The sequence below is a fragment of the Macrotis lagotis genome, chromosome X (assembly GCF_037893015.1).
Source record: "Macrotis lagotis isolate mMagLag1 chromosome X, bilby.v1.9.chrom.fasta, whole genome shotgun sequence".
NCBI classification, from domain to species: Eukaryota; Metazoa; Chordata; class Mammalia; order Peramelemorphia; family Peramelidae; genus Macrotis; species Macrotis lagotis.
Window position 1 is genome coordinate 253,414,427 of NC_133666.1, and position 72,089 is coordinate 253,486,515.

The 72,089-nt window shown below is 38.1% G+C and overlaps 2 protein-coding genes across 6 annotated transcripts in view; both read left to right on the forward strand.

Annotated features, from left to right (window-relative positions):
- The window catches only part of LOC141499684 (uncharacterized), a 14,907-nt gene extending 13,664 nt beyond the window's left edge, over window positions 1–1,243 (forward strand). For all 4 annotated transcript variants that reach the window (XM_074202337.1, XM_074202336.1, XM_074202335.1 and 1 more), the window contains one exon: window positions 1–1,243. This exon is cut by the window's left edge and continues 3,461 nt beyond it. The gene's annotated coding sequence lies outside the window, so the exon portion shown is untranslated.
- Window positions 1,244–11,221: 9,978 nt separating this feature from the next.
- On the forward strand, window positions 11,222–50,096 carry CD180 (CD180 molecule). Of its 2 annotated transcripts, XM_074199633.1 has the most exons (3): window positions 11,222–11,433; window positions 40,079–40,245; window positions 43,068–50,095. In XM_074199633.1, exons 1-3 carry the CDS (start codon window positions 11,344–11,346, stop codon window positions 44,791–44,793), a joined length of 1,983 nt encoding a protein of 660 aa, XP_074055734.1. In that variant the 5' UTR covers window positions 11,222–11,343; the 3' UTR covers window positions 44,794–50,095. The 2 variants fall into 2 exon arrangements, with proteins under 2 accessions (XP_074055734.1, XP_074055735.1); XM_074199634.1 differs by lacking the exons at window positions 11,222–11,433; window positions 40,079–40,245 and adding an exon at window positions 40,252–40,375 and having other exon boundaries at window positions 43,068–50,096.
- Window positions 50,097–72,089: the final 21,993 nt, after the last annotated feature.

A 72,089-nucleotide genomic window follows, 5' to 3' on the forward strand; every position in this document is an offset into this window, starting at 1 on the left:
TACTGATAATATTCATATGAACAATCTCAGTTAATAGAGCAGGTAGAGAGAGCTTTTATAGTTGAAGCACAGGAGAAAGCTGAATTCGAAGATAAAATATGCTGTAAAAATGGAGTCAATAGAAAAAAAGGGAAATGGAATGGGAGAAAGAAAAAGGAGGGGTGGAATAGTCCAAGATATTTCACATAAGATTTTTTTTTATTACAATGAGCTATTGCAATGATATGGACGTGGGGAGGCAAGGGGGAATGAGGTAACCTTTGCTCTCATCAGAGATGGCTAGGAGAGGAAACAGCATATATACTCAATGGGGTATAGACATCTGGAGTAAGAAGGAGCAGGGAGCAGGGGGAAGGGGTGGGGATGTGAATAAAGGAGGAGAGGATGGACCATGGGGGATTAGTGGTCAGATATAACACATTTTCTTTCTTACTTCTTGCAAGGGGCTGGGACTGGAAGGCCTGCCCAGGTGGATTCTGGGCCTAATGGGTGGTATGCGGGCTCAGGGCTTCTTGGCCCCAGGACCAGGGATCTGTCTGCTGCACCACTCAGCGACCCTACAGCAGAGTCAGAGTGAAAGGAGAGAGAAAATAGAGTACATGGTAGTGGAGAAATAAGAAAGGAGGGAGTTGTGATCAGCAATGGCAATGGTAGAAAAATAAGGAAATAACTTTTGTGATGGACTTATCATAAAGAATGAGATCCACCCATGACAGAGTTGTTGGTGTTGGAACAAAGACTCAAGCACATTTTTGTTATTATTATTTGGGGAAGGGTGCAGGGCAAGTGGGGCTGGATAGGCTGCCTGGGGGCCACATAGCAGGGTGATCTTTGGGTGTCTGGAGCCAGATTTGGACCCAGGTGGTCCTGGCTCAAGGGCCAATGCTCTGTCTGCCACCCAGCCACCCCTACAATTATTACTATTTTATTTTATTTGGGGTCTTTTTTTTTCTTTCTTTTTTTTGGTTTTTGCAGGGCAATGGGGATCGGGTGGCATGCATGTCACACAGCTGGGTGATTGTTGGGTTTACGAGGCTGGATATGGACTTGGGTGCTCATGGCTCCAGGGCTGGTGCCTCGTCCATTGTGCCACCTTTCCATACCTACAATTATTACTATTATTTTTTTATTTTAATTTTTTTCTCTCCCCTTTACTTTTTTCGCCCAAGCAAGTCTATCTATATTCATGGGGGAGGAGGGGTATTTTGTTTACTTGTAAACAAGAATATTTTTATTAATGTAAAAAAACATTTGTACAAAATTAGAATAAAAAATAAATTTAAAAAATAAAAATAAATAAAAATAAAAATAAATAAATAAATAAATTCTTCTCAAGAGACATCTTCTATATGAAGCCTTGCTGATAATCCCCTTCTAATTTTCTGAAAAGGGGTGGGTGGTTGGGTATACTGTTCACCTTGATACTCACCTTCCTCTAATCTGTTAGTGAGATGGGTGCTTTTATGTGGACCCTCCTCTGTCTTTTCCTCATGTAGATCTCCATGGCTTTTCTCAATGTGATGGAAATAATAGCAATGTTAATAATGACTCTAACCACAGTGCTTGGCAAACACTAGACATTTAATGAATACCTATTGATTTATTGTTTAACAATCACTTTTCTTTTGCCAGGAAAAGGGTGACTCCTTGAGGTTTGGAATTCTTTTGGTTTTCTCTTTTTTACTCCTAGTCCTTTGCTGATGGAGAGCCTGGACTAAGAAGTCAGAAGCAGTGATTTCATTTCCCTTCTAAAGATAGGGGGAAGTCACTAACCATAGAAGATTACATATATTGCACCAGAAGTTCCATAACATTGAAGTCACAAGTTCAGCTCAAACACACATACACATACACACACATGCACTCCCTCACTTAGCCCTGAGTCTGGCAAATAATAGGGATCTGACACATGTTTGTTGATTGATTTTTGCCTTTGTCTTCCTAATGATTCACACAGTATCTGGCCCATAGTTGGCGTTTGATAAATGCTTGTAGACCAGGATTGTATCAGATTGAACAAGAGCTGTTATTCTTTCTCTGAAAAGGCCACAGAAAGCTAAAAGGATTGGGGCAGACTGATTCTGTATGTAGAGTTGGCAAACCACCTTAATTAGCTTCTTTGTATGTACAAACATTTTCACTCAGCTCTACTTAACAATCAGCAGCCACAGTGAGGCTCCCACTGGAAGAGTGGGCCAGGAGCAGACGCCTTCTCTGGGCATCATTATAAAGGAGTCCTAGGTAAGTGGTCCAGGTAGTAAATTCATCTCTTTAACACTGAGATTGCAATGGAAAAGTTTGGCTGGAGCCAAAATACTCTGACAGCTTTTACCAGGGTGTGATATCGAAGATGCTCCTTAGCAGCACCAGGCAATTGGCTTTCCCAGCAGGAGCTCAAAGCTGTAGATTTTGTGCAATTAAGGGAGCTTGTCAGTGCGAGGCTGGGAGCAATCCATGAGGCCCGGGCTGAGTTGGCACGTCCTTGGCATTTACAAAGTCCAGATGTCTTTATCTTCTTGGGCACCAAGTTAGATTCTGTCCAGATGGCATGTTGATTGCTCGAGGCTCCCACGATTGAATTACCAAAGCTGGATCTGTTCAGCAGTTTCAAAAACACCTAGCACACTCATGGACCAGCCGCTGAAAATGGAGCTGTCTAATGCCAGAGGCGGTCCCTGAGGAGAAGGACCTGCTGAAGTCTTTGAGGCTCCCTAGTCTGGACACTAAAAGACCAGAGCTTCCCTGGGGGACCCCAAGCAATAACCAAGGGTGTTTCCCCAACTTGCTTCACCCAGCCTACTGAGCTAATCTGAACAGATTCATGCCTTTGGGCATCCCATGCTTAATCAAAGGGCTGCTCCTGATTCTCCTAGAGAGCTGACATTTAGATAGCCCTTTACAGTTTCCTTTTCACAGTAATAATAATAACTTACATTTGTTGGGGATGAGTTTCCAAAAGTCTTCAACAGATGATCAGTTTAGATCTTCACAATAATTGAAGGTAAATGGTGCAAATGGTTGTAATAATAGATAACATCTAACAAAAATGAGATAGAGATGGAAAGAGATAGAGACAAAGACAATGATGGAGATAACAATAGAGATATAGAGAAAGAAATAGAAGTGGAGAAGGATGGAAAGAGACAGAGATAGAGATTCAGAGGCAGAGACAAAGCAAGAAATAGAGCTATGGAAATAGAGATACAGTGGCAGAGATACAGATAGAGATTCAGAGACAGAGACAGATAGAAATGGAGATGATAGAGAGACAGAGTTAGAGATACAGAGGAAGAGAGACAGAGAGAGAGAGACAGAGAAAGAGAGAGAGAGAGAGAGAGAGAGAGAGAGAGAGCTATAGAGACAGAGATAGAAATAGAGATGGAAAAATAGAGGCAGAGATAGGAATTGTATAGATCTCTTTTGATCCTAACAACTGTAAAGTAGTACTATAGTTAGTCACTTTACAGATAAGAAAATTGGGTCTCAAAAAGAGTAAGTGATAAACCCATAGCCACACAGCTATTGCAATTCTGAGACAGGATTCTAACTTGGGTCTTGTTGACTCTAAGTTCAAAAATGAGATATGAGGTCAGTAATTGTAATATAGAATTCAAGAAATAATTTCACTGGAATGAGAACATCCTCAACAGACGAATATGCAGCCTACAATCACCCAAGTTTAACATTGACCTATAAAAATGTAAGAACAATGTTTTTAGATGCCATCATATTGAATTTCCATAACCTTCAGTCTGCATGGGATAAAAAGCTCTCAAAAGATAGACCTCTGGCAGAAGAAACCAAAACCATATGGGAAGAAGGACATACTATTCTCCTCATCCCAAGTATTGCTGGAGTTGTTCAGAAAATGTTTCCAGTGGACTTGCAGAAGATAATCTGGCATCCAGTACTTTATTCCTCGGCAATAATTAGCTGTTTAATTCTCCAGTGCGATAGCCTAGAAAACATTAAACATAAAAGAATAATAGTAGATAGAGACTTGTCCCAGACCTGCTTTAATCTGAATGGTATCAAATTATCAAGATAGGATAGAGCCTGGTTCTGTGGTTTTGTTGGTGTGGGCAACTCCATGGTAAGGGAGTTTCCTCTACCACTGCCAATCTCCACAGTTGCCTAGATCACTCAGAGATTAAGTGATTTATCCAGGATCACAGAGCCAAGACATGTCAGAGGCAGGATTTTAGTTTGAGCTGACTAATTCTGAGAATGAGAATAATGAGAATACCTTTGTAGTCGTTATTTGTTGTCATTGTTGATGTTAATAGAAGCCCAACTCATTGTTCAAGTTAGGGAAAACAACAGCAAAGTTGGGAAAGGCCGGCCAGAGTGATACATAGCAGGAGCTCTGACTTCTCTGAGATCTGTACAATGTCTATTAAGGTTTGATAGTAAAAACAAAATTCTGACTATTTGGGTTCTAATGACCACACAGGTTAGATTAGCATATCAGTCAATGAGGTTTCTACAAGGAGACAGGTGGGCAGCTTCAGACCCACCCTACTTTTAAGAATGGTGATAGAGGCAATTAAGTGATGCAGGGAATAGAGAACCAGTCCTGGAGTCAGAAAGACTTGTGTTCAAATCTCACCTCAGACACTTAATAATTACCTAGCTGTGTGACCTTGGACAAGTCACTTAATCCCATTTCCTTGCAAAAATCCAAAAATAAAAAGATGGTGGTAGTTAGCTGATATGCCACCTAAACTAGAACTAAATGTTAAAAGCAAAGACTTCACTCTGCTTCTTGTCAACAATACTGTTGTCAACAATGCTGAGGCCCAAATCATACAATATATCTACAATCAAGTCAGGACTATAATTTATTTATTTATTTTTAATTTTAATTTTTTTTTGGCAAGACAATGGGGTTAACTAACTTGCCCAAGGTCATACAGCTAGATAATTCTTAAGTATCTGAGACTGGATTTGAACTCAGAGGACTATAATTTAAAAACAAAAAACACTTCCCTAAGTTTGGAATAGATGAAATGTTGCTGTTGCTTTGTTTTGTTATGGTGTTGTTGGTGGTAGTGATCCTGCATTTCAAAGAGGACCAATGATAGGGTGAAATCTTGACTCACCCATGAAATGGATATAAGTGAGACAGAGTTACAAAATCTGTCAGTCTCACTCTCTCTTCCAAAGCTAATGAAGTCCAGGTGGCAAGACAAAAATCAGAACAACTGACTGCCATCAGTGTTATGCAGTGGATGACTTTGGCATCTTAGATGTCTGGCCACACTCAAGAGAATTGTAAAAAGTTGGTCTCATCAGCCCATGTTTGGGGTAGACATCCCCCTAACCTATCCACAGCTTTTAGGTCTTTTAATTGCCCTCAATTGCAAAGATGCATCAGAGTATAATGACTGATCATGGTACAATCTTTTCAGAACTGTTTATTCACATTTGGTGTCTACCCATCACCCAAGACTCCCCAGTGGCTCCAAGAAGCTGTAACATTAAAGTTAAGTAAACTGAGGCAAACAGTTTAAGTGAATAGCCCAGGGTCACATATCTAATAAGTATCTGAAGCTGGATATGAACTTAGGTCTTATTCACTCAAAGTACAATGTTTAATTCATTAAGCCACTCAACAAGAGGCATCTTTTCATCAAACACCAACTGTACCTCCAAATATAGGACAATAATGTATTGATGTATTTTATGCAAAGCACTCACAATTTACATTGATTTCACAAACACAAGACATCCTGGTAACTCTTAGAATAAAACATTATATTTGCTGAAGAACAAAAGGATTGTATATGAACATCCTGAGAGTTTAAAAAAAACAACCAGTTATCAATTTGGTAATTATTGACCAAGTCATAACAAACTACGTACTACGTATATGCTTACGTTGGTTATCATAAAGTCTTTGACTCAGTTTCATACTCTTGGCTTGGTCATTTACAGCACATATATGGAATAGATCCAAATTTAGTAAGAACATTAAAGTTTTTAATGGACACATGGAAAACTCCATTTAAAATGACAAATTTTAATGTCAAAATTGAGGTGAGAACCATCCTTCTTGGGCAGAAAAAGACTTGGCAGGTTTGCTATTTGTTCTTATGCTCAAGAAAAGAAACAAAATAGGAGAAGTAACCAGAGGTCTAAGATCTAGGTTCAGGCTTTCCCACATGGCAAAGGTGCCCATCACCAAGTTTAAGAAATTATCAAAACACTACGTTTAAGGAGAGAGAGAGAGAGAGAGAGAGAGTAACATAGCATATCAAAATTAACAAAAACACCACATTTTTCATTTTTTAATTTTATTTATTTAAAGCAATGGGGTTAAGTGACTTGTCCAAGGTCATACAGCTAAGTAATTAAGTCTCTGAGGAGAGAGTTGAACTCAGCTTCTATTGACCCCAAGGCCAATGCTTTATCTACTGAGCCACTTAACTGCCTCCTATACATCCATTTTTCAAAAGAAATTGTTGAAACACATTACAGTTTTTCCTAGTTTATAATCTCTCCTAAAAAAAGAAGAAATATGATTTCTGAATTAGAGGAGTCAAAACAAAATTTCTTATTAACCCCCTGATGTATATAGACTATATCAATCCATATTACTCCACAGAAAAGCATATTAAGCTGTTCTTTTATTTTTATGTAACATTTTTCAATGAAATCAAAATGCTATTTGGACACATTAAGTAAAAAAAAAATTATACACCAAGAAAAAAAGGTGTCAATCTTGAATCCAGAAGTCACAGAACCAGTGAATGAGACAATGTCTACAAGTACCATTAATTCCTCTAGGCAAATAAAATAGAACATAAGTATATTAATAGAAGGCTATATTTGGATTTTAGAAGTTTAAAGGAGTCATCAGATTCTCCCTGTCCACTGTGGTGAGAGAATCCTCCATGGAACATGTGTGGAGCTAAGCTGGGACTCCCTGGCTCAGTGTTGCAGACTTACATTTTGGGGGTTACAGAGACATCTTAATATTATTCCCTTTGTCTCTCTGGCAGTAACAAAGAAGTAAAGACCACTAAGCCAGTAAGAAACTTCTACTCTGTGAAATTTAAAAGGAGAAGTAACATTCACTTTTGCTTTCTTCTTCCTGTCTCCAGCAGATGTACTCTCTCTCTCTCTCTCTCTCTCTCTCTCTCTCTCTCTCTCTCTCTCTCTCTCTCTCTCTCTCTTAAATGTGGTGATGGGCATCTTTGCCATGTGGGAGAGCCTGAACCTAGATCTTAGACCTCTGACTACTTCTACTTTGTTTCTTTTCTTGAGCATAAGAACAAACAAACCTGCCAGGTCTTTTTCTGCCCAAGAAGGATGATTTTAACCTCGAGTTTGAGAAAGTAAACCTCTTGTTTCCCTTAGTTCTGGGTCCTAGAAATTCAGGCAGACTGTCTCCTAAAAGTGTGAAGGGTTATCTGCATCAGTAGAGAAAATACCCACAGAATGTAATCACAGATATTTGAAGACTACTCTCCCCTCTGGCACCTATACAGTCCCTGTAAGTTACAGTACTAACTTTGGTGAGGTCTTCAGGAATAATATCAGAGAAGGGACCTATGACAAAAACGGAGAGTAGTAAAACCTGTGAGACTCACAAAGCAAAAAACACAAGGAAATATGCATCCAAGGGAGAGAACAAGTCTAGACAGAAGTGGATTTTCAAATTAAAACAGTAAAGGGTCAAAAGTCAAGTCAGTCAACATTAATTAAGAACCGACTATATGTCAGACTAATTACTGTGGATACCAAAAAAAGGGAGGAAAAGAGGCAATTCCTACCCTCAAGGATCTGACAATCTAATGGGAAAGGCAACAAGCAAACCAACATGTTCAAATAGTAAAATAGTTTGTACAAACTATTAAGCTAGAATTCTAAAAGGCAAAGCAAAATCAAGAAATTGAATGAAATGGAGAAAAAAAAAGAATAAACACAAAGTATAAAGCTACTGCATGAAGATATTTTGGCAATAGGGAGGGCATAAATAAGAGCCTTCTACCAAAAGTGCTCCTACAGTGCTTCATCATAGCATTAAAGTGACCCTGAGCTCTCTAAGGTTCCACTGATGAAGCACAAGGGCAGGCAGAAAAGCATTAATTAGAGGCCCAGCGAATGACTATCTGTTGACCAGGGACCAGCCTAAGTAAGTGAGTTCAGTGAAGCTCATCACCAAGCTGGCCACAGAGAGCTGAATTTTCCAGCCGTAGGAACTCTCAAAGACCGCCTCCTAAATTATAGAGGGATTGTGATCTCTCCCAATAAGGGGCACCCAGAATGCTGAAATCACAGAACCTTAAATTATGGAGGTAATGATAATAATAACAAAGGGGAATCCAATTACATAAGCAAGCTTGCTGCTTGCTGTCCAGGGTGGAACTTTGGCTCAGAAGCAGAATGCAAATTGTTCCAGCAAGGAAGGGAGATTACCAAAGCCTCAGAATGAGGAGGAGGAAACCAGAGATGCAGACAATGGGAGGTTAGAGGATAAAATGGAAGAGAGATTCAGGACTGACTCCAACCCTCCTTCTGGCTCCATTTACTGGTTCTTCTGCTAACTTCTATACAGAGGAGGTTATCCTATACAGAGTTGTCTGTTTTCTGTTCAGGTTTGTTTTCTTTTCTCTGAGGTGTCCAAAGCATTCAGAGAGACTGTTCCTTTGGGGGTTAACATTTTGGAGAGACCAGGGAAATCTGAACCTCCCATCCTGGTCTATGTTCTTCCCTCAGCTCTCAGCCCTGCACCCTCAACCAGAAGATTGTTGCTGCATTCTACTTAGGTATAAGTTAGCATCTCATCTCCAGAGTAGACCAGAAGTCTCTGGCGAATGAAGCTTCTACTCTGCCTTTTCTCCAATGACAAGGACAAAGGGATCAAAGGAATGGGAACAATTAGGATATCCATTGTGATTGTGATCCTGCCAACAGCTAGTATCTCCCTTCCACAGTACCTTGTATGTATTTTATATATGCTATCTCCTCTGATATAATGTAAACTCCCTGAGGGTAGAAACTTCATTTTTTATCTTTGTAACCACCCACCTAGCATGCCACCTATTACATAATAATGTGTTCCACCTAGTTGCCTCCTATGGGGTTTTCTGAGCAAAGATACTGGAGTTCTTTGCCATTTTCTTCTCTAGTGGATTAAGGCAAAGGGAGGTTAAATTAATTTTTCAGTGTTACTTAGCTAATAAGTGTTCTGAGGTCAAATCTGAACTTAGATCTTCCTGCTCAGTCTATCCACTGAAATATCTATCAGTTCCCAAAATAACACACACACACACACACACATATACATATACATATATATATATATATATATATATATATATATATTCCAATACATACAGAGTAAATACAAAATAAAAACAAAATATATAAGGGTAGAGAGCACTAAGGGGGGTGGTGCTTGGATCAGGAGAAGTGTTAGGTAGAAAGCAATGCTTGAGTAGAGATTTGAAGGAAATCAGGAATCACAATAGGCAAAGGGGAGGAGGGAAAGAATTTCAAGTATGGGGATGGCTAGTACAGATGGTCAAATGTGAGAATTTTAGTGCTTTGTGTGAGAACAGAGAGAGGGTCAATTTTTCTGAACCATAGAATGCAGGAAGGATGAAAGTACAATGAGGCTAGAGAGAGAGAGAGAGATTGGGTTGAGCAAAGTAAGGTACTTTGAAAGGTAGATTGTATTTTAATCAGAAGTGATAGGAGTTTATTGATTAGGGGAATGACATCATCATATCTGTGCTTATAGAAAATAATTTTGGCAGCTGAGTGGAAGGTGGATTGAAGTTAGGAGTGACTTGAGGTAGACTGAGTTAGAAGTGTATCAAGGTGATGGCTATATGAATAAAAAAAGTTAAAGCCATTTGGAAGATGTGATATAGAACAGCAAGGTCTGGCTGATGTTTGAATATATGGGATGAAGTGATGTGGAGAATCATGGATAACACTTAGGTTATGAACTTGGAAGACTGGAAAAATTATATTGCCCTTGATAGAAATAGGAAATTTAATAAGAAGGGAGGGTTTGGAGGGAGGAGAAAAACACACAATTATTTTTGGGGATGGTTATATCCCAAGAGAGTCATTTGTATAGAGATCATAATTTAATTCAGGAGAATTGATGAAATTATTAAGAAATGGAAGATAGAGAAAGAAGAGAATAGGACCCAGGACAGAATTTTAAGATCATCTACTGTGACTATTGTTGTTGTTGTTGTGTTGTTTCAGTCATGTCCCATTCTTCAGGACCCCATTTTTCTTCAGGACTCCATTTTTGGGGTTTTCTTGGCAAAGATAGGGGAGTAATTTACCATTTCCTTTTCCAGCTCATTTTAGTTTATAAGAAATAGATGATCTTTCATTGAAGTTGAAAAAGAGGCCAAATAAGTAAGAAGAGAACTAGAGGGAAGAACAGTGTCAAATAAACCCAGAGTATTCAAGAAAAGAATTGGTGGATGAATTGAGGTTGTGGGGTAAGAGCACTTCCCTACTCTAGTCACACTTCACCTTGTTCCAAGCAGTTATTGTATGAAACTTCCTCAAACCAATTAAAGTTCTCTCTCTCTCTCTCTCTCTCTTAATCTCTCTCTCTCTCTCTCTCTCTCTCTCTCTCTCTCTCTCTCTCTCTCTCTCTCTCACACACACACACACACACACACACACACACACACACAATCTTTGGCTTCCCAGAAGCTTTTTCAGGGGCAGAAAGTTCTCAGAATCAGTCAAAACGCTAAAACTCATCCACATCAAAATGAATTTTTGGCCTGGGAACCAATTCTATTACCCATCCCCAGGCCTGGACCAGGGGTTCTTTGGTATCATTTTTTGGTGTCAATCCTCCCATCCTTCCACAATCTGGTGAAGTCTATAGATTTCTTCTTGAATCAACATTTTTAAAGCACAAAAAGGATTACACAGAAAACTAATTATAGTGATTAGATATATGCATATATATATATATATGAATGTATGTATCTATATTTTCCCAAACAAACTCAGGAATCTCCTAAAAATCTATCTGTGGACCCAGGATGAGAACATCTAACCTAGGGAAGTGCTCAAGCATAACAGGTTTGCCTTCAGGAAGTGCTGTGATAATCATTTTTACTCTCAGTGGGACTGAACTTGGTGGTGGGTGGGTGGGGAGGGCCCAGGCCAAGAGAGATTTCCTCTTTTTTGCTGTGAGAGGAGGGAGGAACTGCCCAAAGAGTGAAAGCTTTGACCCATGCATTCACTTTTTTAATAGCGCATTGCTTAGAGTTCCTGGTCTGTGGTGCATTTCATTGATGGCCACTGTTTGATTCAAGAGGGAGGACCAGAGGGCAATTGGCCTTTGTGATGGCAGGCTCCATGTGCTATCTACTTTTGGTCAGTCTGTTGACTCCTCCATGTGTTGGAACTATACTTGCAGCACAGATGTGCACTGAGGTGAGTTTTATAAAAGGGTGCAGGAGGGCAAGGAGAAAAATGGAAGGAACACAGGGGCAAGAATTCTGGGGGAGAAGAGGAATAGTCTTTCTCTAAGCGAAATCCAGATACTTAATTTGGAATCTGGCCTGAGTTTAAGCATCCTACATTTCAATCTACCTCAATAACAGGAGAATGAAGAACATAGCAAGATTTTCCTTCATGGGGAGTAAATCAGATATCTCAGACAAGATAAAAACAGGATTGTTGAGAAGATGGGGAATGGGAAACAAATTCCATGTCAAGGAAGGAAAAGTATAGGGATATCCTTTGCTTCAGACAGTCTTGCCCCTCAAAAAATTCTATTTCAGGCATCTAGAATGTTTGAGCTAGAAAAAGCCTCAGAGATCATTCCAATGCTCTCATTTTTTTTTTTAAATTAGGGAACTGAGGACCAGTGATTAACCTAAGAGAACCAATAGGTGGTTTTCTGAAAGTAAGTCATGATCTCTTTCCAGTGAACATGGAAGGCATCAAATGCAAATGGGTCATTGAAAGTGTCTCAAGGCAAAATATCAGCAAGCTTTATTGTCACTAGTTTCTTCCTCACTTATAAGACAGAAATGAGCAAATAAATGTATGTGAGTATGGAGAGTGTGGAGTGAACCTATTTTTGGTTTTGAGATGTTTACAACTCCAAGGACCTTTCCAACTCTAAATCCTATGGATTTATATCGCTCTGTTTGGTCCCTAATTTATCCCACAGATCTCCATTTTGCCATTCTAACACAAAGAATAAAAAAAGGAGAGAAGAGTCAAATTGACTTTTATGGACTCAAACTGTGTTTTTGAAACTATGAGTTGTCTCTAAGGAGGACTATTGCAGAGTTCAATCATTTTTCCCTTTCTTCATCAAATGCCCATTCTCAGTCATCCTTCTCAGCTCTTCCTGAGTGGTTGCCTGATATAATCTATTTTTCTAGTGCTCAAGGTCTGTCTGACAATTGTTTCCATGGTGGATGAACCTGCAACTTGGCTGCTGGGCCTCCATGTGACCAAGTGGGCTGCCTTGGTGGATTGGGGTTTGGTATGAGGTTAATGGCTGAGAACAGATACCATGCTGAAGGATAGTATTTGAGATTTCCTGAGATAAGGCCAGAAAAGTCAGATCAGCTACTAAAAACAGTATAGAATCAAGAAACAGGGCTGGTTGGCTATGGGAAGAGAAGGCTTAGTTTAAAAGAACACAATCTGAAAACAGGAGTTTAGTAGTAACAGAAAACAACAATATAAAATATATTGAAATAAGACATGGAAGCAGGAGTAAAGATGGTTTGGAATTAGGCAAATGAGGAGGTTGGTTGGTTCTTGTCCTTTGTTATCAAAGAAGACCAAAATGATATTACCATGTGTGAGACAAATTACAATATGTCCTACTGCGGTTGATCAAACTAATATGAGCTCAGAATACTCTACCACAGGTCAGGCACAAATAGTCCATGTGAACACATGGGCTGGATACTCTAAACTTACAAATGTTACATTTCCTTTGAACTGCTTCAATTCTGCCTTCCTCATAGAAAGCAGCCCCCTCACTGATGAGGGCACACCATACTGGGTGGTCCTGTGCTAGTGTCTCCCATGCTGTACAATCAGTTCTAAAGTTCTTCAATGAGACCTTCAAGGTGTCTTGGTATCATTTCTTCTGACTTCCTTGTGAGTGCTTGCCCTGTATGAGTTCATAAAGTAGTTTTTTTTTGGCAAGTGTACATCTGGCATTCTAACAATGTGTTGTCCAGCCCATTGTAGTTCCACTCTTGGTAGTAATGTTGGAATGCTAGGCAGTTTAAGCTTGAGAAAGGACCTCAGAGTCTGGTATCTTCTCCTGCCTGGTGATCTACAGGATCTTTCTGAGACAATTTAAATGGAAGTGAATCAGTTTCCTGATGTGGTGCTGGTAGACTATCCAGGTTTCATAGTCATATAGCAATGAGGTCAGCACAACGACTCTGTAGACTTGGGTTAGGTTGAGGTCAAACTAGGAACAGAAGTGGTGAACATGAGAAGAGTTCACCAGATTGGAGGTTTTTCACTCATCATCCATGAACCTGTGGTTTTTTAATCATGATAACTAATTTCAATATAATTGGTTTCCTTTGTAATCCTATGTATTTTTAATGCATATATTTATGCTTCTGGCCATAGGCAAAGGGGTCTCTGAAATGGAAAAACTTAAGAACACTTGGTCTAGATACTAAGACTAGTTGACAGCACCACAGATGTTTATTAAGGACAGAATAGTGTAGTAAGTAGAGTTCTGGTCTTGGAATCAGAAAAAGCTGTTTCAGTCAATGATATATACACATTAAATGATAGGCACATATTTATAGTGTGTGTGTCCTTGTTGCTCAGTCATTTGCAGTTGTATTCAATTTGTTGTGATCCCATTTGGGGTTTCTTGGGAAAGATACTGGAGTGGTTTGCCATTTTCTTCTGCAGCTCTTCTGACATGAGGAAACCGAGACTAACAGGGTGAAGTGACTTGCCAAGGGTTATACATCTAATGTCTGAGACTAGATTTAAATTCAGGAAGATGACACTTCCTGAATCCAAACCCATCATTCTTTCGACTTTGCCAGCTAGTTGCTGAGTTATATACTTATTTGTATACATATTGATTTACTTTAGAATGCAAACTCTCTGCGGTGGCTAGGTGGCACAGTAGATAGAGCACCTGTCCCTGGAGTCAGGAGTACCTGAGTTCAAATCCAACCTCAGACACTTAATAATTACCTAGCTGTGTGGCCTTGGGCAAGCCACTTAACCCCATTGCCTTGCAAAAACCTAAAAAAATGTAAACTCTCAGAAAGAAGGGACTCTTTCCCTTTGTGTCCCCTTCCACACCTAAAGGTAAGCCCTCAATAAATTCTTGCCGCCTAATTGATTAGTTAATATTAGCTTCCTGCACAAGACAAGTAGCTTAAGCTCACAGTGCTCAAGCAAATCTCTAAGACTGTTAAATAACAAATGAGTTGCATTACTGCAGAAAACTTCCACATTGTGAAATGCCTACTTTGATGATATCATAGATGTTAACCCAAAGAACATTTTTTTTTATTTAACTATTTTATTTATTTGTTTTTCCAACTCCATGCAATGGTGGTTTTCAACAATAATATTTTGCAAGGTTTTAAATTTTACATTTTTCCCCTCCCCCTGCCCCTGATAGAAAGCAATCTAATATAGGCTCTACATGTATAGCCATGCTAAACATAGATCCATATTAATCATTTTGTGAAAGAAGAACAAAAGAAAAAAAACAGATAAAAATAACATAATATATGACAGCTATTAAAAATGAAGATATTAAGCTTTGGTATTCATTTAAACTCCAAAGATACTTCTCTAGATATAGATGGCATTTTCCATCACATCTTTTAGAACTGTCTTTGATAATTGTACTACTGAAATGAACAAGACCTTCATAGCTGATCATCACCTAATATTGTTGTTAGTGTATATAATGTTCTTCTGGTTCTCCTCACTTCACTCAGCATCAATTCTTGCAAGTCTTTCAAGGCTTTCCTGAAGTCCCATACCTCTTGATTTCTTATAGAACAATAGTGTTCCATCACATTGATATATCACAATTTGTTCAGCCATTCCACAATTCATGGACATTCTCTCAATTTCCAATTCTTTACCACTACAAAAAGAGTTACTATAAAAATTTTTATACATGTGGCATTTTTAACCTTTTTCCATGATCTTTTCAGGAAATAGACCTAGCAGTGGTATTGCTGGGTCAAAGGGTAGGCACAGTTTTATTGCCCTTTGGGCACAATTCCAAAATGCTCTCCAGAAAGGTTGCATCAGTTCACAATTCCACCAACAATGCATTAGTGTCCCAGGTTCCTACATCCCACATCCCCTTCAACACTAAACATTGTCCTGTTTAGTCATATTGGTCAATCTGAGAGGTGTATGATTTAGAGCAAATTTATATGACTATAGATAGCTTTAATTTCTTCATTTGAGAATTGCCTTTCCATATTCCCAAAGAACATTTCTTAAAGACATCCTTAAAGACAAACAGGGCAAAATGACAAATCTACACAATACATGCATGGGAAGGGGGAAATCTTTCAATATCTAACTGGATCCATGACCCAGTGATCAACCTCTGTTGAAAACTCAGCTTTCAATTCAAGACATGACCAGAAAATTGCTGTACCTTAATAAGCCAGCACTCTGACTGTGGCAAAGAGGCACCATTCCTTCCTTTGAGGTTTTCTTTTTACTTTTTTTTAATTATTCATTTTTATTTTAATGTGGAGTATAGCCAAGACTATATAGAATATGCACATTTAAATAATAGACAGAAAAAGAACAAAATGGGCTCTGAAAAGTTTGTTTTTCATTTTAAATAAAGGTTCAACCTGTTGCTCTCAGAGGCATTCTATCTTGTTGACATTCTTTCTGGCTTTCTGTTTTCTCTATTCTCTTTTTTAGAAATATATTTCAATTACTCTTTCTTTTTTTAATCACTTCATTTTATGTTAGTTTTACTTAAAAATCATCAGTTCAGCTCCCTCTGGGTGGGGATGGTAATGATTTTTATCCTTCACTCTCAAGGACCATAACATCAGGAATGTGATGCCAGGACAAGCAAATGAATTGGATTTGATTGAGGGGGTGCTGTACTAAATCACCAGCCACACTTTCTCCTCCAGAGTCATCTGGGTCTAGCAAGCAGAAAAAAATCAGGATGATTGAAAACTACCATTGCATGCAGTTGGAAAAACAAAAAAATAAAATATTTAAATAAAAAAAAAGAAATGTTCTTTGGGTTAACATCTATGGATGCAAAGTTTAAGAGTTAAGTGACTTGACCAACATCACACAGCTAAAGTCTAAAGTCAAATTTGAACTCAGGTCCTCCTGATTTCAGAACTAATGTTCTATCCATTATACTACCTAGCTGCTCTAGGTGGGATATATAAAATATGCAATCCCACTAAGACTAGAAAGTTGCATGATGCTGTAGAAAAAATTCTGATCTTGGAGTCAAAGGGCTTACATAGCATGCCTGTGTGCCAACTGGGTGAGCTTGAAAGGTTCCTTAAGTCCTCCTAGCTTTAGTTTCCTCATCAGTAAAATGAGAGTGCTGGACAGGATAAGTTTCCTTCAACCTCTAATTCTGAGATTGTATGAACTGACCCTGGGGACTCTGGAAATGGACTCCAAGCTGCCTTGGTCAGGGAAAGTAGAGCCCATCTGAGAATTGCCTTTCTGTATCCCTGAGAGTCAACAGGACTGACTCCCTCCAGGACCAGGTTAGAGTTACTAGCCCTTGCCTTCTCAATTAGTTTTATTTTAGGGGTGAAGAAAATGGAGGAAAATAGAGTTTATGCTCCATCCTGCTTCTCCTAGAGGCTACCAGGTCCTCCTGTAGTTGTGAAGTCATTTGGGTTACTACAAGGTGAAATTTTGAGGAATCTCGGCTTAAACCCTAGCCACTTTCTTTTTTCAAATCCCTTGGGTTTCAAAGGCTAAAGAAGCAAACATCCAAACACAGTGAAAAGTCCTCATTTTCATCAGTAGCTCATGGACCAAGTCTTCTCTACTGGAAATAGCCCTAATAGCCCACCAGCTCAGTGAACAAAACAAACAAACAAACAGTCCCAGAGAGATTCTATGGCCTAGGTCTAAAAGGATCTGAGCAGCACAAAGAGGATAGGGTCTTAGATGTAGATCTGGAATGATCTTAAGGGTATATCTATTACAACCTTATTTTATAGATGAAGAAATACCCAAGATCTCAAAGGCAGCAAAATTCAGAGGTCAAACAAAGGTCCTCTAGTGCCAGAATTTGTGGGAATTCTATATGAAGGAGGGGACAACTGTGGTGAGGATTATTCCCTTTCTACCCATGCTAGTATTTCTCTGTAAACAAGAATAGTCTCAGGGCAGCTAGGATAGAGCACCAGCCCTGTAGTCAGGAGGACCTGAGTTCAAATGCAGCCTCAGACACTTAATAATTACCTAGCTGTGTGGCCTTGGGCAAGCCACTTAACCTATTGCCTTGCAAAAACCAAAAAAAAGAATAGTCTCCCTAAAACTCAACTTTAGGAAATGAACAAGGCTTCTCATGAAAGCATGGTATTTTTCCTTTACATGTATGTTGTTGTTGCTCATGTTGTTTCAATCATGTCTGACTTTATGACCCCATTGGGAGTTTTCTTGGAAAAGATGCTGTTGTTTGCCATTTCCTTCTCCAACTCATTTGAGAGAGGAGAAAACTGATACAAATAAAGTTATTTCATAATAAGTGTCTGAGGTCAGGTTTGAACTCAGGAAGATGAATCTTCCTAATTCTAGGCTTAGCATTCAATCCACTGCATCACCAAGTTGCCCCTATATAAAGGATAAATGGGAAAAAATCAATTGGGGGAGGGAGGTGATCCGGAAAGAAAGAAAATCTTTAACTAAGGATGGCAGGGAAACCAAGAGGTGGAGATGAGAGAGGTTAGGTCATTTTGGCTAGGTTGGGCCTATACATATATTCTGGGGGCAGCTAGGTGGTGCAGTGGATAGAACACAGGCCCTGGAGTCAGGAGTACCTGAGTTCAAATGCAGCCTCAGACACTTAATAATTACCTAGCTGTGTGGCCTTGGGCAAGCCACTTAACACCATTTGCCTTGCAAAAAAAAAAACCCAAAAATAAAAAAAAAATTAAACAATCTATTTTCTGAACAAGCAGAAAGTAAATCTGAGTAGCAAGGTATGGGGTCCTGAAAATTTGTGGAAGCCATGAATGTTCTAGGTTTGGGGATTAGAGTTTATCCATCATCAGGGGAGAAAGTCAGGAACTCTGTGAGATTCACTAGAAGCCCTTTGCTAGGCAGCCCAAGGTCAGCCCAACTAGTGCACTTAGAAATTTAGGAACTTAGTGCAATGTTTCTTGGTAATCATCCAAGAAATAACCAAAAACCTTGAGCTGGGAACCTATTCAAATGCTCTGAGTAGCTTAAGAAGGCAGTTCCCATGGGTAGCTCTTGGGTCTTCAGCTTCCCATTCTCAAGTTCCAGGCTCCTCTATCACCATTTGGCCATAGCTGAATTTGGTCCCTTGTATATCTTCTCATTGAGTCAATTTAACCATAATCTAGTGAACAAATATCGAGCTCTTTAAGGAACTCTAGGGACTATAAGGTACAGAGAAAGTGAAGACCCATATTGTCTACATATTGGGAGAGGAAGTTTTCTTACTTTGGAAGTTCCCAATACTAATGATATCACAACATTATACTAAACTGGAAGCAGATACAAAGATAAATTGGACCCAATCCCTGCCCTTGTTCAACTTAGAGTCTAGTATAAGAACTCACTATATTCAATTTCATTAAATTCATTTCAACCAGTATTTATTTTTAATTGAAATTTTATTTTATTTTTCCAATTACATGCTATAGTTTTTCAACATTTTTTCATTTGCAAATTAGGAGTTACACATTTTTCTACCATCCTCCCTTCCCTCCCCGCTCCCCATGGCAACAGTCTAGTAAAAGTTGTTACATGTATTGTATTTAACATATTTACATATTAGTCATTTTGTTAATGAGGAATTAGAATTAAGGAGAAAGAAAGAAAACCATGAGACAGGAAGGAAAAACTTAAGTTTTAAGAAAGTGTTCAGGAGCAGTTTTTTTTTTTTTCCTGGATATGGAAGGCACTGTCCATAGCAGGTCTCTCAGCTCATTTGGCATCTAATACATTCTACTCCCTGGTGATGCAAAGACAAACATGAAGCAAACCCTGCCTCATATTAATAGTTAAACTACAGAATGAGATATGAGAAATACAGAGTGAGATATGAGAAATACAGAAGAGAAACATAACTTCAATCAGAATTGTGAGGAAATCAAGGAAGGTTTCATGGAAGAAGCAGCATTGCAGCTAGATAACAAAGACTGGAAGTATTGAAAACATATATATGGGAACCATATACATGCCCAGGACTGGCCATGGAAATTGCAATTTCAAGAAAAGAAAGGCTTCTTCTAATAATGCTTGGCAAAAATAACATGTTTTGGCAAACCCACATATCCTGATTTTTTATTTGAAAAATATGTTCGTTTTAGTATAGACGAAAAGGCAACAGGGGAATGATTTTAGTAGATGGGCTCAAATTCTACTTCTGACCAAAAGTCTTCATGCAATTTTAAACTTTAATAACTTTAGAAATACAAATCCTACTAACTTATAAAAAGTAACATTTGAAAGGTTAATTATATTGTTAAAATATTGATATGCTTCCTATTAAAATTTCATATGACCACAGCTTCATGTTGAACATTGTTTAAGTAAATTTTTGAATTTTGTAAATATTTTCACCAGTTGCTTGCATAGTGACCAAAAAAGATTGCATTTTAGTCTTAAAATCATTCAGAGAACAAGGTTTTGATGCATGCATGACAGTTTTGATGACCCAACAAGAAAAAAGCCTAGTGAAGATAGATCAGGTAATGGAGGTGGAAAAGCAAAAGGATTCACTCCAGTAATCCTGGGGTCTGAGAAAGTGTCAACATACAGCAACACATGATCACAGGGCATTCCATCTTGCTCAAATTAAAATTATCTCTCAAAATTTAGAAACTCAGTAAGCATGTGAGAAATAGCAATAGTTAAACTTAGTTAAACTTTCAAATGATTTGAAAAATAAGTTGGTAGCATTTATTTTTTCTTAAAGCTTAAAACTGCACTAAGACTTTTGGGATACCTTATATTAGTTGTGAGATTATGGACAATTCATTGAAGCCCCCCCCCCAATAGCATTCCAGGGAATTCTTCTGAAACATAAATTACAGAGGAACTCAGTTATTGCCTGAAATCAGCAGAAACAATTTATACATAGTGGTTCCCCAATATCTATGATGAAATGTTAAAAGAAAGGAAGAAAGAAAAAAAGAGAAAGTGAGAGAGAAAGGAAGAGAGAGAGAGAGAGAGAGAGAGAGAGAGAGAGAGAGAGAGAGAGAGAGAGAGAGAGAAAGGAAGGGGAATATGAGGTAAATACTCATACAACATAAAATTTGGAGAAGGAAGATCAGTCTGAATTGCAGGTTTACTAATTTATTAGTTGACTAACCTTAGGCAAATTTTTTCCCCTCTAGGCCTCACTTTCCCCTTTTATAAAATAAAGAAGGTGAAACTATATGATCTCTAAGGTCTCTTCCAGATCTGAAACTATGAACCTATGATTCAATTATAATTTCCTAACCACCGCATTAACACAAATTTCTAAAAACCTTTCATCCAAAGACCTTTCGTTGTGATCAGCTTATTATTCAGGCTAAGAAGGCAAACGTATAAAACATGGTTTTCATTCATTTGTAGACACACTCCTAGTTTTATCACCCTGCAGTCTCAGCTACCTGCTTCTAATGCTCATGAATGTGTCACTGATGCACCTTTACCACCATCTTCTCTTAGAGCAATGAAAGAAAATGATTGCTTGTGAGTTCTTGTGCATTCCCCTTCTCTAAAGGCAATGCTCAGGATCTGGGGATGGGAGGTACCTTAGACATCATCTTGTCCAACTCCCCTCATTTTACAGAGTAGAAACCTGAGACTTAGAGAGGGAAAATGATTTGCTCCCCTTTCCCATCCCCTTCTCCCATTCAAAGGAGGAGAAAAAAAAGCTGGTTTGACAGTCATTTAGCCCTGACTCATATCAGTCACTTTCTCTCTTTTTGGCTTCTCTTTTGATAATCTCATATTAAAATAAATTTGTAATCATAACGTATATAAGTGCAACTAAATGGTACAATAAATAGAATTTCTAGTCTGGAGTCAGGAAGACTTATCTTCCCAAGTTCAAATCTGGCCTCAGTTACTTCCTAGCTGTGAGACTCTGGGCAAGTCACTTAGCCCTGTTTGCCTTAGTTTACTCATGTGAAAATCAGCTGGAGAAAGAAATGAAAAATCACTCCAGTAACTTTGCCAAACAACAACAACAACAAAAATAAGTGGGGTCAGGGGTAGCCAGACAGCACAGTGAATAGAGCACCAGCCCTGGAGTCAAAAGGACCTGAATTCAAATCTGACCTCAGACACTCAGTGATTTGCCTAGATGTGTGACCTTGTGTAAGTCACTTTACCCCATTGCCTTTTAAAAGATTAAAAAAATGGGTCACAAAGAATCAGATACCACTGTAAATCTTATCTGTAGAATCTTACTCTGTGATTTCATTAACAAGGGCACCTCCAGAAGAAGGAAACTCCCTTTACCAGGACATGTCAACTCCTTTACAAACTACAGTCTTAGAGAGCAAAGAAACTCAAGCTTTTGGGTCTCAAGACTCCTTTACACTCTGAAAAATTATTGGGGGTCCCAAAGAAATTTTATTTATGTGGGTTGTATCTATTGCTATCTATCATATTAGAAATTAAAATGTTTTAGCATTACTATGAAAATAATTTTTTTTTCTTGAAAAGACATTAGAGACTCCCTAGGAATCCCAAGACAGGTTAGACCATTGTCTTGAGTCTCACAGTCAGAGGCAAAGCTTGAACACAGTTGACTATGTTGGAAACCAGAATTAGGTTAATAACTGACTGTCCATTTAGTGCCTTGAATTATAAAATGCTCTATGTACTTTACCCTACAAAGTAAGGAATAAATGCATCATTTCCCTCGATTCACAGAGAGGAGAATGAGATTTAACCTGGGCCATGGTTTATCTAAAGTGAAAGATTTACCTGAAGTTCTTTGGAGCAGAGAACTTGCTGAGATGACCTAAGGTCACATCATCCTTGGAGAGTGGACTTGTGGAGAGGAGTCATAAGCCCCAGATTGGAGCCCTGGCTCCTCCATGTGTGAGCTCCCAGACCATTTGCTTCCCTTCTCTGGGCTTCTCTAGGTTTAGATAGTATGCAATCCTTGAATTTTGACTTCAGAATCAGGGCTCTCTCTCCATTTTATCACATTTCCTTTGGGGGGGGGCAGAAGCTCTGTAACTCCTTCCCAAGCAGTCATTTTCTTTCACTGCTCTAAGGGAAGACAGTAAAGATGTATCAGAAACAAATTCACAGCTGCTGAAACTGCAGAAGATAAAAACTAGGGAAAGATGAGAGAGAGAGAGAGAGAGAGAGAGCAAGAGCCTTCAGGGAGAATGAATGATAGGGGCCCTTAGGTCTGGGAGGGATCTGCTCTCCTGAACCAGGAAGCTAAATGAGAAGGGGCTGAAGAACAGCAATGAAAATTATAAAATGTCTCTGGGAGATCCCCAGAAAGAAAGATTTTACAGGCCTTTGATAACTTATTTTGTTAGAGAAATCTAAATAAAAATCCCTTACTAAAATCTGAAAGCACCAAGCAACATTTCCGGTTTTGTTTCTAGTTAGCTTGTGTAAGAACCAAGGGAACAATCAAAATGATAAGAAAAAAAATCTATAACAAGGAGTCTGTCAATAAATATTTTTAAACTTGGCTAAACACTAAAATTACAAACAAAAAGAAAAGAAGTCTTTATTCTTGAGTTCACCATCCAATTGGAGAGACAACATTCAAACAGTGTTGTACAAACAAGTTACACACAGAGTAGTTTAGAAACAGTCAATGAAGACAAGGCACTATAATAAGTTTTTTGAACCAGGTCTATGAGCCATTATGGAGGAAGCAGTGTGGTACTTAGCAGAGGAGGAGAAAAGAATTTCTTTGGGCAGAAGAGTTATAGTAATCGCTAACATGAATTGAGGAGACACCTAGGTTTCTATCTCCCCTCTGACATTTATCATGTTGATTCTGACAAACTTTCCTGGTCCTCAATTTCCTCTTCTGTAAAATGGGGATAATGTCTTAGCAAGCTTTTTGGAGAATCAAATGGGCTAAAACTAGAAAACATGTTATAATTAACTTATAATTATTTTGTATTATCCGATAATTATTATTTACATGTAAACATTATGTTTACATATTTATATATAATATGTTAAATATAATTTTTTTATAATTCCATCAATTACTCAGCAGGTTCCCTCTGTAACCAAGCTCCTGCTAGATGCTGAAAGAAGGACAAAATTTTGATAAGGCTAGGTTGTCAACTTGACTGTGTCGAGTTGGAAGGAATTTATGCCAGAAACACAAAACAAAAGCAAAAGCAGTATCTGCCCTCAAGGAATTCAAGTCTAAGGGTTCCTGTAGCCATTTAGCTGACAGTTTAGAAGAATGATATAATATAAGCACATAAAACTACATTATTACATTCATTTCAACAAGCATTTATGAAACACTATCCTAGACATAGTGTTTAGCTATAGGGGAGGAGGTTGTCTTTTGGGTGGTCCCTAAAATTTCATAGAAAATGACTGCATGGGAATACAAAGATAAAAATTTCTGCCCCCAAGGAGTCTTTCTACTTGGGGTGAAGTACTAGAGATTTGAGAAGAACCAGAACATTAACAGCTTCAGAGTAATGGAGAGATCAGGAAAGTCTTCCTCTAGGTCTAGGAGGTAGGATCTGAGTCTAGCTTGAAGGAAGTCAAGGCTCCCTAAGAAGGCAGCTAGGGTGTCCTGGAGTCAGGAAGACTTATACCACATCTGGTCTTAGGGGTGTGTGTGTGTGTGTGTGTGTGTGTGTGTGTGTGTGTGTGTGTGTGTGTGTGTGACCCTGGGTAAGTCGTGTTTGTCTCAATTTACTCATCTGTAAAATGAGATGGAAATGGACAATCATTCCTTTAGAAGAGAGGAGTATATTTCAATTAGGGAATGGGGCCAAGCCTATGGTCAAGATACAGAGAGAGAGAGAGGCAGGAGCTGAAATGGGGAATTGGGAAGACAGAGCAGGCGATACATCTAAGAAGGTAAGATCCTGAAAGGCTTTAAAAAAAATCATACAGAGAAATTTATATTTTTATCCTCAAGGCAATAGAAAACTGTAACACAAGGTCAACCAGGCTAATCCTACTCTAACCACTCTCTGAAATGGTCTAGTTTTAAATACTTCTTCAAATAACCTTGTGAACTCTTAAATTATCGTATAATTGTTCAAAGTTAAGGTCCATCTTCTTTTGCTATGACCTGCCAAGTGAGTAAATACCACCCTGTTCCTCCCTTCTCAGATCCAAATGAACAAAAGATTTGATTCTAACCAAGCATGGCCAGCCTTAAACCAGGTGGCCACCTTCACAATGAGATTTTTGCTATTGTTGTTCTGTGGATTTTCAGTCATGTCCAAGTGACTCTTCACTGACCCCAATTGCTTTGTTTGTTTGTTTCTTTTTTGGCAAAGGTACTAGAGTGTTTTTGCCATTTCCTTCTCCAGATCATTTTTCAGATGAGGAAAATGAGGCAAACAGGGCTAAGTGTCTTGAGGCCAGCTTTGAATTGGTCTTCCTGACTCCAGACCTTGCATTCTATCCACTGTATGACCTAACTGCAACAACATTTTCAGGGACCACCAAAGGGCTAAGCTCCTCCTCTTCCTTCTGCCCTTAAGAGGGTAAAAAGTGTGAGGGATTTTGGAGTCAGAGGACCTGGATTCAAATGTCTTTCATGCTGCTTCCTACATTTATGACCATGAACAGATCACCTCCTCCTCTCTAGATCTCAGTTTTCTCAACCACAAAATGAGAGGGTTCAACTTTAAGATCTATCTCTGAGTTCCCTTCCAAGTCAAATCTCATCAATAAACACCTATTAAAGGGGCACTATATACTATATACTGTGATCTTAAGATCCTCCATGTCTTGACATTCTCCCATTAGAGAGTACAGGACTTTCAATAATTCAATTCAATTCAATTCACATTTATTAAGCATCTACTATATGCAAGTTGTTGAAAGCTCTGAGGATACAAATTAAGAAAAGAAGGAAAGAAGGAAAGAAAGGAAAAAGGAAGGAAGGACGGAAGGACGGAAGGAAGGAAGGAAGGAAGGAAGAAAGAAAGAGAAAGATTTAATTTGCAAACCTTAAATTGCCATTTAATTATTAATTTACTCTTAACAATTTATTCTTTTTTTATTTATTTTTGAATTTTATAATTTTCCCCCTAATCTCACTTCCCTCCCCCACCCCCACAGAAGGCAGTCTGATAGCCTTTACATTGTTTCCATGCCATACATTTAATGATTATTCTTAATGATTATTAATGATAATAATAATAATTTCTTCTTTAGGAGTCATTAACCTGAATGGATTTATCAGGTCCTTTCCTGAGGGATAGTAATAGCACAAAGGCAGTTAGCTGGCTCCGGATATAGAGCACTGGGTTTAGAGTCAGGAAGACCTGAATTCAAATGTGACCTCAGACACTTAGTAGCTGTGTGGTCCTGGTTAAGTCATTCTTTTTTTTACCTTAATCCATTGAAAAACAAAATGACAAACCAATTCAGTATAGTTGCCAAGAAAACTCCACAGATAGTATTGGCCTGTCCATGATCTGCTATTCATTTCATGACTGAACAACAATAGCAGTTCTCATCTATAAAATGTTTCAAGGTTTGCAAAGCACTTTGCTTTCTTTATCTCATTTGATCCTCTTCATAATTCTGAATTAATAAGTGGTATCCTAGAAAGGGTACACAACTAGATCAGTGTCAAGAGATTCACATTCCAGCACTGGTTTTCCTTTTTATAAAATGACTGACCTCAGATACGTCACAACCTCCCTGGGCTTCAAATTCTTCAATTACAGTAAGGAGTTCAGGCAAAACACTCTCAAGTTATACGTCTAAGTCTGAAAATCTATATTCTAAGAGAGAGAGAGAGAGAGAGAGAGAGAGAGAGAGAGAGAGAGAGAGAGAGAGAGAGAGAAGAGAAAACAGGCTTTTTGGTGCCAGAGAAGAGAGTGCAGAAGGTACACAAAGATCTAAGAAGATAGGAATGGACAGATGAAGGCACCAAAAAAAAACCCCAAAACTTCACATTTTGCCTTAGACCAAACTTCTCTACTTCTTTCAATGTCTGTGTGTGTGTGTGTGTGTGTGTGTGTGTGTGTGTGTGTGTGTGTGTGTGTAAGAGAAGGAGCTTGGTTATTTGATCTTCACTAACTGCCAATATTCTTTACCACCCTTTATACTCCCAGCCAAGACAGACTGGAACAATAAGAAAATGGAATCTGACCTGTGCCTCACTGGACTGTGTATGGAAGTGTGTGGAAGAAAGGAAGAACAGCTTTGTGTGGTTCCTTTGGTCACAGTCAGATTGAGTTAAACTGAAAACCATCCCAATGTTTGTCTTCCATTTTTTTCTCTGCCTTCAATTTCTTTTGACCCTTAACTCCACAGATAGCATCATATAGTCATCCCTTCCACATCAAAGGATTATGGGTATAGTATCCCCACCCATTCCTAGAATAATCTTCATAATTTTTTTTGGTCCTCTCTTTGTACCAGAGAAGAAGTCTGAATTACTAAGGTATTAAATGATAAAATATGTTGATATTATGCAATACTTTATATATATATATTTTATGCATTTCTGAGTTACTAAATATTTTCTCTGTCATCTTCTGGTCTTTATGTGTTTTCTGCAGTTTCCACAAAACTCCCAAGAAATTCCCAATTAATTTCTGATGCTGATCTGTGATATATCAAAATCTCCATGGGGAAAGTCATGATGTGAAGGGGTTAATGGTATGGAATCAGTCGGGGCAATTAGATTTAGGGTAGTGGCATCAGGAGAAAACAAAAATGTGGGCAGAACCCCAGCCACAGGAGTTGCTTCCTCCTTTTGATCAGTCACTGACAATGCTGCCAGTTTCTGTTGTTTCCCTTTAACTCCTTTAAACAGTTCTGGGGACTTCCTCTTTCTATTCTGGGTGTTTTCTGTATCCTCTCTTGACTTACTCTCTTTCCTTTGGCTTCTTATCAAGTAGACCAGAGCAGTCATGGTGTGTCTTTGTCTAACGCTTAGCAGGAGAGGCTCTTACTGCTCTCCCCATAATGGGCAAGACTACCCTGCATCAATGGCATCCTGCTCTCCATCAATCATGGGAGGCCCTCATTGTCTCACCCCAGGACCCTTAGGTATCAAAAGGCAGCTCAGAACCTGGCCTTCTCTTAGCTTCTCCAAGGTTATCTCAGAACAGAAACTTTTTTTTTTTATTAACCTAAAGCATCACTCACTCACTGAGTGCTACATCTGTATTTTCAGTTGTCTTTCCCCACGGGAGTTCATTTGCATATTTCAATCAGGACCTTAGTTTACTTTTTTCTGCTGTGTTCCTAACTTCTTTAGATCCATCTGTCTTTTCTTTTTGCTTGCTGGTATTGAAATCACATTCTAATTTGGCATCTTTTGAATTTCACTCAAGGGCTGTTCTTCCTTTTTTCCATGTATCATCAGCTCTTTCCTCTTTTATTACCACTTTTAATATTAAACCAGCAAGTATGTGGCATAGTGAATAGAGAATCAAGCTGGAGTCAGGAAGAACTGAATTAAAATCTGACCTCAGGATGTGTGACCCTGGACAAGTCTTTTAACCCTGTTTACCTCAGTTTTCTCATCTAAAAATTATCTGGAGAAGGAAATGGCAAACCATTCAAGTATCTGCTAAGTTAAAACCCAAAAAAAGGGGAAATAAAAGTTGGATATGACTGAAAATAACCAAACAACAACAACAACAATTTGCTCTATGGAAAGTAATGGGAAAACATTTTGTTTTGTTTAGGGAGAGTTGCGTCCTGTGCTGGATGGAATCAGGAAGATCTGAATTCTAATTCTACCTCACATACTTACTAGCCAAGTGACCCTCCAAGGTGCAAAAACGTGTTTACCTTAGTTTCCTGAACTATAAAATTAGGATGATAATAATAGCATCTCCTTTCCAAGATTGTCATAAGGATCAAATGAGATAATATTTCCAAAATCACTTAGCCCAGAGCTGGCACATAATCAATGCTTGTTCCTTTCCTTCCTCTCAAAAAGAAAACTCTTGCCAAGGCAGATTGGCAGCTGTTCAATAACTTATACTCCTCCAGATTCTCAGGGCTCAGGAACTGAGAAGTTAAGTGACTTGTCCAGGATTACACAGATGGCATATCAGAGGCAGGATTTGAACCCAGGTCTTTTTTTTTTGGCTGAGTTCTCTTAGTGCTACTCTTGGTTACCTTTTGCTCAGAAATATGCAAAGATTAAATACTCAAGATTTGACTGAATTTATAATCTAGTTAGAAGTAGTTAAATGATCAGATTGAGAAGCACTGTGGCACAGTAAGTGGAGGACAGAAGAAGGAAAACCTCAAGTTCTACCTCCAATCCCCAACTGATAAATGGTCAAATGATATGAATAGATAGTTTTCAAATGAAGAAATTAAAACTATTTATAATCATATGAAAAATTCTCCAAATCATTATTGATTAGAGAAATACAAATTAAAACAACTCTGAGGTATCACCTCACACCTATCAGATTGGCTAAAATGACAAAAGGGAAAATGATCAATATCAGAGAGGTTGTGGAAGGACTGGGACATCAATGCTTTGTCGGTGGAGTTGTGAACTGATCCAACCATTCTAGAGAACAATATGGGAACTATGACCAAACAGGAATAAAACTGTTCATACCCTTTGGCCCAGCAATTCCAATTCTAGGCCTATATCCAGAAGAAATCATAAAAAATGGGAAAAGTCCCACATGTTCCAAAATATTCATAGCAGCTCTTTTTGTAGTGGCAAAGAACTAGAAATTGAAGAAATGTACATGGTTAAGCAAGATGGTACATGAATATTATGGAATATTATTGTTCTATAAGAAATCATAAATGGTCGAACTCTAGAGAAGCATGGAATGAATTACAGGATTTGATGCTGAGCAAAGGGAGTAGAACCAAGAGAATAATGTACACATTCTCAACAACATTGGGAGATGATCAACATTGATGGAAGCAGCTTCTCTCAGCAGCTCAAAGAGCTAGGCAACTGTATTAGACTGGCTAAGGACAATGCTATCGCCATCCAGAGAAAGAAAAACAAAACAAAACAAAACAAAACAAAAAACCCTTCAGAATTTGATGAAAAGTACATTCACATTTTTAAAAAATATCTCTTATGTATTTCTTTCCCTTAATCCTAATTCTTCATACCAAAAGTGGCTAATCTGTAAACATGTTTAACACAAATGTGTGTACAATATTAATCTGATTTTTCACTGCTGAGGGGTGGGGGGTGGGAAGGAAGGGTGGAAGGAAATTTTGTAACTTAAAAATATACACAGGCATATGGATGAATGTTGAAAATTTCCTTAACAAGTATTTGGAAAAATAAAATATCAATAAAAAAATGTACCTCCAACACACACTATGTGTGTGAGCATAGATAGATAGGTCAGTTATTTTCCCTGAGCCTTGTGTCCTCATTTGTAGAATGGATATCATACCGACAATACCATATCTATTTCTTTTTTAAATTTTTTAAATGTTTTTCCAAATACATGCAAAGACAGTCTTCAACATTCATCCTTTTGCAAGTTTTGAGTTCCACGTTTTTCTATTACCCTCCTTCCTTCTCCCTTCCCCATGACAGCAAACAATCTAATAGAGGTTGTACACATACAGACAAATTTAACATATTTTCCCATTAGTCATAATGGGAAAGAGGAATTAGAAGGAGAAAAAAATGAGGAAGAAAGAAAAAACATAAAAGCTTTAAAAAGTGAACATAGTGTGCTTTGCTCTGTATTAAGACTCCATAGTTTTTTTCTCTGGATATGGATAATATATCTATTTCATAAAACTGTTGTTAGAATAGAATGAGATAAAGTATATGAAGTATTTCATAAGTATAAAAGTGCTAGTTAAATTATATATATATATGTATATGCATGAGTGTTTGTGTATATGTATATGTATATATATATATATATATATATATTATAAGATCCTTATAATTAGAATTGTGAAATGGCATAGATCAAGTCAATAAGAGCATGCTATTGAGTATCTGAAAGCAGAAATCACTAGGAAGATGATCGAAAGCTTCCTTTACATTTGAAAAATTATTTCATCAGTTGAAGACAAGGGTTGAAAATTTTAGGTAGAGGGAAAAATGACCCAAAGGTAGGACAGCAAGGGGCAACTATTGGGTATGATGAGTAGCCAAGTTTTGCTGAACTGAACATGTGGTGGAATGGCATGAAAGCTGACTCGGTTTGAGCTAGGAAAATGGTGATGTAGGTAATGAGATGTTAGGTACTAAGAACAACAACAGAAGGGAGAGGTGGACAGTTCAAGTGACCTAAAGATAACCAGTTTTTAAGAGAGAGGGAAAAGTCCAAGATAATACTTCCGTTTCTACTTTGGGAAATGGGGAAATGATAATGTCATGGAGTGAAATAAAAAAGGCCAAAAGGTATAATAGGAAATAAGGAAGACATTCTGTAGATAGTGTAGGACAGTGGTAGAGCACTGACTTTTGGAGTCAAAGGACCTGGGTTCAACTACCAGGCCCGCCACTTGGTAAATCATTTGCTTCTTATAGAACTCCATTTTCTGATCTATAAAATGGGAGCATGGATTAAACAACTCTACAATTTCCATTTTTCAATTGGGTTAATCCCATTTGAGATTTTTTTTGGCAAAAATATTAAAGTTGTTTGTCATTCCCTTCTCCAACTCATTTGACAGATGAGGAAACTGAGACAAACAGAGTTAAGTGACTTGTCTAGGGTCATACAGCTAGTAAATGTCTGAAGAAATATTTGAATTCAGGAAAATGAGTCTTTCTGACTCCAGGCCACTCCCACATTATAAATATATAATCCTAAAATTCTGTCTTACTAGCTGCATGATCTGACCAAGTCATTTAACCCTGCTAGCTCCAGTTTCCCCACCTGTCAAATGAGTTGGAGAAGAAAATTGCAAACTAATCCAGTATCTTTGCTAAGAAACCCCCAAATGAGGTCACCAAGAATTATATGCAACAGAAAAAGCACTTAACAACAAAAATTCTTCAGCAAATTCACTTTTGAACAGGGTGAATTTGAAAAATGGATGAGTAATAAATGGTATAGAAGTGTAAACAAAATTTTCCTTTTATTTAAAAAATATTATTAATATTTTTAGTTTTTAATGTCACCTTCATTTTTAATATATCCCTACCCCATGCCCTCCAGAGTCATCCTTTAAACTAAAAAGAAAAGGTGGAAAAAGCTTTTCAGTAACTCTAACAAATCCATCAGCCCAGTCTTTATAAGTTCTTGTTGACTGTTTAGAAAAACATGCAGCATTTTACATCCAGTTATCCACTCATATCTCTTCTTCAGGTCATCATAATCATGTTATGATCTTCATTTCCATTTTTAAATTTACAATTGTTGCTATTGTTGTTCTTTCCAATTACTAGGTTTTTTCCTGTTCTTACTTCCTTTTACAACAGTTCATTTAAGGCTTCTCCTGTCTCCTTGTGGTCTTCATTTCATTGTTCCTTACAAGGCAGTAATATGCTGCTATTCATTCTCTGATCCAAGGCTGTCCAAAACTCACCTGCTGGTCACATGCAGCCCCAAAGGGCAATTTTATGAGACTTTTAAATACTTTATAAATGAAGCCAAGCTACTACAGAGCCCTCACTAAAATGGGAAATCAAAATATATTGTCTATTGTTTCAATAAAACTTTTAAAAGTAAGGTTGGAAAGCCCTGCTCTAATCAATGGAGACAAATTTTGTTTCTGGTTCTTTGCTTTACTACAAGTGAGGCTTCTATAAATATTTTGCTATATATTGAACCTTTATATCTGATTTGCTTTCTTTTGGATATTCCCAGCAGTAGAATCTCTGAGGCAAAGGAAATGGACATCTTAGTTACTTTCTCTGAATAATTCCAAATTATTTCCCTGAATGCTATAACTAATTCATGGTTCTATCAATGTTATGTTAGTTGTTCTTAACTTTCTATAAACCCTCTCATATCAAAAATTTCAAGTTTATTTTAGACTATCTTTTAAGAAGTTTGGTTACTAGTAGGTTAGATGATGGTTTGATAAATTAGGAGAGGTAAAGAAAGTCTTTTAAAAAGCAATTTGGGGAAGCTTCACATGTTTTTATGCAAATAGCATAGAACAATTGAAGAGAGAAAGATGGAAAGTGCTTTAGAGACTATGGGATAATTGAGTATGGTTCAAGAGTAAGCAGAAGGAATTAATTTGGCAAGGACCAGGAAGATCTCATCCTAAGACAAGAGAGAAGGAAGAGAGATCAGGTGAAGATAATCAAAAGTTTTAAGTTGCAGGGCAGGAGAGTTGAGGGAATGTATTTCAAATGACCCAGTCTTCTAAGTGAAACAGGAAACTAGATCATCTGATATGTGTGTAAAGGGTGAGGGATGTTATATGCTTTAGAAGAGAGGAAAAGGTTTGAAATAGCCCCTGTGGGAAACAACATAGAGAATCGATGAGAGTTGAAAAGAAGGATTGTCCTGCAACCATGAAGGTCCAGATGAACTTACACTCCACAAATTTATGGCAGGTGAAATCATCATGATTTCATAGCTCTGTCCAAGGATTCCGGGCATTCAGAGAACAGGAATGCAGCAATATGTGGTGGAGGTCAATCAGAGATGAACATAAGAAGGCAGTAGCAGGCAAGGTGGAGGGAGGGAGACAGATAAAGGCTTTGTGGAGGTTGTTGAACATGAAAAATTTGTATTATCTTAGACCTAACTCATTTCCCAAATCCCAAGATAATATTACAACTCACCAAAAACATGAAAATAGCAACATATCAAACTTGGAGCCCATGGGTAGCCCAAGCACCCCAAAACCATGTTGTCCAAACCCTATATCCCAGTCTCCTCTTCTCTCCTAGAACTATGTAGAGTGTGTGCTGACCTCCATTACCTGGCAGTTCTCAGTAGGGCCACACACTCTTGGTTTTTAGGTGTCAAAGACATTTCTCTGGATATTCAAAGCAAAAGGGTTATTATCTATGAAAATGTGGGGTATTATTCTTATGACCACCATATTTGTGAAGGTTGTAGTGGCTGTTGTTTGTCCTTTGTTCTCAAAGAGGAGCTTGACATCAGGAAGGTGATACCATGACATATGCATGTGATTTGAATTTGAGTGAGGGAAATGCTGTGCCAAGTCATTTTCTCTCCTGGAGTCATCTGGGTCCAGTGGCCAGATATAATCAGGATGACTGGCAAGGGTTATTGTGAAAGAAACAGTCAACAAGAACTTATAACATCTCTTATGTATTGTGCTAAGCTCTAGAGATAAAAAGAAGGGCAAAAAACTGGTCCTTATCCTCAAGAAACTCAAATTATAATAGAACAAAAGCCATGTAAATAACTAGGTGCATATAAATAATACAGACTAGGGGAAGGTAATCTGAGATGCAAGTGGTTCAGAAACATCCGAGAATCAGTCTTCAGGTTCCTAAAGAATGAAAGGACAAAAAAATAAAAATTGTTAAGGTTCAGAGGTCCAATTAGTATTGAACACTAAGCTCTAGCTAATATTTTTGTAATTCTATTTTCAAATGTCTTTTCAAATTGATTAGCTTAAGCTTCCACTTATTCATTTTATTAGTTATAGAACCATGAATTTGTGAAACAACAGGTAACCATGGAAACATGCAAAACTAAGTGGGCCATAGGATTTAGGATGATAATATAGAGTGAGGGACTCACTCTGGGCTCTTAGTTACTTCAGGTTCTGTGTAATGTGAGACAAAATCCTCTCCAAACCATAACTCATAAACCCCCACCCAGATTTTTTGCTTTTTACCAGTCAGCCCTATGATATATTCAGTTTATTACAACATATTTCATAAATTATCAATGTAAATAACAAGAGTGTTCTTCCTTTCCAATATCAATCTCATTCTTCAACAATACATATGCACCCAATGTGAACAGCATACCTTTATAGAAATTATGTGGAGAACATTGACAAAAAAGGAATGAGCAAGGATCCAAAAATGAAGGGATGTACATGCGAATATGGAACCATAGCTTAGACATGGAGGGGCAATATCTATATCTGATACAAAGCTGGCATATCTCCTACTAATGTCATAGCACTGCTTTCTGCCAAACCTGCTCCCCTCCCATACTCTCTCAAAATAATTATTAACTCAGGTTATTTTCAGGGTCATTTAATGTTCCAAACAATATTTAATCTGGATGATGTGACAATAGTTCTTTCAACAGTAATAGTAATAAAATAATAGGATTTATATAGTGCTTTAAGATTTGTAAAGATTTTTACAAATATCTTTTCATTTGATCCAACAAAACAGAATTAACTATTATTATTCTCATTTTGCAGATGAAGAAACTAAGGTAAAGAAAGGTTAAATAACTTGCCCAGAGTCACACAACTAGTCACTCTGAGGCAGGATTGACTAACTCCAACACCAGAACTTTTATGCACCATACTACCTAGGAGCCTCAGCCTTCATTAGATAATATGTGATTATGAACCCTCCACTCACTTACCTTTGGTTTATAATTTTCACTCAAATGTTTTCTTTTCTACTTCAGTGACAACAGGAGAATGGCCATCATTTAATGAGGGCTCTTTTTTGATAATTCAGGATTTGTAGTGACTAAGGATAATCATTATGATCATAATTTATAATTATTAATCATGATTAATCACTTATAATTCCTCAAAAAAGGAACTATAAATTTATTAGTTTTTGGTAATAAAGTTCCTTAGACCTGACAAAATATTTCTTTTTCTAAGGTTGGAAAAGCAAGTATTATTATTTTACAGGTGAGGTAACTGAAACAGAGAAGTTCAGAGTCATATCCATCCAGAACCATGTACTCAGTAACTCTAAGAGATTAAGATAAGACTTAAATCCAAATTTGTTGGCTAGAAGCCTAGTATTTGGTCCCCTATATCATGTTGAATGGGCAATGTTTACCTTAACCTGTTTAAAGGACAGTGGCCTACAAACTGGATTTGGAGACAGAAGAGATGGGTTCTGATACTGGTTCCCATTCATTTCCTGTGTGATTTGGGCAAGTCATTTTTTCAATGAGGAAATTAGGTTAGATGACTTTTATGATCCCAAGTTGATGCCATAATGACCTTGACAAATCACTTCACTTTCCTAGGCCATTTTATTATCTATAAAATCCATAAAAATGATTAGATGATCTTAGGTCCTTTGGTTCAATTCTGGATCTAGGATATATGATTTTTTGATTTCTTTTTCTCCTTTTAAAAAATGAATGCAAGGAGAATAAATTGCTAAATTGTGGTATTTTGCAATTAATTGGATTTTATTTCATACAGTTGCTTACTTATTTTATACATGTTATTCTTGTTATTACCCATTGCCCTAAACTCTACTATCCTTGAGAAGTTGAGTTTGTCCTTCCTTCTTTGCAGACTGGACATGGGAGTGGAGGGGTTGGAGGGGGGGCTCTTCTCTTCTCCTGGCTACTTGGTCAGAGTCTCAGGAATGTACCCAGACCTCTGGTTGAGCTCCATTGGAGAGCTGGGCACTTTTTCCCTGGCTCCTCTCCCTGGATCCCATTGTTGAGTTAAATAACTTAGTGTGGCTCAGGCAAAGATTAGGTCTGCAATTATTTAGGTCCTGGAGCCTTGCAAATTCAAGTAAAGAAGGAAGTTGTTGCTACCTTAAAGTTGCAAAGGCATAAAGATGCCAGATAATTCTACCCTGTCCTTTCTCAGTCCTGTGTAGCAGGGTATCAGTGCTCTAGCAGAGGCAGCAGAGCAAGGGCTCAGGAGTACCACTGTTTGGGTACAGGAGAGGGGAGCCAGGGTGGCACAGTCAGGGCTGTGCATCAATAGCTTTCTGGCTCCTGCTGCATCCAGGGGCTGGCACCTGGGACCTGTGGTCCCATAGCAGTCACTCAGCCAGATCAGAGTTTGAAATGCAAAGTGTGCATTTCAAAAACATGGTGAGAATTTGTAGAGGTCCCTAAAGGACTGAAGTCTAGGTAAGATGATGAATGAATTACAAATAGATATGAATATACAATTTTCATTAGTGACAGTTATAATACTTCCATCTCATCCATGTGATTAAGAGGAAAATCTGACTTCCTTTTTATGAGCTTACTCATACTTCCCATGGTAAAGGTGCCCAGATAAGCAGGAATCCTTATGAGTGAGATATACTGTGAGGCAATTAGTATGACAAACCTGGTCTCTTCAGTAAAGGTCATGCATTGAGGGCATGGGTAATCTCAAGATTTTCATGAGGGAAGTGCTGATTTGAGCCCAGGGGAACAAGAAGCTGGAGCAGGTCATTATCTGGCCCAGGCAGGCTCTTTGGGGGACAGGGGTGTAGTGATTCCTCATTCCTTCTTGCTTCTTGCCTCTACCAGTCTCAACTCATAACATAGTAAAGAAGAAAGAGAAAAGGGGGGGAAGGGAGGGAAAGCAATAACAGAAAGGGGAAAAGGAGGGAAGGGGGAAAGAAGAAGAGAAAGGGAGGAAAGTGAGAGTTGAGAGGTCAAAAGAAGAAGAAAAGATAGAGGGGGGGAGGAGAAGGAGAGAAGGAAGAGGAAGAAGAGGAAAAGGGAAGATCTGTTAGTTGCTGTATTATTAATGTCTGAACCAGGATTGATATTGAAGCTGATATGAGGACAGACTTTGCATCACTAAAAGGCTGGTGTCTAGTTGATAAATGTTCCTACATTTCTTTTTGTGTTTAAACAGAACTAGTCTGCTGGCCTTACTATGTGATCCTTAGGGATGATATGTCCATAGAATAAAATTTGTCTGCTGGTCTAGAAATCCTGTGTTATCAACCTAAGTACCAAAGAGTTGGGGAGTGGGAGGCAACAGAAGAGAAAAGAAAAGAGGGTGAGTCAGTGAGACCTTCCACAATGAGTGACGCACTGAACCAGCCTCATTTTAGTATCCACTATTCCTCAGAATCTAACTCAACAAGCATTTATTACATTCTACTTCTGTGCAGGATACTGTGGCTTCCAAGATAAAGAAGAACCCCATCCCTGACACCATTCCTGTAAAGAGTAGCTGTCTGAACTTTGAGCCATAAGTTTCAATTATCCTGTTACTACAGGTACAGAGATTTAGAATTGGAAGGACTTCTGAGGTTATCTAGTCCCTCATTTTACAGATAAAGGAGATAAAGTAGGCTTGCTCATGAAGTAAGAAAAGAAATGAAGTATTTGCCCAAAGTTTTATGGGGCTTTTTTAAATGGTAACTAGCAAAACAAGATTGAAATCCAGGTTCAGTTCTTTGTTGTCCTTCCTTGGAGCAGAAGTAGTGCAGAGGATAGAATGCTGGGTCTATAGTCAGGAAAATCTGAGTTCAAATACAGCTTCAGACACTTATCAGCTGTGTGACCTGGACAAGATATTTAATCTCTGTCTATCTCACTTTCCTCAACTATAAAATGTGGACAAAATAAATTAAAATAAAATAATAGTACCTATTTCCCAGGGTGGTTGTAAGGATCAAAGGAGATATTTGCAAAATAGGAGCTTAATAAATGCTTATTTTCCACTCCCAGGCCCCTAGTCCTATCCCTGGAGTAGCTGGTCTCCCTACTGGGATGAGCTTGGCCAGCATATTCAGATGCATCATCTGCTTTCCTCTGATCTGAAAAAGGAATGGCTCAAACCTGGGTTACTGTGTGATTTGCTCTTTCTCTGCCTCATCTCCCTGCACATGAACTATCCCCACTTGTCTCCAGCCTTGTGAGCCCACATTTAGACTGATCCACTGCTCTGCCTATCATTAACTGTGAACTTGGAGCCTGGTTTGGCTACCCCGTGTGCTGATTTTGACTCAATGGATGTAGCATCTCTCCCAAGCATCCAAGGCTTAGGACAGATAGAACAGGTGTTCTCTGGACTCACTGAACAGACTGAAAAGGATGTAAGTAAAGCTCTAATCAGATTAGTACATAGCCTCTGAATTGGAAGCACTCTTTCTGGCCTTCAATTTCTCTGTAAATTGTGTGTGTGTGTGTGTGTGTGTGTGTGTGTGCGCACACGCGTGCGCGTGAATGTGTGTGAAAGAAGGGAAGGGGATATGAATCTGTGATTTCAACTCCTACCTGTGAAGACTTCTCCATCAGGCACAATAGTAACTATGTGTAATTTATACCTTAGAGAGTTCTGCCTGATGGTATTGGGAAACTAATGAGTTGTCCCAAATCGTACAGCCTGGATACATCAGAAGTGGAACTTGAATCCAGATCTTCCTGACTTTGCTGTTGTTGCTGTGGTTCGGTTATTTCAGTCATGTCTGACTCTCCATGACCTTATTTGGGGTTTTCTTTTTTTCCAATTATATAAATATTTTATTTGCTTTTCCAACTGCATACAATGGTGGCTTATACCAATCAATTTTTCCCCCAAGGTTTTTTGAGTTTTACAATTTTTCTCCTTCACTCCCTTCCCTTCCCCTTTCCCCCTCTCCCCAACAGAAAGTAATCTTATATAGATTTTTACATTTGTAGCCATGCTAAGCATAGATCAAAACTGAATGTGTTATGAGAGAAGAATCAGATACAAAAGGAAGAAAGAATACATTAGAGATAACAAAATTACATAAGACAACTTTTAAAAATTGAAGTCAATAAGCTTTGGTTTTCATTTAACCTCTACAGTTCCTTCTCTGGATGTGGATGGAATTTTCCATCACAAGTCCCTTAAAATTGTTTTTGATTATTGTACTGCTGGAATGAGCAAGTCCATCATGGTTGATCATCACTCTATTTCTCGACAAAAATATTGGAGTGGTTTGCTGTTTCCTTCTCCAACACATTTTACAAATGAGGCAACTGAGGCAACCAGGGTGAAGTAACTGGCCCAGGGTCACACAGCTAGTTAGTGTCTAATGCTAGATTTTAACTTAGTAAGATGAATTTTCCTGACTGCAAAATCCAGCACTCTAAATACACTACACCATCTACCTGTCTAGGAGCCAGAAGGGTAAAGCATTTTAAATACCAACAGAGTTTGTATTTTGTTCAAATGCTTTTTATTTATTGTGCTATTTATTTTTGTATTTATTTATATTCTATAGAAGTTTTGGGAACCACTAAAGATTTTTTAGTGGAACTGTGAAATGGTTATATCTGTGCTTTAGGAATAACAATTTGTCAACTATGTAGAGAAGAGATTGGAAAGGGGAAAGATTGGATCACAAGGGAGACAAATTAGGAACTGATTGTAAAAACCCATATGAAATGTGCTAAGGGACTGACCTAAAGTATGACTTCAAAGTGGCAAGAAGGGAATATATATGAGGGATGTTAAGTTGTTAGAATTGACATAGCAATGAAAGAGAATGAAGATTCAGAAGCATTCAGACATGCACCATTGTGGTCATAAAACACCTTTGTAGATTGCTATTAATGCTTAAATGCTTAAAGTACAAATATGAGTTTACAAAGTTGTTCTCTTTCTATTATGGCTGGGACTTAAACAAATGATTCTTGTAATAAAGGGATGGTTCTCAATGAAAGTAGCTTCAGTCTCCTTATCTGTAAAAAGAAGGGGTTGAAATAGATGGTACTCTAAATCTGGGATCCCATGATTAATCACTAAATCATCAATGTCTACTGGGATGGATGTAAATGACCCTCCTCATCCTTCTAATTGGAAGATACCATGGTACCATGGAAAGAACACTGTCTGTAGGGGCAGAGGGCTTGGGTCCTCTGACTCAAGCATTGAGATCTTTTGTTCCTCCCAACAGGTTGCAGTCAACTTGACCTACAACTGTGAAAACCTAGGACTCAAAGAGATTCCTGAACGTCTTCCAGCCACAACAAAATTTCTTGAGTTCAGTTTTAACTATCTCCCTGACATCCAAAACTCAACCTTCAGCAGACTCAGAGACTTGGTCTACTTAGATTTAACCAGGTAAATAGACGATTTCCCTAAGTGACTGGTGTTTTCATGAAGCAATTACTTGCAATGAGAGGCAGCATAGAGAAGCAGCTAAGCAACTAGCATTGAAGTCTGTAGGATCTGGGTTCCAATCCTGTCTCATGTAAGTACTATTTGTGTGAGTTTGGGGTTTCCTTGGCCAAGTTTTTAGAGTGGTTTGCCATTTCTTTCTCCAGTTCATTTAACAGATGAGGAAACTGAGACAGAGTGCAGTGTCTTGTCCAGGGTCACACAATTAGTAAGTGTCTGGAGCTGGATTTGAATTCAAAAAGAGTCTTCCTGACTGCACAAAGGAACTCTAGCTGCTGCTCTACCTAGCTGCCCTAGGAAACTATTAAAGATTATCAAATGATTGACTAATATTTATCTATGAAGGGACTCTCTAGGTCAACCATGTCCTCATATTGATGAAATCACAGGCATGGGGAAAAAATCCCTATTCCCTATATCTGGAATTCATTTATAAGAGTCCTCCCATCATGTTCCTCTGCAGGCTCCAACATTCTAGGTGCTGTGGAGGATAGATTGTTAGAGTCAGTGAGGTTTGAGTTCAAATTATGCCTCAGCTACTTCCCAGATGTAAGCCCCTGGACTTACCATCTCTCAATGTCAGTTTTCCACATCTGTAAAACAGAGATAATAACAGCAGTTGCCTCAAAGGGTTGTTAGGAGATTCAAATTTCATATACATATATATATATATATATATATATACACACACATATACATCTATATGTATATATATGTATATATACATACATATATACACACATATATATATTCATATTTTACAACTTTAAAGTAATATATATAAATGCAAGATGGAATCAGGTTATATAGGACAAAGGGTAACCCTGATTCCTATCTGGCTACTGGACCTAGATGACTCTGAAGGAAAAAGTGAGGCTAATGACTTTGCATAGCCTCCTTTCACTTATATCTAATTCACTTACATGTCATGGCATTACCTTTGTAATGTCATTGTCCTCTTTAAGAATGAAGAACAGGGGCGGCTGGGTGGCACAGTGGATGGAGCACTGGTCCTGGAGTTAGGAGTACCTGAGTTCAAATCCGGCCTCAGACACTTAATAATTACCTAGCTGTGTGGCCTTGGGCAAGTCACTTAATCCCATTGCCTTGACAAAAAAAAAATGAAAAACAACAACCTTGATGAGAACTATTGAAGAGGTCAGAGATAGAAAGTAAAAATATAAAAAGCAAATGGGAAAGGAAGAAATGTCACAAAAATGTCGGTGCTTGTCTATCTTTCTAGCAGAGGTAACAGATTCTCAACCTACTTCAGTTTACTCCTGAACAATATTAAAAAGTAATTTTTAGGTGGTGCAGTGGATAGAGCATAGTCCCCAGAGTCAGGACCTGAGTTTAAATCTGTCCTCAGTCACTTAATACTTACTTAGCTATGTGACCTCGGGCGAGTCACTTAACCCTATTGTCTTGCAGAAATAAAAAAAAGTGAGAAACATTTTAAAAATGGATTAAAAATACAATACGATATAGACAATGTTAAGTAGTCCCTGGTCTCAAGGAGCTTACAATCTAATAGGTGAAATAACATGCAAACAATTATGAATAGATATGTTGTATATACATAACAGAGGGAAGATAGTAGTATAAAGAGGAATTCAGAAAATTTTCCTATAAAAGGTGAGATTTTAATTGGAGACTTTCTGGAAATCAGGGAAGTCAGGAGTCAGAGAGGAGGAGGAATAGCTTTTTAGGCAAGGGGGACAGTCAGATGGAGTCAGGAGATGAGAGCATCTTGATAAGTAAAATAAGCAAATAATGAAATCTAAAAGAAGATAATTTTTCAAATAAAATATCACCACACTTGGAAAAAGTTATTAGTAATGCAAATATAAAAGAGCTCTAAAACTAATAGCATTTTCCAGATAAGTTAATATTTCTTTTATTTTTTAAATGTCAGTCAATTTTTTTTTGCATTAGAACTGACCCATCATCCGCATATGGGTCTCTGTAGAAAGATTACATAATGTGGGCTATGGAAAGAGGGCTGAAACTGAAGTAAAGGAGATTCAAATCCTACTTAAATCCTACTCTTACTGAGAGATCATATGTAAATCTTACTTTCTCTAAGCCTCAGTGATCTCATCTGTAAAATGGGAATAATAACAATATCTTTGGCACTTATTTCACAGAGTAATTGTGAAGCTTCAGGGAGAAAATACTGATAAAGCCATTTTCAAACTTTAAAGGGCCATATAAATTCCAATTATTATCATCTGCCCCAAAAGGCTCATTTCTACCCACATGTGTGGCTGACTATTTCCCTTTGGCTTCAGAGAATTTCCTGTTCTATCCTGGGCCCAGAGGATCACTTTTAGAGTTGTCTCCCTGGTTCACTGAGTCTTAAGCTTGCTTTTCAGCATTGCTTTAAGCATAAAAGTATCACCAAATGACTTGATGTTCCAGTAGCCTCCTAGCATCAATCATCAATCTCAATGAATCCTCTGGCAATTTATTTAATAGCTCTAGGTCTCAGTTTCCTCATTTATAAAATAAGAAGCTTGGACTAAATGATTCTATGAGCTGTGCCTCTGCATCTCTCTCTCTCTCTCTCTCTCTCTCTCTCTCTCTCTCTCTCTCTCTCTCTCTCCCCAACCATCTACCCATTTACCATCTTATCTATCTATCTATCCATCTATCTATTTATCACCTATCTACCTAACTACCTACCTATGTATCGATCATCTATCTATTCATTTGTTTATTTATTTGCTTCTAATTGTTTTGTTCTCCATTTTCATCTTTTTAAGGTGTGAAATTAGTTGGATACATGAGGATGCTTTTGAAAACAATGGAGAACTAAGCACAATTATATTGACTGGAAATCCCCTGATATTTGTGGCAGACACAGCTTTTGAGGGTCCAAGGGCCCTGAAGCATCTCTCCTTGACCCAAACAGGAATGACCAGCATTACATTTATTCCAATGCAGAATCTGGAAAATTTAGAAACTCTGCATCTTGGTAGCAATCATCTTTCATCCATTCAGCTCCCTTCAACATTTCTTGCCCATAACCTGAAAGTCCTGGACTTTGAACTAAATGCCATACATCACATCACTAAGAAGGATATAGCATCCTTGAAACAGGCAACCAATTTAAGCCTTAACTTGAAGGGCAATAACATTCGGGACATTGAAGATGGGGCTTTCTACCAAACTACTTTCCAAAACTTGAACTTTGGAGGGATCTTTGATGTTTCTTTCATGTTAAAGGGGCTGCAGAATTCCACCACTCACACTCTTTGGCTTGGGTCCTTTCAGGATGTAGATGTCCTAGATACAACCCCAGCCATGCTGGAGGGTTTGTGTAATATATCTGTAGAAGCCCTCAATATACAGTCCCGCCATTTCTCAGAGTCAGCTGCCATCTTTCAGTGCTTCACTGGACTTAAAGAGCTAGACCTGACTCAATCTCACTGGAAAAAGTTGCCTTCTGCCATAGAGGGGATGAATCAGCTTAGGAAATTAGTATTGAATCAAAACTCATTTGATGATTTGTGCCAAATCAATGCTGCCAGCTTCCCTTCCCTGACTCATCTTCATATTAAAGGCAATGAACACAAGTTAGACTTGGGCACTGGCTGCTTAGAAAAACTAAAAAACCTCCAGCATCTAGATTTAAGCCATAGTAAAGTTGCCCCAAGCACCTGCTGTAATTCTCCCCTCAGGAACCTGTCTCATCTGCAGCATCTGAACCTGAGTTATAATGAACCGCAAACTCTCCAAGGTGAGGCTTTCAGAGAATGCCCTCAGCTGGAGCTGTTGGATTTTGCCTTTACACATCTTCATACTGATGCTTCCCCAAGTCCATTCCAAAATCTCCAACTCCTCCAGGTCCTGAATCTCTCTAACTGTCTCATTGAGACCAGCAATCCTCAGCTCCTTGTAGGACTACAAAGTCTTCAGTACCTAGACCTAGGTGGGAATCCCTTTCGGTCCGGTCTCCTCACAAAGGACAATATGCTCCAACCCTTGGACAACTTACAGGTCCTCATTCTGTCATCCTGTGGCTTAACAGCTCTGGAACAGCAAGCCTTTGGAAGCCTTGGAAAACTCAGATACCTGGACTTGCAGCACAACATCCTGACTGGGTCTGGCTTAGCAGCTCTTAGTGATCTTAAGGCAACTCATCTCAACCTGGCAGCCAACAGCATACGTATCATTCCACCTTCTGTTCTACCTGCCTTTTCCCAACAGAACATCATTAATTTAAGTCACAACCCCCTAGACTGTACTTGTTCCAATATTCACTTTCTGAGATGGTACAGAGAAAATCTACATAAAATTTCAGATCCCGAAGAGACCACATGCGGGGATCCTCCAGCTCTAAGAGGGGTGAAGCTGTCCAATGTAACTCTCTCCTGTACCCTTTTAGTTGTGCGACTCATCTTTCTGGTGCTATTTCTTTTGATAATCATTGCTATGGTCATTCTCCTAGTCCGACGCTATATTATTAGAAAATATGAAAACATTTAGGTCTTAAAGTTTCTGGCAAAGCTAAGTATATTAGCTGACCTTCCCTAAATGGATGTCTACTTCCTTGTTCCTCTAAGCAGCCTTTTCAATTTGACTTCTGAGTCCAATAGGGAGTAAGTATTTTCATTTTTTTTTTTTTGGTGGTGGTGGTGTGCTCCTCTCCAAAGATCGCAATAGGAACTCACCACTCCATGCCCAACGGTGCTGATTTTGGAGTGAGTTGGACAGACACCTGTAAGAAAATGGAGTGCTACTGACTAGCTGCCATCTTGCCCCCCACTCTTCCATCCACAAGACTCAGGACATGGCTCTTTGGTTCCCTCTGCTGGTTTCTGATTGCCCCCACTTCTCTAAAAGCCTAGGTTCTCCTATGTCTTTGTTGCAAGAAAAGAAGCAGGTATTTTCCCCAATCTCTCTTGCCCTCCCCTCTGTAAATAGTACACAACCCTGCTTTCCCATCTTTTAATGGTTTTTGTCTTTCATTTTGATTTGTTTGCTTTGTTTGTATAGTAAGAGCTACAGAGACATAGTTGAAAGTATTACAGTATCCAAAACATAGGAATAGGCAGCTAGGTAGTGAAGTAGATAGAGCTCCAGGCTTGGAGTCAGGACGTCTTGAGTTCAAATGTGACTTCAGAGACTTGATTAACACTTACTAACCTTGGACAAGTCACTAAACCCTGATTGCCTCGCATCCAGAGTCATCTCTAGTCATCTTGGTCAGATCTTACCACTGAACCCAGAATGTTTCAGAAGAGAATATGAGGTTGGTGACTTTGCACAGCACCCCATCAATCAATTCTAATTCACTTGTTTGTCCCTGATGTCATGGTCTTCTTCAAGAATGAAAAACAAGCAACAATTCATGGGTCTACTGCAAATGTCCTGTGGATATAGAATTCAACCTCTTTAAGGTCTTCTACCTTTTTTCTGACTGAAATTCATTCTCTATTTTATCTTAAGAATAAGTCATCCATGGGGCGGCTAGGTGGCGTAGTGGATAAAGCACCGGCCTTGGAGTCAGGAGTACCTTGGTTCAAATCCGGTCTCAGACACTTAATAATTATCTAGCTGTGTGGTCTTGGGCAAGCCACTTAACCCCATTTGCCTTGCAAAAACCTAAAAAAAAAGTTGTAAAAAAAAAAGAATAAGTCATCCTAGGCCTCACTGGGCCACATGTTCACTCAAATTCAAATCTTCTATATGAACTATTTGGATTAGCTTCTCAACTGCCAATCAATTAATAAACATTCAGTTAATACCTATTATGGACCAGAGAACCTTCTTTTAATCAAATCTCATCCTCTGAATTTGATCTCTGAGCAGATTGATAACAAGATCTCCCAAAGGATGACTGGCTCAGATTGATAGCCAACAGAATCAGGGCAGTATGGCCCATATGCTAAGCAATGGGGTTACAAAAAGAGGCAAAAGGTAGTCCCTGCCCTCAAGGAGCTTCCAATCTAATGGGAGAGACCACAAACAAATATAGACTATAAGCTATATACAGAATAAATAGGAAAGAAGAGGCAAGATACTAGAATGAAGAGAAAGATGATTATGTCTGTCCATTCTATAATGGAGCAATTGTAAAAGGCATCTTCTAGAAGGTGGGATTTAAGTTGGGACTTGAAAGTTAAGAAATACAGTAGGTAGAGCAGAGGAGAGAAAGCATTGCAGACAGAAAAAATACACAGAGCCAAGAGATGGGGGTCTTGTTGATGGAACATCCAGGAGGCTGGTGCTATTATATCAAGAACATATAGTAAGGAGAAAGGTGTAAGAAATCTGGAAAGAGAGAGATAGGTTGTGAAGGAACATTGAATACTAGACAGCAGATTCAGTATTTGATCCTAGATGCAATTGGGAGCTCCTGGAGTTTAGTGAGTAGAGATGGTGGTGACATGGTTAGAATTGTAACCATGGTCACTCTTGTAGCCATGGTTAGTGTATGAATGGAGGATACTTGGAGTGAGGAGAAACTTAAGGTTAGTAGACTAACCAGAGGCTATTAACAATAGTCTGGACTTGAGGAGAAAAAGGCCAGTATTAAGGTGGTGACAGCTTTAGAAGAGAGAAGGGGATATATTCAAAAGAAGTTATAAAGGTTATTACAAATGGCTATTATTATGAATATTTACAAAAATTTCCCAGGTTAAATGAAGAGGACATTAGATATATAAATAACCCTATCTCAGAAAAACTCAACAAGGCATTATCGAATTCCCTAAGAAAAAAATCTCCAAGGTCAGATGGATTCACAAGTGAATTCTATCAAACATTTAAGGAAAAATTGGTTCCAATTTATATAAACTCTTTGGAAAAATAGGGGAAGATGGAACTCTCCCTAACTCTTTCTATGACACCTAAACCAGGAAGAGTTAAAATAGAGAAAGAAAATTATAGGTCTTTCTCCCTGATGGATATAGATGCAAAAATCTTAAATAAAATCTTAGCAAAATGATTATAACAAGTTATCACTAGGATAATAGAATTATAACCAAGTAGGATTTATCTCAGGAATGCAGGATTGATTTAATATTAGGAAAACTGTTAGTATAATTAATTATATCAAAAGCAAATTGATAGAAAAATAGCAGAAATCATATGATTATATCAATAGATGCTGAAAAAGCTTTTGACAAAATACAGCATCCATTCCTACTAAAAACACTAGAGAGAGTGGGGCGGCTAGGTGGTGTAGTGGATAAAGCACTGGCCTTGGAGTCAGGAGTACCTGGGTTCAAATCAGGTCTCAGACACTTAATAATTACCTAGCTGTGTGGCCTTGGGCAAGCCACTTAACCCCATTTGCCTTGCAAAAATCTAAAAAACAAAGAAACAAACACTAGAGAGTGTAGGAATAAATGGATTGTTCCTTAGAATAATAAGCAATATCTATCTGAAACCACCAACAAGCATTATATTCAATGGAGATAGGCTAGAGGCATTCCCAATAAGATCAGGGGTGAAACAAGGGTGCCCATTATCACTGCTACTATTCATTATTGTATTAGAAATGTTAGCTTCAGCAATGAGAAGAAAAAGAAATTGAAGGAATTAGAATCGGGACAAAACTCTCACTCTTTGCAGATGACATGATGGTATACCTAGAGAATCCCAAAAAATCATCTAAAAAACTTCTAGAAATAATTAGCAACTTTAGCAAAGTTGCAGGATATAAAATAAACACTCATAAATCGTCAACTTTTCTATATATGACTAGCAAGATACAGCAGGAAGAGCTAGAAAGAAAAATTTTCATTCAAAGTAACCTCAGACAATATGAAATAGTCTATTTGCCAAGGCAGACTCAGAAACTTTTTGAAAACAATTATAAAACACTTCTCACATAAATTAAATCAGATTTAAATAACTGGACAAACATCAACTGCTCATGGATAGGTAGAGCTAATATAATAAAAATGACAATTCTACCAAAACTAAACTACTTGTTTAGTGCCCTACCAATCAAAATTCCAAAAAATTACTTTAATGAGTTAGAAAAAGTTGTAAGTAAATTTATATGGATAAATAAAAAGTCAAGAATTTCCAGGGATTCAATGAAAAAGTGCAAAAGAAGATGACTTAGCCTTACCAGATCTAAGATTATATTATAAAGCATCAATCATCAAAACTGTCTGGTATTGGCTAAGAAATAGAGTGGAATAGACTAGGTGCTATAGCAGAAAATGATTTTGGCAATCTACTGTTTGATAAACCCAAAAAGTCCAGCTATTGGGATAAAAACTCCCTTTGATAAAAACTGTTGGAAAATTGGAAGTTAGTGTGGAAGAAACTCAGTAGACCAACACTTCACACCCTATACCAAGATAAGATCAAAATGGATACAGGATTTAGGCATAAAAAACAATATTATAAGCAAACTAGAAGATAAAGGAGTATTTCACTTGTCAGATCTATGGAAAGGGAAGCAGTTTATGACCAAGGAAGAGATGAAGAGCATCATTAAACACAAACTAGAGGGAGCAGCTAGGTGGTGCAGTGGATAGAGTACCAGTCCTGGAATCAGAAGGACCTGAGTTCAGATCCAGACTCATATACTTTGTAGTTGCCTAGCTGTGTGACCTTGGGCAAGTCATTTAACTCCATTGGCTTAAATAAATAACATTTTTTTTAAAATATAGATAATTTTGATTACAATAAATTAAAAAGCTTTTGCACAGACAAAACCACTGCAACCAAGATCAAAAGAAATGTAATAAATTGGGAAACAATTTTTACAACTAGTATTTCTTACAAAGGACTCATTTCTAAAATATACAGAGAACTGAGTCAAATTTTCAAAAAACCCAAGCCATTCCCTAATTGACAAACAGTCAAAGGATATGTAAAGGCAATTTACAGTTGAGGAAATCAAAGTGATCCATAATCATATGAAAAATTGCTCTAAATCATTACTTATTAGAGAAATGCAAATCAAAGCATCTCTGAAATACCACCTCACACCTCTCGGACTGGTCATTATGACCAGAAAGGACAATGAACAATGTTGGAAGGGATGTGGGAAATCTGGGACACTAATACATTGTTGGTGGAGCTGTGAACTCATCCAACCTTTCTGGAGAGCAATTTGGAGTTATTCCCAAAGGGTAACAAAAATGTGCATACCCTTTGATCCAGTAATAACACTACTGGATCTATACCCTGAAGAGATTATGAAAAAGCATAAAAACATCACTTGTACAAAAATATTCATAGTGGCCCTGTGTGTGGTGCCAAAGAATTAGAAATTAAGTGAATGTCCTTCAACTGGGGAATGGCTGAACAAATTGTGTATGTATTTCATGGAACACTATTGTTCTATTAGAAACCAGAAAGGATGGGAATTCAGGGAAGCCTGGAGGGATTTGCATGAACTGATGCTGAGTGAGATGAGCAGAACCAGAAAAACACTGTACACCCTAACAGCAACATGGGGGTGACGATCACACTTGAAGGACTTGCTCATTCCATCAGTGCAACAATCCAGGACAATTTGGGGCTATCTGTGATGGAGAATATCATCTGTATCCAGAGAAAGAACTATGGAATTTGGACAAAGAGCAAAGACTATTACCTTTAATTTAGTGGGGGAAGGGGAAACTGTTATCTTATTATGTAATTTTGCTATCTTTTATACTATATTTTTCTTCCTTAAGGATATGATTTCTCTCTCATCAGATTCAACTTAGATCAGTGTATACCATGGAAACAATGTAAAGACTAACAGACTGACTTCTGTGGGGGGTGGGGAAGGAAGCAAGATTGGGGGAAAAATTGTAAAACTCAAAACAAATAAATCTTTCTTTAAAAAAATGACTATTATTCATTGGAAAGATCTTGGATCCCATGACGAGTTTATAGGATAATATGATCATTTTTTTTAACTCGAATAGATCTGAGAGTCCAACTCCTTAATCACAGAAGAAATGGCAAGATTTGAAACCAGATCCTTTGTCACCAAATTTAGTTCTCCTTGTACCATACCATACTTCCTAGTTTTTCCTGTAACCTGGGCTAGAGACCTGTGGAAGCCCTGTGCTTACCCTTTAATTCCTCAGATAAGAATTAACCTAAACTTCCCTAATTGGTCCCCAAAGACTTGAGTCTTAGTGAACTTGTAGGCACCTCTTTCACATCCTGGGGATCTTAATACTCCATCTCTGTGGACTCATTATTTATGCCCCATTGATGTACCTGAAGCAAATTCAAAATTGCTAGTCAAATTCTTTATCTACCTGCTCAATTAGATTGGCATCTGGCTCCTTGCTCCCTCAGAGGTCATGAATTTTTAGATAATACTGCCATGATCTCCATCCCTAAACTCTATCCTCATTCAGCACAGCTCACTAGTCTGACTTTCCCTTACTCAAACACAGACCTTCCCTATTCCCTTACTTCCCCAGCTTCACTCCTAATAGAGAGGAGATAACAGACAACTTGGGGCCAATGAACAATGAGCATCTTTCCCTCGTTGAACTACCTTTGACAATTGATGTGTTATCAGATAACTTCCCTTTCTCCCCCAAACCTCCTATCCCTCCCCAAGGAAAGAGATTTAATAGAATCCAAGGATATAAATTTTAAAATCTTTAAAAAAATCTTTAAAACACACAGAAAATAAAGGCAAGCTCCTTCCTTCCCACTAGGGCCAACTTATGTCACTACCCATTTCTGCCTAAAGCCTTTATAATCTCACTCCTCTACTGAATCTACTCAAAGGAAGAATCAACCCAATTTAACTGCTAAATCCAGTGGTCTTTTCTCAGATCTCCTCTTCTTTGACCTCTGTGCAGTTTTGACACTGATGACCGACATTCTCCTTCTCCTAGTTACTGGTTCTGTCCTCTCTTAGCTTCAGTGATACTGTTTCCTGATTGTCCTATCTTTTGGAGCACTCCTCTGTCATTTCTGCTTTTTCATCTTCTTTCCCTCCCCTACCCCTTGTCCCAGATCTTAAGCATTGGTATCCCTCAGGGGTATATCCCAGTCCTCCTTATCTTTCTGTCCTCTCCCTTGATGGTCTCATGCACAATCATAAACAAATGTTGAAGCAATCAACATTTGTGTATCCAGGCCTAATCTTTTCTCTGGATTGTAGGCCCTTATCCCCAGTTACCTATTAAGTATATCCACCCGGATAGGTCATCCTAGAACCTTAAATTAAACTTGTCCAAAATTGAACTCATCTCTCTCTTCTCCTGAAACGTCTACTACTCACTTAAACCTGCTTTCCTCCTAACTTCACCAACTTCTCATCCAAATATGCTTGAACCTTCAGACTCATCTTTTCTTATCTACACTTTCTCCATATTTAATCTCTAGTCTATTCTGTCTTCACTACATCTTCTTTTTATCTTTTATTTCTCTACTCCCAGTCACCACCCTAATCCATGCTCTTAATTACCTTCAACAATTGAAGAAATATTTATTAAGGACCCATTTTGATTAAAGTACCTTTTCATCACTTAACTGGATCATAGAAATCAACTTTGAACTGGCTTCCTTGCTTCTCTACTCCCACCAATCCATCCTTCAAACAAACACTGATAATCTGTGCCCCCAAAAGAAAGGTCTCACTAATCTCTTTTCCCTGCTCAAAAGCACTCAAAGTTCTTCCCTATTGCTTCCATAACAAAAGAAAAACTTTATTTGTTAATCATTTCTGGTAAATTGTCTTCTTTCTGGGTTTTTTGTAACAGTTATTGGTCATAGTTCTTTCTGCTTTGTTATTCTCCTTTGCTGAATCACTATCTATGTCCACCCCCCACCTCCCCATCCATTCTTGTTAAATGAATCTTAGAACTCTGTCCTGGGTCCTCTTGTCTCTACATTCTTTTCTCCTATGAATTCAATCATCATTTTGATGCAAATCAAACCAGTGGTTCCCCCCCCCCCCCCCATTTCCAATCCCAGGTTTTCAATAGCCTCCTGGCTATCCCTACTTAGAAGTATGGGAAGTATCAGAAGCACTTCAATGGGCATACTGTGCCCCCCCCCCCCAAATTCTTTATTTCCTCCTCTTAACTCACTCCTCTTCCAGGTGTGTCATTATTCTTCTGGTTAAGTTAATAACCCAGGAATCAGTCTCTACTCTTCTCTCTCCCTCACCATATCTAGTCCGTTGCCAATCTTGAGGATTCTATGCCCTCCACATTTTTGATATCTCTCCACTTCTGTCTTGTCCCACCCAGCCCCAGTTCCTGGTCATCTCTTGAGAAAGTCTTAAAATTTGTTTCTCTGCTTCCAGTCTGTCCCCTCTCCAATTTATTTTCCACTAAAGCTGGAGCACAACCTTAAATACTTCTGACTGAAAAAGAGACTGCTCTGGAATGGTGGAAAGAAAACAGGATCTAGATTCACCGGAGGGAGCTGGCCTTCTGTCAAGGCCTAAATGACCCTGGTTGGGCAAATTATGTTGCTTCTCCGTGCTGCAGTCTCCTTATCAATCAAGTTGAAGGAGTTAGATGAAATGACCTTTGAGGTCCCTACCAGTTCTAAATCTAATCCTATGAAAGATAAGTCTCAGATATGCACTTGTTATCCAGGAGACTCCTCTATTCTACTCAGATCCTTAGGATATAGTCTTACAGAGTGTGAAATGCCCAAAGAGGATTAAGATTCTAAACATTTTCCTTTTAATGACTTCAGACCAATGAGAACTATTTCCTCCCACCTGAAATTCTATCTCTCCAGGTTGGTCATCAAAGGCCATGTTCAGCACTGGCAATATTATGAATAGATTTTTAACTCATCTCATGAAGTCATGTTCAATACCTAAAGCAATGGAAGTTACAGTTTTTTAAATATTTTCAAGTGGAAAGACATCTACAATGAATATCACCTCTAACCAATACTATTGCAATATGAGTTACCAAATAAAATAAAAATAATAAAAACAATACAGATGATTAAAAGTCTGTTTATTTTTAATTTTGGAGGGCAAGAATGCTTACTTTATAGAGAATAAAAGGCAGATGGAAGGAGGGACTAAAGTATGCTAAGGAGGATTGTCTGGTACTTTCCAGGGCTTTGGACAGGGACCTCATTATTTTTTTCCCTTTTTTAATTTTGTTTTGAAGTTGATGACATTTTTCTCCATGACCTAAGGATACTGCTAGCTCTTATTTTAGGCTTCTTGGGCCTGATTAAGATAAAATTGAAAAACGAGAGGCAGAGAAGAGGAGAGATTTTTTCCCAAGATAACTAATTGGACAAGAATCAGAAATCAAGAGAGGAAATAGATTTTACATTCATTTTATATATGTATATGTATGTGTGTGTGTGTGTATATATATATATATATAATACATATATTTATATAGAGAGCACATAAATATGTAATAAATAGAGAGATTGTCCAAGGTAGAATTAACTGAGCTATTAGCCATGAAAGACAGAGGGAAAAGACAATTCTGGGGTTTGCATGACATCCCTGAAGTGGGACAAAGACGTGTCCTTCATTTTCAAAGAGGATCAATAACATCTCTGGTGAAATCTTGACTTGAACATCAATTGGATTTAAGTGAGGCAACACCATGCAGAGTCTTCAGTCTCACTGTCTCCTCCAGAATCATTTAAATCCAGTGGTAAAACAAAAGTTAAGATGACTGGTGATGGCCGAGGATGCCTTTCCAGGAGATAAAGGGGATCATTTCCAGAATAACTGTATATCATTTACCCCCAGGTATTCAAACCAATTTGGTCTCTTTACCATTTCTCAAACCATCTCCTTTTTTGTCTTTGCACAGACTTTTCCATTCCTGGAATATACTCATACCTCTCATGTTAGCCTCTAGGAATCCTTTAAGGTTTGGTTCAAGTATTAGCAGCAACAGGAGGTCAATTCTGATTCTTCCATTTCTATTGCCCTTTTCCCTCCTCTCAATACTTTGCAAAATTTTTATATTGGCTTATTAGTGTACATGTATTCCCCCTGAAAGAATATTAGTTCCTTACTTCCTTTCCTCTCTATATCTCCAGCAGTGTCTGGAATATAAATGAGTGTATAATAAGTGATTACTGTCACTTCTGACCTTTGCCAATGCTGATCACCAGCCTATATAATCAGTTAGTTGGTGAGGGGGGCAGGGAGCAGGGAAGCAAGACCACTCCCCATTCAGAATTTTAGGGCCTTGTTCACAAGTGTCTGTGTCCAACTTCAGGATTATGAGTAATTCCATTTGTCATTTCATTTCAATCTGATTTCAGAAGACTTTCCAAAACAGAAATGAACCATTTGGCCCTCCTTCTCCATGTTTTTACTGCCTTGGAATAATATCTTGAGGCAGCAGGTGGCACACTGGGAAGGTGAGGAAATCCATGTTCATTCAACCCCAGAGAGGAAGCTCCATGGATTTCATTTCTGTCCTTCTAAAGGGACTTAAATTTTGGAAACCAAGCTTGGAAAGGAGGGAGGTGTGGAAGGGAGGGACTACCCTTTTGATTGTGTAATTGAATGTTTGAATTGAGATAATAGGTCCACATCCTGAGAAGACAGGCAGAGAAAAAAATACAGAGGCCCGGTCTGTACCTGTGCTGTGCTGGCAGATTCAACCTCCTGTACCATTCATTCCCAGGAAGGCCCTGGGGGAGCAGCAAACCAACTATGCACAGCCATCTGAATCACAAATTTAGACATGATGATATGCCCCAAACCTGCAAGACAGAGAACCCTAGTTCAGTCCCCTAACTGTTGCTGGGGGTGGGGAAAATGTCTTTAGTCCTAATGAACTGAAGATTTTGAGTTGTGATACCAGATGAGTGCTGGCTTCTATCACTACTCCTATGTTGTTGAGTACTTCAAAAGAGTGATTCCAGTCTTCTTGGGGCTAGGTACTGACTGGTCTTTAGAGGACTGTTCACCAGGCCCCTAACAGAAACCTTTCCAGCTTGGGATGCTTTGACAAAACTTGTCTTAGTTTAAAGGTAAGACTCAGTCACCTCCATGCCTGCTCCAGGTAGGGAGTAGAGATCCTTCATACATGGGCTACAGATACTCTTAAGATTAAAGAAGGTTAAGGTCAGTTTCCCCAGTAGAATGTAAGCTCAAAATTTAAGAACACAGATTGACATTCTTCTCTCTTCTTTCTTCTCTACCTTTTTAAAAATTATATATTCCCAAAGCCCCATAGAATGCCTGGCACATGATAGGCATTTAATAACCTCTCCTTGTCTCAATTTTTCATTTAAGTTCTAGATATTTTGCAAATACCTTTGGAGATTTCAAAATAATTTCAAAATAAATTTCAAAATAATTTCAAAATAAATTTCAAAATAATTTCAAAATAAATTTCAAAAATTGAAAATATCAAGCTTTGATCTAGATCAAGACTCCAAAGTCTTTCTCTGCATTTGGATAGTATTTCCCATCACATCCTTCCAAATTGTCTGTAATCAGTGTAGTGTTGAAAAGATCTAAATCCCTCATAGTTGCATATCACACTATCTTGCAGTTCATGTGTAAGTGTTCTCTTGATTCTGTTCCCTTCATTCAGCATCAGTTCATATCTCTCCAGGCTTTCCTGAAGTCTGTACACTCATGATTTCTTACAGAATAGTATTTCATCATATTCATATATCCACATAGTTAAGCCATTCCCCAACTTATGGACATCAATTCAATTTCTAATTCTTTTCCACTACAGAAAGAGTTTGTACATGAGAGTCTTTTCCCCTTTTTTATGATATAGATGAAGGAGTGATATTGCTGGATCAAAAAGTATGCACAGTTTTATAGCCCTTTGAGCATAGTTCAAAATTGTTCTCCAAAATGGTTGGATTTGTTCACAATTCCAGCAAAAGTACTTTAGTATCCCAATATTCCCACATCCCCTCCAACATTGCTCATTTTCCTTTTATTCATATTAGTCAATCTGATAGATATGAAGTGGTTCCTCAGAGTTGTTTTAATTTGCATTTCTCTAATCAATAAAGATTTAGAGCATTTTTTCATATGATTATAGATAGTTGCTGTCCAGTCTTGTCCAGCTCCACATGACCCCATTTCGGGTTTTTTTTGGCAAAGATACTGGAATGGTTTGCTATTTCCTTCTCCAGCTCACTTGACAGATAAGGAAACTGAGGCAAACAGGGATTAAGTGAGTTTCCCAGGGTCACATAGCTAGTAAGTGTTCCTGACTTCAGACAATGTACTCTATTCATTGAAGCACCTAACCCAGAGTTTTAAATTCAGCCTCGGATATTTAATAACATTCTAAATTCTGATTAAGTTAATTAATCTCTTTGTGCCTAAATTTCCTCAACTGTAAAATGGGAATGATTATAATCCCCACCAGCTGTGAACTGATTCAATCATTTTGTAGAGTAATTTGGAACTATGCCCAAAGAGCTACAAAACTATGCATAGCCTTTGATCTAGCAATACCACTACTGGTCTGTATCCCAAAAGAGATGAAAAATTAAAAAGAAAAGAACTTATATGAACAAACATATTTAGGGTCTTCTAGTGACCCTAAATATTTTTGTACATATATGTTCTTTTAGTTGGGGAATGGTTGAACAAACTGTAAGATATGATTATGGTGGAATAAGATTGTGCTATAAGAAATGATGAACAGGGTGTTCTTAGAAAAAGCTGGAAAGGCTTACATGAACTGATGCACAATGAAATGAACTGTATACAAAGTAACAGAAATATTTTAAGATAATCAGCTGTGAATACTTTAGCTAGTCTCAGCAAAATAATGATCCAAGACAACTCTAAAGGACTTCTGATGAAAAATAGAGAATAGAGAACCCTAGAGAAAGAACTGATGGTATCTAGATACAGACTGAAGTACAATTTTTTTAACTTTATTTTTCTTGAGATATTTTTTGGTCTATATTTTCTTTCTTAACATGACTGTTATGAAAATGTTGCCTTTTCAATGAGGTGGGGCTGGGGTGGAAAAAAAGAAAAAAAGAAAGAAAATTTGGACCTCCAAGTTTTAAAAATGAACATTAAAATAAAATGCTAAATAAATGAAACTTTAAAAAAAAATAACCCTCACCTCACAGCTACTATGAGAATGAGACAATATTTATAAAGTCCTTTACAAACCTTAAAATGATATTCAAGTGCTAGCTATTAGCTATTATTAGAGACGAGGCACACAGTACTGTTTTTTTTTTCTGAGCAGCTAGTTGAATAGTGGGGAGAAAAACCCTGGCCTGGAAATCAGGAAACCCAGGATTTGAATCCTGACTCAGACTTTTCCTAGCTTTGTGACTAGGAAAGTCACTAATCTTTTCCAACTCAGTTTCACCCAATATAAATGTTTTTCTTCACAGTTCCTACTGCCTTATCCCATTGGGTTGAGGGCCTTGCCTGCTCAGATGGACTTTGAGCATCTATCTATTTTCCCTTTAATTTGGATCCCTGCCTGCCTAGATGTATGACTCTATCTCTCAGTGGGTTAAGAATATCAAGGAAGGGAATATTTGTAAAGCATTTTGCAAAACTTGAAGTGTTATGTTAAAAATGGCTATTGTTCTGAATTCTTCAGGCAAATTCTATGTTTTTTTATGAAGGGTTGAGCTGACTGACAATGAAAACCTCATTTAATCTTGTGCAACTATAAAATTATCCAGATACAGTAAAGAACTGAGAGCAAGAATTGGGCTATTTGCCCTTGGTTTTCCTGCCCTCTTGTTTTCCTAGGTGTTTAATCAGGAGGTTAGTTAAAGCACACACAGAGAGCTGGTTTATTTTTGGGAAAAGGAAAATCCTACTTTTGTGGATGGATGTTAACAAATATTGTCCTTCTCTGTGTTCCTTGGTGCCCCATAGCAGTACCTGGAGGGAGGTGGAGCCCACCTGTGTTCTCGGAGGTCAGCCCTGGTCCTGGCTCAGAAACAAAATGAACCCTTCCTCCAACAATCTTTTAGCTTCTATTTGACTTCATTTTTCCAGGGCTGCTAATTGGAAATCATTGTAATCCAGACCTTTTGTCTGGATCCTTCATCTTTGTTCTCCAGTTTCTGATCCAGTTTTTTTTTAATTTTTTTTTAATTTTTAATTCCTGCTGCCTTCTCCTCTCAGGTTGAGCCTATCTAGACCTGCAGTACCTGTCTGTTCCTCCTTTAATATGGCCTCCAGCCTGCCTTGAAATACACTGCTTACTGATTCCTCTAGCTTTCTCAGCCTCTCTGCCCAACTTAATAGTATGTAGCAGCCCTGTGTCTTATCTAATACAGCTTCTGGTCTGGACTTCTAGGACCACCCTGGCCTAAGTTCTTGCAAGATTTAAGCACCACCAAAAATTAATTGCTTATTACATGCTGAGCACAATATAGAAGACAGGTCTTTTCAAAGCTCAAAACCTAATGGAGAATATGACACATACAAAAGTAACTATAATATGTGACAATGGCCACAAAAGTAGCCAAGGAAGTTTAATGAATTTTCAGGAATGGCAGGCCATCTTTATTTCTTTCTCTCCTGCTTCCTGCAACATAAACTAGTTAAACTGGGCTTCTTCTTTAATGAGGAATAATGAGGGGAGGACATGTAGACAGAAATATCTAGAATGACTAACAAATTCATCAGTGCAGGTCTCAGTATCTAAAGAATTCTAACTACCCAGGCTTACCCTCTTCTTCTTTATTCACATTAGTGTATTCAAAGGTACCTGAGGTCTATTTAGCTCAGATTAGTACTTCAGTAAAAAGCTGTAGATTACTTTGTCTTTGTCTTTATTCAGCCATGTTCAACTTTTCATGACCACATTTGGAGTTTTCTTGGCAAAGTTACTGAAGTGGTTTGCGGTTTCTTTCTCCAGTTCATTTGACATATGAGGAAACGGAGGCAAACAAGGTTAAATAACTTCCCTAGGGTCAGTGACTCCAAGTTTAGTGATGAGCCACCAGCTATAAATCTGTCTATCTATTTATCTACCTGTCTACTTCATAAAACCCCATGAATCCAGACATTAGGGCCACTGGGAACTGACATGGAAAGCAAGAGTTCTTAAACTCTTTTGCGTTGTGGTCTCTGGGAAGATGGGTAATTTAAACAGTGATTTAAAATGTGTAAAAATAAAATACATAGGATCACAAGTGAAACTAATAGAACTATCTTTTCTTTTAGGTTTTTGCAAGGCAAACAGGGTTAAGTGGCTTGCCCAAGGCCACACGGCTGGATAATTATTAAGTGTCTGAGACTGGATTTGAACCCAGGTACTCCTGACTCCAGGGCCAGTGCTTTATCCACTACACCACCTAGCCGGCCAGAACTATCTTTTAAAAAAAAAAAGCCAATGGACCCCAGATAAAGAACTCTTGATTTATAGAACTGATTTCCATAGCTGTCCAGCAAGACTTCCTCGAACAAAGGCTAACAACAAGGTAAAAGTACAAGCATCCTTGTAATCTTATTTTCAGTATGTCACAGTATGCCTTTTTCATGTTTTGTTTTGCTTTGTTTTTTGGGGTTTTTTGCAAGGCAATGGGGTTAAGTGACTTAAGTGATTTGTCCAAGGTCACACAGTAGGTAAGTATTAAGTGTCTGAGGTCTGATTTGAATTCAAGTCCTCCTGAATCCAAGGCTAGATCCACTGTGCTACCTAGCTACCTCCAACTTTTTCATGTTTTTAATTAATCTTGTAGTTAGATTAAAGGTAAGTATGATTGTGTTGAACAGCTATCAGTGTACAGAATGCTGGGCCTGGAGTCAGAAAATTAATCAATCTGAGTTCAAATCTGAATTTAGACAAGTCACTGGGCAAGTCAGTTAACCTTTTTGCCTCAGTTTACTCAACTATAAAATGGCAAACTACTCCAGGGTAGTCATAAGAAAATCTCAAATGGGGTCACAAAGAGTTGGACACAACTAAGATGACTCAACAGCAATAATGATTGTGTTGCTATTGCTTGAGAACATACATTCTTTTTTTCCCTTGATCCCTCCCCTCCAATTTAGTATAAAAAGATTTTTTTTGTACTAGTTCTGGGCAAATGCTTTATTAAATAAACCAAGTAGTACTAACCCACTGTGCTACCCTCAGAATGTTTTCAAAATTGGCATGGATTTAAATTGTTATGTAGAACTGACCAGTGACCCTCTGATGAACAAAATTAAGTGATGCAGACAATAGAAACACATTAAAGGTAATTGCCTCTAGTAGAGATAGTATCCTGGGGAGCTTTCTAATGGAGAAGAGGGATCTCTAAAAGATAGCGAGGGTCTCCTCTTGGTGGAAAACATTGTGTTGGCTGCATCAATTCATAGAAAACTGCAGATCTTTTTGGGGAAAGTCCATTTTCCTAATAGGAACTTTTAGCCCTGGAATCAGGAGGACAGGAGTTAGAATCTTACCTCAGCTTGACTCTTAGCCAGCTGTATGACCTCGGGCAAGTCACTCAACCCTGAGTGCCTCTCAATCAGGGCTATTATCTGGACACTGGACCCAGATGGCTCCGGAGGAGAGAGTGAGACTGGTGACTTAGCACAGCACCTCTCACTCAAATCCAATTCACGTGCCTGTCAGGATATCACCTCCCTGATGCTATGGTCTTCTTCAAAAACGAAGGACAAAAATTATTGATATAATCAATAATTTTGCCCTCAATCCTATGATGTCACATATTTTGTTTTGTTCTTTGCTTTGTATTCCCCAAAACTTATAAAAAGGGAACTGTTGGAGCATCTAGGAGGAGCAATGGATAGAGCACTGGCCCTGGAGTCAGGAGGACCTGAGTTCAAATCAGACCTCAGACACTTAAAAATTGCCTAGCTGTGTGACCTTGGGCAAGTTACCTAACCCCTTGCCTTAAACAAATAATTTTTAAAAATATGTCATTTTTTAAATATGTCAAAATGTCATTTTCATCAGAGTCTTTGGTGGAAATCTGATATTATCCACTGACCTTTTTTTATTGGCAGGTGTGGGGGGGGAAGGGGGGGAGGATAAGTGTTTATATAGCATATTATATACCAGATCCTCCTCTCTGGACTTTTACAAATATTAAAACCTTATGAGATGGATGCTATTAGAATCTCCATTTTATGGTTAAGAAAACAAAGAGGTTAGGTTACTTGCCCAGGGTAAAATGGATAATAAGTATCTGAGATTTAAACTTAGGAATTGCTGACTACAGTCCTGGAATATTCTCCACTGATTAATGTTTGTATGAAAACCAAGCAAGCTTTGTGGTGATTTTGTATGGCTGTGAAATTTGAAACTGTGATCTCTAAGAAATCCAAATTGCATGTGACTTACAAAAGGTCACCAAGAAATGCATGGGGTGGGGGTGTGAGGAAGCTCAGGGATGACTTGTGTGCAGGAAGAGATGATAAGATTTCATTTAGGTATGACAGGAGAAGGCAGTGCCACACTCATGTGTTAAAAAAATGATTACAGATGAATAACCCAGTGCTCCATTGGCAAGAAACATAGTGGAGACCAAGAGGAAGATCTTTGGTTCTTATTGTAGAGAATCTGAGGAACAGCATCAACAAAAATTTCACAGAATGAGAAGGCATAAATAAGCTTTTTGTGTTGAGCTCATGGGGGATATCAAAGAGAGCATATCAAAGAAATACTCATATCAAAGAGATCATGGGCTTGCTGAAGTTAAAACTAGAAAAAGGAATCATTGTCTACACTCCCAAGACTCATCAGTTCAGTTTGATGCCTTCTGTTTACTTATTTCAAGTGTCTGTAGAATTATTGCTCCGGTAATGTGGACAAAAAGTTTCTAACACTTAACAGTCTTCTTGTTTAATTTGGAAAAGTATACATACATACATACACACATACACATGTTATTTATATCTCTAATATGTTATAGTATAAAAAGTATATATATACATATATAAAACTATAATACATCATAGTATATCAAAGTATACACATACACATATATATCATTGACATTATAGATACAATGTATGCATAGTTTTCCAAATTAAACTTAAAAAGACTACTTAGTCTCTATAATATACTATGTATGTGTGTGAGATTTAATATTTTGCTGGTGTCAAAATGTTCCAAGTTTGGAAAAGACTCCAATTCCCTGCCTTGATTTGATTTACCATGCAAGCACCCAACCCTTGATATGTACTTGCAACTCCATAACTTTGCTCTAATCTAATATTTTATGACAGCTGCTCTGTTTTAAGCAACAGTAAATTCACAGTGTAAAGTCAGAATGGGAATGTTTTGATGGCTGCTGTCAATTTTATTGCTTTCTCTTGATTATGAGGCCAGAATCTGTATACTTGGTTTGTTTATTGGTTTTATGTATCACATGTTGTTGTTGGCCCTGACAAGTTACTCCTATAAAAATGTGTTATTATTGTATGCCAGAGCTCTGTGAGCTGACCCTGCATTTCATAGTGTGTTTGAGCAAATAATACAGTGGTACATAAAAGCTGGCCAGCTTCCATCTAAGGGGACTTGGGGAATGAATTGCAGCACCCAGGAGTCAGGGAGCCAGTTATGCTCATCTCAAGATCTCCATTCATCACTAATAACTCAATAGCAAATTATAGAATGAGTGTGTTTTTCTTTGGAAGTCTCAATATTTTAAAATGAAAAATGGTAGCATCACACTGACTTTATACATTTCTCTAATAAGTTTTATTTCAAATTTTCTTCATTGCCAAAACACACAAAAAAGGATCTTTTGAAATTTGTCCTTTTCATAAGCTACATGATAGGAGGAAAGGTGAGGGATGAAGGAACCAATATTGTTTTCCATTTTATATTACATACCAAGAGATAAATGAAGAGGAATTTTTTTGGTTTTGTTTTCTTTGTTTTAGCAAGGGAGATTTGAGTAAGGTCACAATCAGAAAATACACATTATTATTGTAGTGATGATGGTACTAGTATTTTATAAAAATATAGATGATCCATAAAATAGTTCACTAAGATGATTTAAAGAATTCATCTGTCCTTAATGGTTGAGTGGAAATCTATCGGAAGGCAACAGAGAATCAGTTTACGTGACCTAAAATTTTCTTTCTAAGAGTTAGATTGAAAGTTTTTCCTAATTCTTACTCAACAAGTATTTATTAAGTGCCTATAGTGTTCCTGGCACAGTTGGAGGAAGCAAGGACAAAGAATGAGATCCCTATTATTGAGGGATATTGTTGTTGTTTCTTCTTCATGTTTGAAGCAGATCTCTGACGTTGAAGGGTGATGTCTTGACTCTGGCAAGAATTAGATTTAAATGAGGCAGAATTGCATATTCACTCTCTCCTCCAGAGTCTAGTAGAAAGACAAAAATCCAGATGATTGGCTATGACACTGGATACAGTGGATGATCTTGGCATCTTCAATATCTGACCAACCTCTAAACACTCCATAGCACCTGCTTCAGCCACATTTATGTCCACTGGAACAAATCATTCTCATTCATTCATTCTACTGGAGAAGGTCTTCACATGTTTGGGGTAGATATTCCCCTAAAACACAACAGATGTGAGACCCATTGGTTACTCTGAACCTAGTTTAGCCTGTTTGCTGAAATAAGCCATGCCTGCTGAGCATGCCGCTGCGGTCCCTTTCAACGTCATATCTATGATCTTCTTATTTATTCTCAATCATAAACTAGAAATCAGTCTAAAGGTCATCCAAGTCAGCCCCCCACCTTTTACAAACAATGATCCTAGGCCAGGTCCACAAAGGTTAAGTGACTTGTCCAAGGTTACACAGGTGGAAGAGTTGGAATATTAACTTGAATGATCTGACTCTGGTTATACTACTCTTTCCATCACATTATCACTGCTGCCTTTATTTGATACTTCTCAAGTCCTCCTTAGGCATCCTTAAGATTAAATCTGTCTAGAAACACACAGTCCTCAGTAATATCTTGTTTATCTGTACTGTCTTTGACATAAACTGCCCACTTACTAATGCACTGTCTGTGGAGCTGTGAAGTGGTCCCAACCTTTTAGAGAACAATTTGAAACTATACCCAAAGGGCTATAAAATATAAAATAAAATAAAAACTATAAAGTATAAAACTGTGCACACTTTTTGACCCAATAATACCACTATTAGGTCTGTAACCCAAAGAAATCAAAGAAAAAAGTAAACGAACTTAAAAGTATATAAATATTGATAGTAGTTCTTTGGGATGGAGAGTAGAAAAGAATTGGAAATTTAGGGGATGCCCATTAATTGGGTAATAGATGAACAAGTTGTGGTATATCAATGCAATGGAATACTATTGATTGCAAAATGATTAATATGAATCTATATTTAGAATGATTATACATGTATAGCCTTTATTAGTTTGCTTTCTGTCAAAGGGAGGTGGGAGGGAAGGGAGGGAAGAAGAAAAATGTGAAAACCTTGCAAAAAAAAATTGTTGAAAACTACCATTTCATGTAACTGGAAAATAAATAGATAAAATATTTTTAAGAATACTTTTTGTGCTACAAGAAATGACAAGGGTTGGAGGTTTCAGGAAACACCTGGGAAGACTCACATGAAATGAACAGAACTAGGAGAACATTATATACAGTAACAGCCATATTGTGACAAAAATGAACTATGAGAGATTTAATTACTCTGATCATGAAAATGATCCAAGAGAAATTCTAAGGATCCATGATGAAAACTGCTTTTCACCTCCAGCAAGAACTGACTAACTCTGAGTGCAGATTAAAGCATTTATTTTTTCACTTTCTTTTTTGCAAAATGGCTAAAGTAGAAATTGATTTTGCATGACTTCACATGTATAATGGGTATCATTTTGCTCACTTTCTCAAAGGATGGAGTAGGGGTTGAGGGAGAGCAAGAATTTGAAACTCACAGAAATTCTTTTTTAAAGACATATATATTCATTCATATATATGTATACACCCATATATGTATATACATATATATACATATCTCTGTATATATATTTTATATATATTATACATATATATATATATATATATATATATATATATTTCTCTTTCTTTGGGAGGGAATGTTTACTTTACAACATGACAATTGTAGTAAATTTTTTTTATGGCTATACATTTTTAAATTATACCAAGTAACTTGCTTTCTCCTTGGGAGAAATGAGGTGGGAGGAGACTCCCACAAATAATACTTAAATTCCAGAGCAAGAGCATAGGATCAAAGACCTAAAGCTGAACTTGGGGGGCCAAGGAGCCCAACTCCCTCATTTTCCAAATGTGAGAACTGAGGCCCAGAGAAGTTTAATGACTTGTCTAAAGTCACACAATTAATTATCTACTGGGTTCCAAATCCAGTTCTCCAATCTGCTAGCCCCTTTTCTGACCATGCACTTTACAAAACATGTTACAAGTTATTTCGTCTGAATTTGTAATAAAACTTTTTTTTAATTCAAATCCACTTCATTCATAAGGAAAGTTAAGATCCACTGAATTGCAAAATTAACTTTTTATTTTGTCCTAGTATTTAGATACACACACACACACACACACACACACACACACACACACAAATGATTAATAATTTTGTAGTAAATGATTCAAGTTGCTGGCCCTCAGTAACCTTTAAGAGACCTATGTAATCTTTCAAGTTTTTTAATGAGTTTCTATTTCTTTAATTAATCTATGAGTCATTCCATATCTCCACTTTATTCAAGTAATGACACCTGGGCCTCAAGTATTCATATAACAGTTCTGAAGTCTGCACAAAAGTAATTTTTTATAAAAGATGCCCACCTAAATCATCCAGCCTAATATCTTCTCCTCATACTCCTCTGCCCCAACCTCAACTGCTATTCACACTAACTCACAACAGAGGCATTGCAGGTATATAAAATGTATTATGCCAAAATCTAATTAGAGTAGTGCCAATTTATATAAAAGTTTTAAAAATAAAAATATTGTCAGTTGTGAATTTTTTCCCTCTCATTATGGTAAAATGATGACATTTCCCTACTGCTCTGTGTGTTAAAATACATTTTCTCCAGTCACATATTTTTATGGATGATCATTTCCCAAGGAGAAGGGGGGCTGCCAAGGGACAGCCACGGTGGGCCTCATTTATCACTGCATGTATATTCTAAAGAACAGAAATGGCAAACTAGGGATTGTTCTTAGATAGGCTAGGACCCTAGGACATGGTGATACCAGTGTAACATATGAAGACTTTATAGATCCTGAGTGTCTGCTTCAGGGTCTGGAGACATCAATATACTTCAGCCCTCAGGGTCATCTCCTAATAGTGCTGGTTGATCTATCTAATGAATAATCATGAAGGGTTTCTCAGCTTATTATGGCATTTGTAATTTTTTTAATTTTTCAAGTGGGGAAAAATAAAAATGTATAGGGCCATTATTAGTAACCGTATGCAACAAATTTCTCCTCCCATCCATTTCCATGAACAGACTGACATCTCAAACAACTGGAAGTCAGGTCTGACCCTGGGTGGCATGTCAAAACGTAAACCTAGGCAGGCCTTCAGCCTCTGAAACAAATTACCTTTCTGAAGGGCTTTCATGCAAAGCGGAGAAAGGCATAGATTATACAGTCAGAAATTTATAGTACAGAGATTGCTTTCTAAGATCACCTAGTGATGTTATAAATAAGATATGGTGATTTTGTTCTTTAGGATGTATTGTTCCAAAGTTCCCTGGGGCCGCAGCTGTGTATTTCCTATGAGGTTCTATTGCTAATGAGTCCCATTTGCCTGTAGAAATGCCTGGGGTGACCAAAGAGCTAATGGATTTGAACCTAAGGCCACCCTGGCTATCAAATATGCATAAGGTAGCAAAGCTTAGTGTGAGCCAAGAGAGATCCTGTTACGCACACAAGAGATAAACCCACATTAACCACAGGAGGAGGAGGAGAGAGTTGCTGCCAGCTACCATGGGTTCATTCATTAGAAAGGACTGGGGTGAGTTAGCAGGTGTGATTAAGTGCCAGCTTGGGCCAGAAATCCTCCTTAGAGAGAGACTATAAAGCCCTTTATAGTTCTATAGTTCCAATACCCTCAACCTTGAGCCCCCTCCCATTCTTTCAAAGGACAGGAACTCTTCCCTATGGAAAACAAAATCATCTTGGTACAGAGGCAAGAACTGAGGATTTAGTTAGCAGATTTGTCTTGGGGGAAGTCCTTATCTTCTCTGGGTCATAGTGACCTTATTTAAAAAAAATTGTCCCCCAGCAACATGCAAAAATCAAGTTTCAACACTTACTTCCAAATTTCCCTTCCTACCACCTCATTTCTCCCAAGGAGAAAGCAAGTTACTTGGTATAATTTAAAAATGTATAGCCATAAAAAAATTACTACAGTTGTCATGTTGTAAAGTAAACATCCCCTCCCCCCACAAAAAAAAGAGAAACCTCAAGAAAAATAAAGTCAGAAAAAAGTATGTTTCAGTTTATATTAAGATACCATCAGCTCTTTATTTGGGATGGGCAGCATTCTTTATCATAAGTTCATCAGAGAAACTGCTTCAATAATTTTTCCCACAATTGCTATTGCTAGCTGTATTTCTCTCCATTCTCATTTATTCTATTCTCTCTCTCCTTTCACTGTGTTCTTCCTCAAAAGTGTGTTATATCTGACTATACTCTCCCACAATTTTCCCTTTCTTCTATCACCTACACCCTGCTCCCCATCCTCTTTCTCCCTTCCCTTTTCTCTCCTTTTTTTTCCCTCTAGGTTAAAATAGATTTCTATACCTAATTGAGTGTTTATGTTATTCTCTCTTTGAGCTACTTCTGATGAGAGTAAGGTTCTCTCACTTCCCCTCATCTTCCCTCTCTTTCAGAAGTTTTTTGCAAAAGTTTTTTTCTTGCCTCTTTTATGTAAAATAACATCTCGTGCTACCTCTCCTTTCCCTATCTCCCAGTATATTCCTTTCTCCCTCACTGACTTCATCTTTTTTAATATATTATAACTTCAAATTCAACTCCCTCCTGTGCCATTTCTGTATATGCACCTTTTAACTGCCCTAATAAATGAGAAGGTTCATATGAGATACCAGTATCATCTTCCCAAGAAGTTCACGCTCATAATTAGCCCTTTCCGTCCACCCTCTTTGTGCTTCCCAAGTCCTACACTTGAAGATCAAACTTTTTGTCCAATTTTAGTCAGTTCATCCAGAAAGTTTGAAAGTCCCCAATTCCATTGAATGTTCATTTTCTCTTCTGAAAGAGTATGTTCAGTTTTTCTGAGTAGTTGATTCTCAGTTATAATCTGAGTTCTTTTGCCTTCCAAAATATCACATTCCAAGTTCTATGAGTCCTTAAAGTAGAAGTTGCTAAATCTTGTGCTATTCTGATTTGTTGAATTGTTCTCTTCTGGCTGCTTGTAGTATTTTCTCCTTGACTTGGGAATTCTGAAATGTATATTCCTGGCAGTTTTAATTTTGGGATCTCTTTCAGGAGATGATCAAAGGATTCTTTCAATTTCTACTTTACCCTCTGCTTCTAGGATACCAGGGCAGTTTTCTTGGATTATTCTTTTTTTTAGGATTTTGCAAGGCAACCAGGGTTAAGTGGCTTGCCTGAGGCCACACAGCTAGGTAATTATTAGGTGTCTGAGACCAAATTTGAACCCAGGTAATCCTGACTCCAGGGCCGATGCTTTATCCACTGCACCACCTAGCTGCCCCGGATTATTCTTGAAAAAAATGAAATCTAGGCTCTTATTTCAGTCATTTCTTTTAGGTAGTCCAACAATTTTTATATTATCTTTTCCGTTTTTGGGGGGGGTTAGGTTTTTGCAAGGCAAATGGGGTTAAGTGGCTGGCCCAAGGCCACACAGCTAGGTAATTATTGTCTGAGACAGGATTTGCACCCAGGTACTCCTGACTCCAAGGCCAGTGCTTTATCCACTGCGCCACCTAGCCACCCCTATATTATCTTTTCTGGATCTGCTTTCCATGTCAGTTGTTTTACCAATGGGATATTTCACATTTTTTCCTAGTTTTTCATTCTTTTGGTTTTGTTTTATTGTTTCCTGATTTCTCAAGTCATCAGCTTCCCTTAGTTCCATTCTACAGTTTAAGGAATTATTTTCTTCAGAGAGCTTTTATATCTCATTTTTCATCTGGTCAGTTCTGCTTTTTTAAGGCATTCTTCTTTTCATCCACCTTTTGGACTGCTTTTTCCATTTGACCCAAACTGGTTTTAAAGATGTAATTTTGGGGGCAGCTAGGTGGCGCAGTGGATAGAACACCAGCCCTGGAGTCAGGAGTACCTGAGTTCAAATCTGGCCTCAGACACTTAATAATTACCTAGCTGTGTGGCCTTGGGCCAGCCACTTAACCCCATTGCCTTGCAAAAAAAAAAAAAAACAAAAGAAAAACAAAAAAGAAAAAAGATGTAATTTTCATCAGTATTTTTGGATTATTTTTCTTCTGTTGTTTGTTCATTTCCCCATTTTTTAACTCTTTGTTAAGATGAGGCTCTGTTTCCAATGGGGAGGATGTACTGCCCCAAGTTGTTGAGGGTTTTTGCAGCTGTTTTCAGGGGTACTCCCTGCAGGAACCTCAATTCCTTCAAGGTGTTATAAGAAGCAGTGACTGCTCTTCTGCCCTGTGCTCTAGACTGTGGAGGACCAAAGTAATTGTCTATGGTTGGATGTTTTTGTCTTCTGTTGTTTGCTCATTTCCCCAGCTCTTTTGTCTTCCAGGGTGGGGAACACACTGTCCCAAGTTTTTGAGGGGTTTTTTGGGCAGCTGTTTTAAGGGACACCTCAGGAACCTGCAATTTCTCAATTCTCCCAAAGTCTTATGAGAGGTTGTGAGGTCCTCTCACAAGCACTCCCCTCTGCCCTGGAACTGTGAGGAGGGTCCCTGCTCTGCTATAGTAAGATCTGTTGTGCTTCTGTTCCTTATCCTGAGGCTGGGACCTCAGACTAAGACTTGGATCCAAGTATGGGCAAAGCAACAGCATCCTGCCTCAAGGATAGTGATGGGACCTCTGCAATCCCCCCTGACCCTCTGACTGTCAGTGATCTAAGTACTCTGGAAGCAGCTGCTGAGTGACTCCCAAAACTGCTCCTAGTCCCCTGGATCCAGGTCTGTGCTGACTCCTGTGCTGGGCTGGACTGGGTTCCTCTCTCACTGTAGCGCAGCAGAGTTTTCCCAATTATCCTTGGTAATCCCTGGGCTGAGGTCTGGAAACTACTGCTGTGACAGACCCAGGTGCCCCCAGGGACCCAGATGCCCCAAGGTCTATTCCTGGAGGCTGGATCCGGTTTGCTCCAGCATGTCCCAGGCTGTGCTTCAGACCATTTATAACCCCAGTGTAACAAATCCTTCTCACAGATCTTCACATTGTCTTGGACTGGAAAATTGCTTCACTCAGTCTTTCTGTGGGTTCTGTCACTCTAAATTTTGATTAGAGTCATTATTTAAATGTATTTGGAGTGGTTTGGGTGAGAACCCAAGGGTGTTCTGCTTCACTCTGCCATCTTGGCTCTGCCAACCTTATTTGTAAAATGGAGGAGATTGAATTCAGAAAGATGGGTCTTATTCTAAACCTGGCATTCTATCCATTTAGCCACCTAGCTACTCCATCTTGATAGCATTTGACTAATAAAGCTGGAAGCAGGAGATTTGTGGTATTCTGGATTTAGAAGGGAAATGATCTCATAAGCCATCTTGTCCAATCCCTTTTCATTTTACAAGAAGGAACTTAAGGTTAAGAGGTTTTTCCAAAGTTACAGAAATGTTTGAAGCCATGTCGCATGATTTCAAATCCCATAGCACTATACACACTGCATTCTACCCACTGAAACCCTCCCCCCAACTATCCACACAATTGCATACTAATATATTCTTTTTTTCCCTGGGGTTAGATTGTAAGAGAAAGAATATGAACTTGTAAACTCTGGGAGAAAATCTTTAATGAAAGTTTGGGGTATGGAATAGAATATTTTGGCAGAAGCAGTGTCAAATGCTAAGAAAGACTGCCAATACTTCATGCTATTTAAAGATTTACAATAATGATGATGATGATGATGATGATGATGATGATAATGATAATTTCTATAAAGCACTTCAAAGTTTGAAAACTGTTTTAGATAATTTATTTTGATCTTCTCAAAACCCCTGACTGGATGATTTTATTCCTTTTATAGACGAGGGAACTGAAGCAGAGAGGTGAAGTAACTTGTCTGAACATATACAGACTCATAGTCCAAAGCAGGATTTAAATTCCTGACTCCAAGTTTAGCTCTTTAGGCACTGAGCCACCTTCATCTCCTCGCACTGACTTCACTGGTCCTCAGAACAGGAGTAAAAGAAAAAAGGAGTCTATGCAAAGTTGATTTGGACCCCCAATATAAGGCCAATAATTACAGTATGCTTAGAAGAGTCATCTCATAGTTCCTTAATGTCTAGCCTACACATTAGGGAGCAAATTTCTATAATTAATATAGCTCTGCTTTCTTATGTTCCTTTTGTGCCATGAACCAAATGTATTAGATGGGTAATTGCCTGTTGATTAATTAGAAGGAGTACTATTACTAAGAATGATTAGTTTTCTTGTCTGATGAGTCTTCACTCGTCCACAAATTCTCAATATAAAACCAAGTATTTTAATGGCCCAGTGACAAGGGAATAGGGAACTAGATGACTTGGGATTTTCCCAATATGATCTGGAACTTCCTTTGAAGTGATACCACAATCAAAGGATTCTTAGCATTTGCTCCTGTTCAGTAACACTCTCTGAATATCCACTCCAGCTCTGAATCTGTTTGAGAAATATAATGGAACTTACATTCTTGTATGACCATACCCATTAATCCAACAGAGAAATTTGAACTGAAATCTGACCAGTCATCTTCCCATTGATTTGGCCTGCCTTTGAAATTATCTGCTTTCTGCTTCCAGAGGCT

Bases quoted from the DNA above. Each gene is read 5' to 3' on its own strand.
- CD180 (XM_074199633.1), top strand. From the start codon at position 11,344: ATGGCAGGCTCCATGTGCTATCTACTTTTGGTCAGTCTGTTGACTCCT. The intron at 11,434-40,078 runs GTGAGTTTTATA...TCCTCCCAACAG, and splicing joins CAGCACAGATGTGCACTGAG to GTTGCAGTCAACTTGACCTA. The intron at 40,246-43,067 runs GTAAATAGACGA...CATCTTTTTAAG, and splicing joins GTCTACTTAGATTTAACCAG to GTGTGAAATTAGTTGGATAC.